At 42.1% G+C, this 72,089-nt stretch overlaps 1 protein-coding gene and 1 long non-coding RNA gene across 13 annotated transcripts in view; one reads left to right on the top strand and one right to left on the bottom strand.

Annotated features, from left to right (window-relative positions):
- Positions 1-12,408, bottom strand: part of LOC147359705 (uncharacterized) — a 16,679-nt gene extending 4,271 nt beyond the window's left edge. Inside the window, exons 1-3 of the long non-coding RNA XR_015140355.1 lie at positions 11,662-12,408; positions 11,425-11,559; positions 6,544-6,739 (exon numbers count right to left, since the gene is read on the bottom strand). This is a non-coding gene — a long non-coding RNA (uncharacterized LOC147359705). The remainder of the gene's footprint in view (positions 1-6,543; positions 6,740-11,424; positions 11,560-11,661) is intronic.
- Positions 12,409-25,576: 13,168 nt separating this feature from the next.
- LOC147359704 (uncharacterized) lies at positions 25,577-64,591 on the top strand. Of its 12 annotated transcripts, none has more exons than XR_015140347.1 (5): positions 25,601-26,000; positions 56,624-56,854; positions 57,609-57,729; positions 62,446-62,496; positions 63,612-64,591. XR_015140347.1 is itself a non-coding variant. In XM_086335595.1 (2 exons), the coding sequence occupies exons 1-2, from the start codon at positions 25,732-25,734 to the stop codon at positions 63,646-63,648; spliced, it is 306 nt and encodes a 101-aa protein (XP_086191721.1). In that variant the 5' UTR covers positions 25,601-25,731; the 3' UTR covers positions 63,649-64,591. The 12 variants fall into 12 exon arrangements, 2 of the variants coding, with proteins under 2 accessions (XP_086191721.1, XP_086191719.1); XR_015140346.1 differs by having other exon boundaries at positions 57,609-57,875; XR_015140344.1 differs by lacking the exon at positions 56,624-56,854.
- Positions 64,592-72,089: the final 7,498 nt, after the last annotated feature.

Below are 72,089 nucleotides of genomic sequence, written 5' to 3'. Positions count from 1 at the left end.
GGGAGCCCACACCTTTGCCAAGGTCCCTACGAGTCACTGCCACATTCACCTCCCTAATCCACAACTCTTCAAGGATGCCCAGTTATTTCTGAGACTCACGTCCACTCTTCTGGGCTGAGCATAATATTCTTTCTCTTTCCTTGCTTCCTCCAAGGTCATCCTGGGAGCTTTAGAATTTGACTCATTCATACACATGCATGCCCTGAGTACCCACTGTGCAGGGCACAGTGTCTAGCTGTGGGAACACAGAGTCAGGTGAAATTCAGGGTTGGCTTTGAGGACCTTCGAGGGTCAATCTTATGAATCTGCTTGGCTGGGCCAATCTTATGAATCCGCTTGGCTGGCCATAGTGCCCAGATGTTTTGCTGTGAAGGTATTTGTTAGGTGTGCTTGCCATTCAAATTAGCAGACTTTGAACAAAGTCGATGACCCTCTGTAATGTGGGTGGGCTTCATCCAATCAGTTGAAGACAGAGAAAAGACTGAGGTTCCTGGAAGAAGAGAAAATTCTGCCTCCAGATGCGTTTGCACTCAAGCCACAGTATCGACTCTTTCTTGGGTCTCCAGCCTGCCTGCTTGTCCTGCAAGCTTCGGTCTTGTCAGCCTCCACAATCACATGAGCCAATTCATTAAAATAACTCTCTGCCTCCAGAGAGATAGACAGGTAGGCAGGTAGGTAAGTAGATAGATAAAGCCAGAAAAATAAATAGGCAGAAAAATAGAATGGATAGATAGACAGCTAGATAGAAATAGATAGATGAATGGATGAATATATACACACAGAGACACACACACACACCTTATTAGTTGTTCCTCTAGAGAACCATGACTAAGATAGGAACTCAGGAACTCAAACTCTAGTGGCAAGTATACTATATTACTTCCTTTCATTATACTAAATTCACACTTGAGGTGAAGGCATAAGGAAATGAGGGAAAGGGCAATTTCCCCCCAAGACTTTGAGCAAGAATCTGTGTATCTGTGCTATGTGCATTAAAATAGAGAAAATGATAAATAAATCATAAATCAGAGAAAAATGTCAAAGAATTTTGGAACTCCTCCCCAGAACTTAAGGACCACTAAGTTTCCAGTCTGATCTTCTGAAATTCAGTGGGATATAAAGCATCTCTGTGGTCTGTTTTTGTTCTATTAACCAGGGACCTAGAAGGTTTCCAATGCTGATTCCAAATAAACCACTGAGGAATAATAGAAAGTGTCTTAAATCCAGAATCTGACGTTTGTGGATCCAACCCCCATCTCTGTTGTTTATTATCTCCATGATCTAGGACATGTCACTTAAACCCCCTGAGCCTCAGTTTCCTCATCTATTAAGTGGAAATAACACCATCCCACAGAGTCGCTGTGAGTCTTAAAGGAGGAGGCAAACATGACTGAGCGGTGCAGGGCCTCACTCACAGAGACTGCTCAGAAAACGTCCATTTATTAATAATTCACACAGTTAAACTCAAAGCCCAAGAAACCACCATCCTCAGCTTGCAGGCCTTCAGTGTAAGTCAACCAAGGTCAAGTTGCTTTCCTTTCAGTCATGGACACACTTGCCCGCTGACTGGGTTTGAACCCAAACCATAAGGAACAGCGTACATGATGCGCCTGCTCCTTTGAATCCAAACTCCCGAGATGGGACACATACTTTTGTCATGTGGAGGCAGCTTCGCTTTTCTCAGCTGCCAATCAGGGATAATCATACCTCTCTCAAAAAACTGTCACAATGCCAGGACGTGAGCACTTTACAAATGCCTGTCTCTCATTCCTCAAACCCAGCAGAAGAGTGGAAACCTGGAGCCTTGGGTTTGAGAATCCAGCCTTGCAGTTCTATCTGATGGCATCCTGGTCATAAGGCTTTGGTTGACTCCAGTATCAAGTAGGATTGATAAAATGTGGTATCTCATAGTTTACCAGGATTTAATGAGATAAGTTATACAAGGCTTGAGCTTCCTGTCTAGTAGGAACCGGAAGAAAATCCTATTATTATTATTATCCTAATTTGTTTTGCCCATGCCAGACAGCATGGGATCTTGGTTCCCTGACCAGGGATAGAACCCACATCCCTGCATTGGAAATGCAAAGTCCTAACCACTGGCCGGCCAGGGAAGTCCCAATTATTACCCTAACTTTTGCAGGGAAAGGTTCTCACTGCTGATACCAAGTTCTTGCTGTAAATTTTCCCTTTACCTAACCTCTTTTGTTTTGGGGTTTTCTTGTTCTGTTTTCGTTTGTTTGCTCTTAAGTATCTGTTTTCTTTGGCTGCTCTGGGCCTCTGTCACGGCACGAGGGATCTCTGATCTCAGTTGTAGCATGCAGGACCTTTTATTTGCAGCATCTGAACTCTTAGTTGCCAAATGTGGGATCTAGTCCCCTGACCAGGAATCGAACCTGGGCCCCCTGCACTGGGAAAGCAGAATCCCAGCCACTGGACCACCGGGGAAGTCCCTGCCTAGACTCTTTCGAATGGGCATTCTATCACCTGCCAGCCGAGGAGCCAGGCAAACGCGTTTTGGGAAGGTACTCTCACTTTCCATGTTGGATCACTGAGCTGGGCGGGCAATGACTTCTTATCCCCCTTTCCAGATGGGCCATCTGAGGTCTGAAAGATGAAGCCACTTGCCCAGTGGGCCGTGGTCGGGGAGCAGTGAAAGAGTTTTATTCACCCCCGATGTTTCCGCCTCATCCTGCTGACTGCATGGGGGTCAGAAGGCTGATAGAGCAGCCGAGAAATCTGGCAAGAACTTCTCAGTCAGGGGGTCACAGAGCAGGAGAAAGCATGGAATTTTGCCCCTAATTACGTCCTGTTTAACTTGGCTTTCCCGGTAGCCGACAAAGCCAGACTGTCAGCTGAGGTCTTGTCCTTGGGTAGCCATCAGGAGCACTGGCTTCTAATTTGGGCTGATCACTCTGGACAAGTTGTCCAGCCTTCCTATTCTCATCTTCCCATTTATAAGTCTGGGATAATAATAGCTTCTTCTCTTTGGGGGAACGTTTCAATGGCTTTTTTTTTTTTTTTTTTCCTGAACAGGGTTACATCATTTGTTCTCCTTAATTTGCTTTGTTTGGGTAGGCAGGAAATTATTTTCAGCCAGCAGCCAGTAATTACTAATCACACTGACAATTTGTTAAAAAAAAAAAAAATGAACCACCAAATATGTTTCAAGACTAGATCTCTATTTGCTAATGAAATAGTCCCCTGGGAGTGGGTTTTAGATGATGTTCAGCCACCACTTGGCTGTGATTCCAGGCTGGACCGGACTAGAAAGAGCACTGGACTGGGTGTTAGGGAGCCCCAGCTGAGGCTGGAGACCCTGGTGAAGTTACTCTTCCTGTCTGAATCCCTGATTGATTCTTCAACCATAAAAGGAGGGCATAGGACTAAAAGATCCTTAGGGTCCTCTTCCACAAAACTGCTCTGATTCCACCAACAATAATCATGTAATAAAAGTAGCTCTCAGTCACCCTGGTCCCTCCCAACCTGCTACCACTCTCTTGACAGCTACCAGCATTAATCTAATCATGCCATTTCCTGTTCAAAATTGCTCTGATAGCAGAGGCACGGACATGAAGATCATGGCATGTCTATGCAAATGTATCATAAGCAGTCACTGAAATTAAAACATAAAGAGGAGCTTGTGGGACTTCCCTGGTGGTCCAGTGGTTAAGAACCACTTCTCTTTCCAGTGCAGTGTGTACAGCTTTGATCCCTGGTCAGGGAACTAAGATCCCACATGCCTCTGGGCCAAAAAAAAAAAAAAAAAACCAGAACATAAAAAAGAAGCAATATTGTAACAAATTCAATAAAGATTTTTAAAAAATGGTCCACATCAAAAAAAAAAATCTTAAAAAAAAAAAGAGCTTTCAGTAAAATGGAGACACGAAGAGCTTAATTTAGGTGAGAAAGGCAGAATGCAAAATTATGCAATAATATCTCAGTAATGAAAAATGCATAAGACAAAGATTAGAAGGAAGTATCACAAGACGTGAACAGTGGCTAACTGACTCAGCCTACTAGGTGCCAGAGCTGGGACTCGAACCCACATCTCTGAGTGGGGATCACGTGCAAAGTTGTTAGAGAAATGGCATAAACAGTAAATATCCAGTACTTCGAAGACTTCAAAGACAAGAGTGCTGGAACTGTGTCACGGACCGAGAGACCTTATTTAGAGAAGTCATCACTGTTTTCTACCATGGACATCACCATGGATTATAATCAAAGCTAGTTAATGCGTTTCCCCACCAGATCATTCACTTTATTCCTTTCCTTCAGCAAAATTTCTGCACACATTAAGAAGCCATATTTTGTTCACTCTTGAGACCATCCTCTAAATATCTGTAGAAGCTGAGCAACAATTCTTTTGGCAACTTAAGCAGTGGATCTTTATTAGTTTCATTAGATCATTATTGTGTGTGTTAGTCGCCCAGTCGGTCTGACTCTTTCTGAAACCATGGACTGTAACTCGACAGGCTTCTCCATCCATGGGATTCTCCAGGCAAGAATTCTGGCCACGACTACTGTACACAAAAACGTCTGATGTCTCATCTTACGTATTTTCGCTGTTTGAGAGATTTGCCCCATCGAAACAGACAAAAACTACCCTGTCTCTAAGATGAGGTACAAGATAGAAGGCCACTGTCACTAGAAAAACAATTTCACCTAAATGATCAAGAAGGGAATAGTCATTCAAGTTAAGCAGTATTCGATGGGGCAAATCTCAAAACAGCGAAAATATGTGAGACGAGACATCAGACATTTTTGTGTACAGTACTAATGGCAACCCACTGCCGTTTTCTTGCCTGCAGAATCCAATGGACAGAGGAGTCCATGGGGTCTCAAAAGACTTAGCAACTAAACAACAAAAACTACACGATCCATGGTTGGTTGAATCCATGGATGCAGGACCATGGACACGGAGGGCTGACATGGGACTTGAGCATCCTAAGATTTGGTACATATGGGGGCTCCTGGAACCACATCCCCGTGGATACTGATGGGGATGACTGGAGATACAGACAGAGGCAGAGATAGAGAAAAATGGAATATGATTCAGCCACAGGAAAGAAGGAAGTCCTGCCTTTACAACATAGATGAAGTAGAGGGCATTATGCTAAGTCAGGCAGAGAAAGACAAAGTTGTACGATATCACTTTTCTGTGGATTCTATAAAAACTGTACTCACAGAAACAGAAAGTGGAGTTGTGATTACCAGGCACTAGGGATCCGGGGCGGAGGTGGATGTTGGTCAAAGTGGTCCAAACTTGTAGTTATAAGATGAATAAGTTCTGGGGAACTAATGTACAGTAATGTACAGTATGGTGCGTACAGTTAATAATACTATAGTATACACCTGAAAGTTGCTCAGAGAGCGATCTTAAATGTTCTCATTACAAAAAGGAAACAGTAATTACTTGCTGTGATGGAGGTGCTAACTAACGCTAGGGGAATAATTATTTTCAACATATAAGAGTGTCAAATCAACACACCGAGGACTTTAAACTTACACAATCTTATATGTCAATTACATTTCAATAAAGGTAAAAAATTTTTAAGAATTTAAAAATTCTCTTGAAAGAATATAATAAATGGATAAGTTTACCCCCTGTGCTTTTCTAGACACCTACTAACTTTGACTAGGCTCATTTTTCCATCACCCTTTGGAAATGGTCCCACCCTGCCTCCACTCCATTCTTCTCCCATTACAGGGACTGTGGTGTGTTATGACTTCAACTCAAGAAGCATGTATGAATCCACTCCGTCTTAGGCAGCAAAAGCTTCCATAATAAAATACCGTAGACTGAGTGGTAACAACAACAGCCATTCGTCTTCTCCCAGTTCTGAAGACTCAGGAGTCCGGGTTTCTGATGAGAGCTGTTTTCCTGGCTTTTAGAGTCACTTTCCTGGCAATGGCACCCCACTCCAGTACTCTTGCCTGGAAAACCCCATGGATGGAGGGCCTGGTGGGCTGTAGTCCATGGGGTTGCTAAGAGTCGGACACAACTGAGCGACTTCACTTTTCACAGAATCACTTTCCTGCAGTGACTTCACGTGAAGACAAAAAGAGAGAAGGGGTGGAGTGGGGGCTGGGAAGGTGGAGTCAGTGTCCCGGGGACTCTTCTTAAAAGGATATTAATCCTATTGGGTCAGGGACCCATCCTTATGACCTCAAGTAACCTTTTCTACTTCCTTACAGTCCCCATGTTCAAATACAGCCACACTGGATGTTAGGGCTTCTATGAATTTAAGAAGAGATACAAACATTCAGTGTACAACAAGCTCCACATGAATGTCTGAGGATGGAAACGATGAAAAACAATATCAAAAAGAAAAAAACAAAACAATTGAAAAATGGGAGACTTCCCTGGTGGTCCAGTGGCTAAGACTCTGAGCTCCCAACGCAGGGGGCCTGGGTTCAATCACTGATTAAGGAACTAGATCTCACATGCCACAACGAAAGATTCTACATGCCACTGCTTAAAAAAAAAAAAAAAACCCATATGACACAGGGCTGCCCAGGTGGTGCTGGTGGTAAAGAACCCACCTGCCAATGCAGGAGACATAAGAGATGCAGGTTCAATCGCTGGAGGAGGGCACAGCAACCCACTTTGGTCTCTTGCCTGGAGAATCTCATGGACAGAGGAGCCTGGCGGGCTGCAGTCGATAGGGTTGCAGAGTCAGACATGACTGGACCAACTTAGCATGCACCCATGTATGCCACAACTGAGACCCAGAGAAACCTAATAAATAAATAAATTTTAAAAAGAAAGAAAGAAAGGAAAACAAGCCAACAAGTAAATAAGATAATCTCAGGAAGTGAGAACGCTATGTGAAAATACAGCAATATAACATGCTAAAGGGAGCCTGGGAGAAGGATTCCATATGTACGCGTTAACATACGATATTTGACACCTCTGATGGGTGTCTATGGACATCCGCTGAGCAAGCTATGTCTGAGCTGAGACTTGAGGGGCAAGGGGCCAACCTTGAAGAACATGAAGATCTGGGGAAAGAACATTCTAGGGAGAGGAAACAGCAAGGGCAAAGGCCCTGAGGGGGAATGAGCTTGGCTTATTTAAGGGAAGGACCATACGCCAGCATCACTGAGCAGAGAGAGCGCAGAGAACAGTGGCGCAACACGAGGTTGGAGGCCCGTGTTTCCTCTGTTCCGTCTCTTACATTTTGGTGCTCAGTTTCTCCACCTGTACAATGGAGTTGGTGATCATTGACAGCTTTTACCTCCTAGGATCTCTGCAAGAAGTCTGTGCCAAAGTCAGGTATTAACATTCTCCACTTGATGGGTGAGGGAACTGAGATTTGAAAAATGACTTTTTCCGAAATCACACACTTTGATTCAACAGAATCAGGACTCAAATTCAGCTCTCCTGATTGCTATCACAAGGCCCTCCCCACTGTGTTATAACCTCCTCCATCTCACATGCGCATCTCAATAACAGTCACCACAAATCCTGAGGTGGGTCTTCATAACCTCCAGTTCTTTTCAGAGACGTTTAGCCCCAGTGTTGTAAGAATAGATAAATCGAATTCTTCAGCCTGGAGCACGGAGCCACCCATGGGTTCATGAGTCTTATTTTCAATATACTTTTGCTATTTACATGTTTATCTCTCCCACTAAAGTGTGAGAGGTCAACATACTGGAATGATCCATGTGGTAGAACTTGGGTAGGCAGAGAAGTTGGGGATGGAAGATATGGTGAGGGGCACAGTGTCCAGGATACACAACCAAAGTCACTCAGCTTTTAAATTGTGAGACCAGGGCTTCAGCCGATATCTATCCAAATGGAAGCTCTTCTATTTACAATAGCTAGGACCTGGAAGCAACCTAGATGTCTACTGGCGGATAAATGGATAAGAAAGTTGTGGTACATATACACAATGGAATATTACTCAGCTATGAAAAGGAACACATTTGAGTCAGTTTTAATGAGGTAGATGAACCTAGAGCCTATTATACAGAGTGAAGTCAGAAAGAGAAAGACAAATATTATATATTAACACATAAGGTCTGATGCTGTAAAGAGCAATATTGCATAGGAACCTGGAATTTCAGGTCCATGAATCAAGGCAAAATGGAAGTGGTCAACAGGAGATGGCAAGAGTGAACGTCAACATTCTAGGAATCAGCAAACAAAAATGGACTGGAATGGGTGAATTAACTCAGATGACCATTATATCTACTACTGTGGGCAGGAATCGCTTAGAAGAAATGGAGTGGCCATGATGGTCAACAAAAGAGTCCCAAATGCAGTACTTGGATGCAATCTCAAAAACAACAGAATGATCTCTTTTCATTTCCAAGGCAAACCATTCAATATCATGGTAATCCAAGCCTATGCCCCCACCAGTAATGCTGAAGAAGCTGAAGTTGAATGGTTCTATGAAGACCTACAAGACCTTTTAGAACTAACACCCAAAAAAGATGTCCTTTTCATTATAGGGGACTGGAATGCAAAAGTAGGAAGTCAAGAAACACCTGGAGTAACAGGCAAATTTGGCCTTGGAATATGGAATGAAGCAGGGCAAAGATTAATAGAGTTTTGCCAAGAGAATGAACTGGTCATAGCAAACACCCTCTTCCAACAACACAAGAGAAGACTCTACACATGGATATCACCAGATGGTCAACACCAAAATCAGATTGATTATATTCTTTGCAGCCAAAGATGGAGAAGCTGTATATAGTCAGCAAAAACAAGACTGGGAGCTGACTGTGGCTCAGACCATGAACTCCTTATTGCCAAATTTACACTTAAATTGAAGAAAGTAGGGAAAACCACTAGACTATTCAGGTATGACCTAAATCAAATCCCTTATGATTATACAGTGGAAGTGAGAAATAGATTTAAGGGACTAGATCTTATAGACAGAGTGCCTGATGAACTATGGACAGAGGTTCGTGACATTGTACAGGAGACAGGGATCAAGACCATCCCCATGGAAAAGAAATGAAAAAAAGCAAAATGGCTGTCTGAGGAGGCCTTACAAATAGCTGTGAAAAGAAGAGAAGCGAAAAGCAAAGGAGAAAGGGAAAGATATACCCATCTGAATGCAGAGTTCCAAAGAATAGAAAGGAGAGATAAGAAAGCCTTTCTCAGCGATCAATGCAAAGAAATAGAGGAAGACAATAGAATAGATCTCTTCAAGAAAATTAGAGATACCAAGGAAACATTTCATGCAAAGATGGGCTCGATAAAGGACAGAAATGGTATGGACCTAACAGAAGCAGAAGATATTAAGAAGAGGTGGCAAGAATACACAGAAGAACTATACAAAAAAGATCTTCATGACCCAGATAATCATGATGGTGTGATCACTCACCTAGAGCCAGACATCCTGGAATGTGAAGTCAAGTGGGCCTTAGAAAGCATCACTACGAATAAAGCTAGTGGAGGTGATGGAATTCCAGTTGAGCTATTTCAAATCCTAAAAGATGATGCTGTGAAAGTGCTGCACTCAATATGCCAGCAAATTTGGAAAACTCAGTAGTGGCCACAGGACTGGAAAAGGTCAGTTTTCATTCCAATCCCAAAGAAAGGCAATGCCAAAGAATGCTCAAACTACCACACAATTGCACTCATCTCACATGCTAGTAAAGTAATGCTCAAAATTCTCCAAGCCAGGCTTCAGCAGTACATGAACCGTGAACTTCCAGATGTTCAAGCTGGATTTAGAAAAGGCAGAGGAACCAGAGATCAAATTGCCAACATCAGCAGGATTATCGAAAAAGCAAGAGAGTTCCAGAAAAACATCTATTTCTGCTTTATTGACTATGCCAAAGCCTTTGACTGTGTGGATCACGATAAACTGTGGAACATTCTGAAAGAGATGGGAATACCAGACCATCTGACCTGCCTCTTGAGAAACCTGTATGCAGGTCAGGAAGCAACAGTTAGAACTGGACATGGAACAACAGACTGGTTCCAAATAGGAAAAGGAGTCCGTCAAGGCCGTATATTGTCACCCTGCTTATTTAACTTATATGCAGAGTACATCATGAGAAACGCTGGGCTGAAAGAAACACAAGCTGGAATCAAGATTGCCAGGAGAAATATCAATAACCTTAGAAATACAGATGATACCACCCTTATGGCAGAAAGTGAAGAAGAACTAAAGAGCCTCTTGATAAAAGTGAAAGAGGAGAGTGAACAAGTTAGCTTAAAGCTCAACATTCAGAAAACTAAGATCATGGCATCTGGTCCCATCACTTCATGGCAGATAGATGGGGAAACAGTGAAAACAGTGTCAGACTTTACTTTGTTGGGCTCCAAAATCACTGCAGATGGTGACTGCAGCCATGAAATTAAAAGACGCTTACTCCTTGGAAGGAAAGTTATGACCAACCTAGACAGCATATTGAAAAGCAGAGATATTACTTTGCCAACAAAGGTCTGTCTAGTCAAGGCTATGGTTTTTCCAGTGGTCATGTATGTATGGATGTGAGAGCTGGACTGTGAAGAAAGCTGAGCTCTGAAGAATTGATGGTTTTGAACTGTGGTGTTGGAGAAGACTCTTGAGAGTCCCTTGGACTGCAAGGAGATCCAACCAGTCCATTCTGAAGGAGATCAGCCCTGGGATTTCTTTGGAAGGAATGATGCTAAAGCTGAAACTCCAATACTTTGGCCACCTCCTGCAAAGAGTTGACTCATTGGAAAAGACTCTGATGCTGGGAGGGATTGGGGGCAGGAGGAGAAGGGGATGACAGAGGATGAGATGGCTGGATGGCATCATCGACTCAATGCACATGAGTTTGAGTGAACTCTGGGAGTTGGTGATGGACAGGGAGGCCTGGTGTGCTGCGATTCATGGGGTCACAAAAAGTCGGGGACAACTGAGAGACTGAACTGAACTGAACTGATGTGAAATCTAGAAGGACGGTACTGACAACCTTATTTGCATGGCCGCAAAGGAGACACACATAAAGAACAGACTTTTGGACTCAGTGCGAGAAGGAGAGGGTGGGATGATTTAAGAGAATAGCACTGAAACGCATACATGACTGTATGTAAAGTAGACAACCAGCAGAAGTTTGATGTGTGATGCAAACCCAGAGCCAGTGCTCTATGAATACCCAGAGGGATGTGGTGGGGAGGCAGGTGGGAGGGGGTACAGGATGGAGGGGACACATGTATGCCTTGGCCGATTCATAGTGATGTATGGCAAAAACCACCACAATATTGTAAAGTAATTATCCTCCAACTAAAATAAAGCTTTAAAAAAAATGTGGAAATAAAGTGGGTGCTCTTTATAATAACTGGGACGATGCTGCATGCAAAGGACCAGGCAGAGAGCCTGACATGGTAACAGCTCACTCAACTGCAGCGGCTGTTAGTGTATTGCAGTGTCTTCTTCAAAGGGTCTCTCCCTAGTCGGCAGTCATCCAGCCTAAAGACAGCAAAGCCTCTACCTGGAGATGCTCCGGACTTGAAAGATCGCCTTGTGAGGATTCCAGATGATTCCAAGGGCTGTGAATCCTCCCTCCATAATTCACACAAAAGCCTGACAGTCTCGCTTCATTTCTCAGAACAGAATCTGCTGGGGACTGAAAGATTAATCAGACTTCATTAATTCTGCAAAATAAACCGTGGCATGTTTACCCGCGCACTCAGAGGCATTATCATAAATCACTAAAATTAAAGCTCACCTGTCTTTGGCCTGCACTGGGGCCCTGTGAGCAGAAGGTCACGGCATCAGTGGTTTTTCCCAGTGGCTTCATTTCTTCCTGAGCTTCCGGTGACCAGCGAGACCAGCTGCGCGTTGCTCCAGTTTGATCATTAACAGAATCCTGGCCGCTTGTCCAGCGGTGAAGGGGCTCTAAAGTGTGTGTTTTTGCTTGGAATAAGTAAAGAGACTAAGCTACATTGAGAGGAGATTAGAAGTTTGAGAGGCAGTGACTTGTTTTTTCAAGCCATAGCTTCTTAAGCCCAAAGCCTGAAAAGGTTTCAGAGATCTGGAAAGGATTAGTAGTGTGTCCAAGGTCACACAAACCATTAACAGCAGATCTGGACCCAGAACTCAGGACTCCTGGTTCTCACTTTAGTGCTCGTTCCACACCAGTGCATCTGCCTACGGGCTTGGGGGAGATCAAAATGCATTCCAAAATATTTACTCCCTTGTGGGACAAGTCTGCCGCTTACCTTGGTCTTGGTCACACGACTTTCTTTGGCCTTCAAATAGGAGCTGACCCACTGCAAGCAGGGGTTGGAATGTGCTTGACAGGTTGGTCATAAGACCTTCACAATCTCATGGGCCCAAGCGTTACTGAAAGCTTGGCCTCTCTGTGCACCTGTGCCGAAGCAAATCCCAGAGATAGAGTAGAAAAGGAGAGCTTTAAAGAAGGCTGAGTGCTGAAGAATTGATGCTTTCAAACTGTGGTGCTGGAGAAGACTCTTGAGAGTCCCTTGGACTGCGAGAAGATCAAACAGGTCAATCCTAAAGAAAATCAACCCTGAATATTCATTGGAAGGACTGATGCTGAAGCTGAAGCTCCAGTACTTTGGCCACCTGATATGAAGAGCTGGACTCATTGGAAAAGTTACTGATGCTAGGAAAGATTGAGGGCAGGAGGAAAAGGGGACGACAGAGGGTGAGATGGTTGGATGGTGTCACCAACTCAATGCACATGATTTTGAGCAAACTCTGGGAAATAATGAAGGACAGGGAAACTTGGCATGCTGCAGTCCATGGGGTTGCAAAGAGTTGGACACAATTTAGTGACTGAACAACAATTGTTTTGCAAAGAAAAGGGGGACACAGTGGGCTCCTGCCTTAAAAAAAACTACGTGTCCCAACTCAGGAGGATTCGGTGAGGACTTTTACAGCAGTACTTCAAGGGTGGGATTTTGGACAAATTAGGGTGTGTGCAGGGCCTCAGTCTCCTAATCTACATGAGTTTCTCAGGTCCCTTTAATCTTGCCTTGTGGTTTTTTTGCTCCTCCTCCTCCTTTGATTAGCAGCTGTTTGGAACTCAGGGAAGGACATGGAGGCTGCAGTCTTGCTTACAAGAAACAGCAGACAAAAAAAGCTTTCGTGCCCAGGAGCCTACAGCTAACTCCACGCCCAGTTTAACTAGTGTGATTTGGCTAAATGACCAAGTTCTTCTCAAGAAAGATATAAGTGGAAATGCCATGCACTTCTGGAACACATCCTTAAAAAGAGTGGACTCACCACCTTCATCATTCCTACTGACTTGAAAGTGGACACAATGGCTGGAGCTCAAGCAACCATTTTGGAATAGGAAACTGCATGCCATGTACAGCAGAAAGGAGACAGAAGGAGTCTAGGCTCTGACACCACAGTACCAGCCCCGAATCAGCTGCCTATGAATTTCTTTAACATAAGAGAAAATAAATCTTTAACTTGATTAAGCCACCAAAATAAACCATTAACTTGATTAACAACTTGTTGTTATTCAGTCGCTAAGTTATGTCCAGCTCTTTGTGACCTCATGGACTGCAGCATGCCAGGCTTCCCTGTCTTTCACTGTTTCCTGGAGTTTGTTCAAATTCATGTCCATTGAGTAGGTGATACTGTCTAACCATCTCATCCTCTGCCACTCCCCTCCCCTTTTGCCTTCAATCTTTCCCAGCATCAGAGTCTTTTCCAATGAGTCAGCTCTTTGCATTGTGTGGCCAAAGTATTAGAGCTTCAGCTTCAGCATCACTATTTAGGACAGCCCTATTCTGCACTATCTCTACACAGATTCTCAGTCACCAGTACAGAGCTGCTCTGGGGCCCGGGAATCTGTGTTTTGACAAGCTCTCCAGGTAATTCGTATACTCAATAAAGCTTGAGAGGCACTGATTTAGAGTTTCCCACCACATACACCTAACCTGATAACTGATAAAGTAGTCCTAAATTGCAGGTTTTGTCAAGGGCTTGGTGAAAGCTTAAAAGGCAGGTGATGTAAAGCCAGGAAAGACGGCAAAGGCAATAACTGACAATGTCAAGATTTAAAACGATTTTGACAGAGTGGAACGCTGGACCAAAGCCAAGCAGATGAATGCAATAGGGATATAAAAAAAGCAAATCTAGATGTTCTTTTTTTCTTGAAGCAAATATAAAATGTTCTATCTTTGACTTCGTAAATTAAAAAGAAGAAATGTAAAATTACTTATTTTGAAAGACTGCAAATAATGCTATAAATCAATGCCAATTACAGCTAGTGCAAGGGACAAAAGAAGGAAAGGTGATCCGGAAAGGGAATGAGAACAAAACCCAACATCATGAAGAGATGTAGAGTCAAGAACAGAAAGGAAGAGAATGGGGGCCCCAGTTCAGCATCACTCTGTGGATCCTTAGACAGTCTTTGCATCTGGAGGTGATCATGATAAAGCATCAGATTATATTAAAACTCACTGTGCACCAGGCACTGGGTGTTATGCAAATGTATCCTCTCAGGAACTCTATGAGATAAGATCTATTATTACCATTGCTTCTCAGATGCAGAAACTGAAGCAGAGAGAGGCTGAGTCATTTTCTAACAGCCACACAGCTAGCACAAGGTGGAACAAGCTCGGAACCCAGGTGGCTAGAATTCTGGTCTGTGACCCTCAGCACCCCTGGCATGGACCCTACCCTTTGGTGCTGCTGCACACTCCTCACTGATCAGTTTCTACTGACTGATAGCCTGGCATAAAAACAAGGAAGCCCATTACCTCCTGTAACTGTAAAGCCAGAAGTTGAACGGGAATCTAGATGCAGTCTGATTGCAAGCACAAAGACAGCGTCACAGACACACTCTGTTTCCATTCCTATGTGCTACTGTCCTCAGCGTCTGGATTCAGCCTAAGGCTGGTTCCCCGCACAGTTCCAACACAGCCAGGCAACCGTCCTGAAACTTGGTGCTTTGTTCTTCATGGCCAGCAAGGGAGAGACGTCTTCAGCCCAAACATGGAATACACTGGAATACATACTCCTTAATTCAGTTTATTATACCGACGTAGGCAAGTGACCATCCTTAGACAACAGAGGTCACCCGTGGGAATACTGCGAGTTGAGTGGGATAGACAACTCCTTGTGGCCAGAGATGGTCTCGCCAAGTCAGGGCTTCGTACTACTCAGGACAGATGGGTGTCACTATTAGCTGTGATTCTTTTTCCTTCTAAAGCAAATTAAGTTTCTTTCTGTGTTCGAATTCTGGCAAAAGAACAAGTACTGAGAAAATCATACACTATTCATTAGAAAGCACCTTGGGTAGAAATCAGTAAACCCCTCTTACCAACTCGGTGCTGGTAGCAGGTGATTTAGGAGGAGAGAGGTGCCCAATGTGTACTAGACACCAAGAATGATGCCTCATGCTTTATTATTTCTTTTAATCATTACAAGGAAATCATATTATCCCCATTATGTAGATGAAACAACCAAGGCCCAGAATTTGTTTGCATGTGAATTGCTCAATGCCATTCAGCTTGTCAAGTGGCAGAGGTTTAAACTCAACCCTATAGGATTCTACAACCCAAGTTCTTTCCATCCTACTATACTGACCCAGTACAGGGTCATTTCCATTTGTGAAATTATTAAAATTGAATCTCATTTTTCTTTTTCATTTTTGACTGCACACTGCAGCAATGTGGGGCCTTAGTTTCCTGACCAGGGACTGAACCCACACCCTTTGGCATTGGAAGGTAGAGTCTTAACCACTGGACTGCCAAGGAAATCCCAGCATTGAATCTTTTAACTGAGATTTCTTGCTATTTCTTATCTGCTCTCTGGCCCATTTTTCCAAAGAACTACTCCACTTTGCTAAATGCTTTATGTGTACAATCTCAGTTTATCCTGCCAATAACCCTATAATGCAGTTTATTATAGAGAATGCTTTTAGTTGCAAATGATAAAATCCCAAATCAAACGTTATGTGCCAATGGCCACATCCCCAGTTCTTTTCTAGTTATGATTCTCTCTAGACTTAATTGCAAGTATTTTGAGTTTATTTTTCTTCAGTGGCAGAACCACACTTATAATCTCTTTTCCTGGAGTCATTTTGTCCAGTTGAGAAGATTTAATGGGTGCCACCTTCATCCACTGAGAGGTTTTCATAGAGGGACCACGCCTTCTATTGGTCCTTGGGACAAGACTGAATTTTAATCAACCTTTGTCACTTAATCAAACTGGTCAATCCTAAAGGAAATCAACCCCGAATATTCATTGGAAGGACTAATTCTGAAGCTAAAAGCTCCAATTCTTTGGCCACCTGATGCGAAGAGCTGACTCACTGGAAAAGATCCTAATGCTGGAAAAGATCGAGGACAGATTAACAATGCTGTGATAGTTTCAGGTGAACGGCAAAGGGACTCAGTCATACATGTCTCCATTCTCCCCAGAACTCCTTCCCCAGCCACAGTGCCATGTAACACTGGGCAGAGTTCCCTGTGCTATACAGCAGGTCCTTGTTGGTTATCCATTTAAAATACAGCAGTTTATACAGGCAACCGTAAGTTCATTCTCTAAGTTGACAGCAGATATTTTTGAGCAAATGATACAATCTACCCAGGAGTGTTCTGGTGAATGTTTAACAACTACCTCTTGGGGAATAAAAGTTCTGATTTATAGCATTTGCCAATTTACATAAGGTAAATACTTCTGCAATGGCTGATTTCAAAATACCAATGAGATGTCACTAAATGCAGAATTAGAAAGCGTTGTGTGCAGTTAGCTTTGTGAACAAGTATGAGCAGGCTGTAGCACGGCTATGAACTTGCCCCATTTTAATTAAATCAATTACCATCGACCTCCAGACCTCTTAGCCACAGATTCTGAATCGGGGATTAAACCAACCATATGTTGAAAATATTTTGAAAAAAAAAAAAAACATTTCAGAAAGCTCCAAAAGGCTAAAGTTGAATCTGCCGTGCACTGCACTATTTACATAACATTTACATTGTATTTGCAACTATTTACATAGCATTTACATGGTATTAGATATTACAAGCAATCTAGAGATGATTTAAAGTATGTGTGTAGGTCAAATGCAAATGATATGCCATTTCATATATGGGACTCGCGCATTCGTGGATTTTGGTGTCCGTGGAAGTCCTAGTCCCCTGGGATCCTGAAGGCCTGTTAAGTGTGTGTGCTTCGTCGCTCAGTCCTGTCTGACGCTTTGCAACCCCATGGACTATAGCCCACCAGGCCCCTCTGTCCTTGGGATTTTCCCAGCAAGAATACATAGTGGGTTGTCATTTCTTCCTCCAGGGGATCTTCCCAGCCGAGGGATTAAATCTTTGTCTCCAGAGTCTCCTGCATTCACAGGCAGATTCTTTGCCACTGAGCCACCTGGGAAGCCCTAAGGACTACTATACTAAACGTAAATTATCTATACTTGTTCCACAGCTTGACTATGAAATCCTGCTGTGGACTAGAGCTATTATATGGCAGCATATACCTGCATAAACCTGCCTTAAGCCTAAATTAAGGATTTCCAGTAGGGCAAGTAGGACCTAGACAACTCAGACTTCATCTCCACATCATTTGCTATTCCTGCGTTAACTGGCAAATTCAAGAGGAGAGTAAGACTGTGAGGTTGAAATAAAAATAACCCTTTGCCTCTATAAATAAGATTCAGCCCCAGGTTCCTCCTCTTTTGCAGACATACTTATTAAGAACTTGGCTCTTTTCTAAGGAAACTAAGGTAGAGATCATTCAAAAACCCTTTCATTCCAAATTACTCATGATAGGAGTTGCTTAATGAAGCTACCTCTTGATTTTTAATCTTTACCATCATAACTTTTTTTCCAGTAAAAACTTTGTTTAAAATGTCCCTGAGCTTGTAATTAACTTTTACAAACAGAAGTTTTCCGTGGTTTTATTATTATTATTTATTTATGAATTTTTGGTCATGCTGGATCTTCACTGCTGCACAGACTTTCTCTAGCTGCAGTGAGCAGGGACTACTTTGCATTGAGGTGCAGAGACTTCCCACTGTGGTGGCGCCTCTTGTGGAACATAGGTTCTAGGTGCATGGGTTTCAGCAGTTATGGTTCATGGGCTCCAGAGCACGGGCTCAGTTGTTGTGGTGTCCAGGCTTAGCTGCCCACCGCATGAGGGATCTGTGCAGATAAGGGATCAAACCTGTGCCCCTGCACTGGCAGGCAGATTCTTATCCACTGTATCACCAGGCAAGTCCCATGGAGAAGTCCTGAGGTTTTTTTTTTCCAAAGAATATACTTTAATCAAATTGATATCACCACTGCAGTGACACTGAGCAAGTTGCTTATGTGCCCTGAATTTCTCCTTCCCCATCTATCAGATGGGATAACAATTCTTATTTCTGGCTACTCCTTATAACCTTGCAAGGTTGTTATGAGACAAGTATCCTGGCACACCTAAAGCACTTGCAAGAGAACGTTGCATGTGGTAGTCAATCAATAAATAATCATTACCATGCATTACGGAGGATAAGAATTTTCATGATTACTATTCAGGCATGGTACTAGAGGGTTGGAGCTACCATTTACATAGTACGGGGCTTTATTCAGTAGCTCAGAGCATTTGGCAGGAGTAATTTGGCTGTTGATTTTGAGTACATCTGACGGGAATGACTTTTGCAGCTTCCCTGGAAGCGTGGATGTTATTGTAATTTAACAACACTCACCTTCCTAGTTTTTAGTCCATTATGGCTGTTGGTCCCTAGCTTCCCTCAAATTGCCAGTCCAACAGAAAGACTGAGCAGCCTGTCTCAGGACAAAACTGTGGCCTGGGTAGGGGCGGGGGATGGGTGGGAAGTATGGGGGGCGGAACCCTGAGCCCCATCCCCGGGAGAATGAACAGTTCACTCAGCTCTCCTGCAGTCTTTCATCACGACGCATACACAAAATCTCAGGAGCAAACCCTGCCTCCAGCTAGCTCCACAGTAGTCCTGGAGGAGCAGGAGGGCCATTCACACACAGAAGCCTGGTTCAGTGCTGCATGCCGCCTGAGGTCACAAGACAATCAGTGCAGAGAGACCGAGATGACAATCCACAAAAAGGCTATCCCCCCTCCCTTCCTGGGGTCACCTCATTCATTCTTCCTGAGTTGCTGTGAATACTCAAGATTATTATTTCAGACTTCTTTAAACCTCTTGACTTAAAAAAATAATGATAAGGGGACTTCCCTAATGGCGCAGTGGATGAGAATCCGCCTGTCAATGCAGGAGACACAGGTTCGAGCCCTGGTCCAGGAAGATTCCACGTGTGGCAAAGCAACTAAGTCCGTGCACCTGGGCTAGAGCCTGTGCTCTCAAGCCCAGTAGCCACAGCTACTCAGCCCACGTGCCCAAACTACTGAAGCCCCTTCGCCCTAGAGCCCATGCTCTGCAACCAGAGAAACCACTGCTGTGAGAAGCCCGCGCACCGCAACTAGAGAGCAGCCCCAGCTCTCTGCAACTAGAGGACAGCCTTTGCAGCAGGGAAGGCCCAGCACAGCCAAAAACAAATAAATAAATAATTTTTAAAGATAGCTCTAAAAAAAAAGTGCTGATGCGGATAATGACAACAGTTAAAACGGTAAAAGTTACCTGAAAGTCCACATAGTACCGTGTGTGTGTCTGTGTGTGTGACACTATGTACGCATGTGTGTGTCTACTGGTTTCTCCTGAGTGGCCTAATTATCAGCTTCTGGAATTGAACATAATGATTTTTTTCTAGCAGTGACAGTCACACATAGGCCATCAGAAACTTGGAAGCAAGGATACAGAGCCATTCTTAACTGGGTTCTGGAGAATGTAATGTTATTTGTATGAGCAGCTCAATAAATTTGGGGTGTGAATATGGCCACATGGTCTTTTCCAATGAAGTCATAGAATAAAGCTCACTGTTAAAACAAACAACCGCCCCCCCAACATTTTCATTTATTTCTTGCCCATCTAACAGTCCAAAATGTCTGCAGTTGAAGATCAGCATTCTTCCACAGAGTGATTCAGGTATAATCAAGTCTGATTATACCCTCTTTTCTGGACAATGTAGTCACAAACTTATTCTACAAAAGGAGGCTTCTCCAGTACTCCCAGGAGACGTTTAAAGAAGCCAACTAACCTTTCTGGCCCTTCTCTTGATAGAGCTAGGAGGGGGGAAAAAGTATGTTAAAGCTTTACATTCACTGGGGCATCCTCGTATATTGGATTCTTTGAAATGCAAGAGCTAGATGTCATTTCAAGGTTTTAGTAGATGAGTGTCTTTATCTACTAAAGAGAAATGAGAATTTGGAGACTATCTTCATAGGTACAGGGGCATAAAGAAATTGAAAAATGCATACGTTTTTATTTAGTTATTTATTTAATTATTTAGCTTTGGCAGGTCTTAGTTTCAGCCCTCGGGATCTCTAGTTGCAGAATGTGAGATCTAGTTCTCTGATCAGGGATCGAACTCTGCACGTTGGGAGCTCAGAGTCTTAGCCACTGGACCACCAGGGATCACCAGGGAAACCCCTATAAACTCTTTCTTTTTGAAGGACTCAGTTAATATTTATAGTTTTTTATAAGACCTATAGTTACTGTTCGGAGAAGGCAATGGCACCCCACTCCAGTACTCCTGCCTGGAAAATCCCATTGGATGGAGGAGCCTGGAAGGCTGCAGTCCATGGGGTTGCTGAGGATTGGACACGACTGAGCGACTTCACTTTCACTTTCCACTTTCATGCATTCTACAAGGAAATGGCAACCCACTCCAGAGTTCTTGCCTGGAGAATCCCAGGGACGGCGGAGCCTGGTGGGCTGCTGTCTATGGGGTCGCACAGAGTTGGACACGACTGAAGCGACTTAACAGCAACAGCAACAGCATAGTTACTGTTCAACACATTTGTTGAATCCAACCTCTTGAATCATGCCTGGAACTTGGCCGCTCAATTGTTGCTTATTAGAATTAATAAGTGAATAGTAATGCTATTAGTCTAATACGTACTTCAAAATACGTACAGATCCTTAGAAATAACTCTATACAGTAAAAGTCATTTAAGTTTTTGAGATGAAAACTGGTGGGCATTCGATAAATATTTATCTATTTGTATTATCAAAAGTATACTTGGGATCCTTTAAATTTTCAAAGTAGACAGAGATGTGCCTTGTATATATCACAATCAGGACGGCTACATGTTGAGTACGGTACAGAGGAAGTCATTCGTAGAGACACCCATGGAAACAGCTTCCCCTAGGGTTGTGCAGTGTGCATTACCCACACAGTAACTTCAGTCTATCAGCCTGAACAGGTTATGAAGGTGCAACAGCGGGCTCCCCTTGTTCACCACCAGGACCGATTGAGCTTCTTGGCTAACTGGGTAGTCACAGCCTCTCAATACCACTTCTTTCTCATTCACCACCTTTCCCTACAAGTCTATGTTCTTGTCAAAGATGTTGACTCTCCCAGAGAGAGGGGAGTGTCCTGCAGTAGAGAGTGTGCTTGCAACTCTGCGGGAGCCCCACTCCACCTCCAGGGGCCTCTAAAGCCTGGAGCAAGAGATCCCTCCAGATAGGAACTGAACGTTCTCCTCACTTTCTAATGAGGTACTTACCCAACGTCCTTTTTCCTAACCCAACATTTTTTTTAAATGTGGTTATTTATTTATTTGGCTGCACCGGGTCTTAGTTGTGGCACAAGGGATCTTTGATCTTTACTGCGGGATGCAGGATTTTTAGTTGCACAGCATGTGGGATCTAACTCCTTTACCAGGGGTTGAACCTGGGCCGCCTGCATTGAGAGCTGGGAGTCTTAGCTACTGGGCCACCAGGGAAGTCCCCCTGGTAGGTGTTAGAGTTACGTACAGGAATGAAATATACCAAAACCCCTGCCCTCAAGTAGCTCACAGTCTAGTGAAGATAAGACACATGAACACATAAGGTATACTCGTAACACTGAATAAGAGCCATGCCAGAGGGATGAAGCATGGCTGTCCTCACAGACATAGCAAGCACAAATGCAATTAACTTGGTGGAGAGGGCGTGGACAGAGAATCCTAGGCAGGTGAACCTTCGTATGCACAGAACAAAGTAAGTATGAGAAACTACAAGTATTTAACATTCCTGGAGCAAAAGAGTTCTTGCAAAAGTAGTGGGAGCCTGGCTGAAGAAACTGGCTGAGAATGAAGCATTAAAAAAAAAAAAAAAACAACACATGGATGAAGTTTGATGGTTTTTCCTAAAGAGGAACAGAGGAGCCGTGGAAGATTAAGCTGTTTGATGACGTGGTCAATTCTCTGCCCTTCAGAAAAGTCTCTCTGGACTCTAGAGTACAGTCGAAGTTGGGCTGGACCAGTCAAGATGAGGTGAAGACACCAATTAAGGAGGGTTTTGTCCAGATGAGGGATCCTGTGAAGGCTGAGGGCATGGGGAGCAGTTCATGGTTATCCCCGTCATTGGAAAAGATGACTTTATGAGATTCAGAGACTAACAGGATAGAGGTGGGGATAAACAGAATGGCTTGTGCTATTGGATGCTTCCCAGGTGGTGCTAGTGGTAACGAACCCGCCTGCTAATGCAGGAGACATAAGAGATGTGGGTTCATGCCCTGGGGAAAGATCACCTGGAAGAGGACGTGGCAACCCACTCCAATTTTCTTGCCTGGAGAGGCCCCATGGACAGTGGATTCCCTGGCGGGTTACGATCTCTAAGGTCACAAAGAGACACTACGGAAGCAATTTGGCATGCACTGGGTGTTTGGGCTTCCCTGGAGGCTCAGACGGTAATGCAGGAGACCCAGGTTTGATCCCAGGGTCGGGAAGATCCCCCGGAGAATGAAATGGCAACCCAATCCAGTATTCTTGTGTGGAGAATTCCATGGACAGAGGAGCCTGGCGGGCTACAGTCCATGGAGTCGCAAAGAGCTGGACACGACTGAGCGACTAACTCTGGCAGTGCCATTCACGTGAGGAATAAGAGGAGTAGGCTTGGTAGGGATCCACTCACACACACATATAGGGAGTTAAACAATACAGCAAAGGGGGACCAGGACTACACACAGCAACACCACCAGGCTTTGATTAGGCAAAGGAACAAACGCTACCAGTACACAGTAGCAAACACTGCTTGATCTCTTTTTCAAGACTCCTCTTTGCATAACTTTTCTCCTTTATGGGAGCAGTATCACTTGGAGGAATCTGCTTGTTATCCTTAACAACATTTGAAAATCTTTCTAGGTCCGCAGCAGCAGTTAGTAAGAAATCACGACCTCTTCTTTTCTGGATTTCCTACTTCTTCTTTGGAGGTTTTACTTTTTAAAGTTATTTTAGCTGCGTACAGGCTTTCTTTAGTTGCGATGAGCAGCGGCTACTCTCTAGTTCTGATGCTCAGGCTTCTTCTTGGGGTGGCTTCTCTTGTTTCACAGCACAAGCTCTAGAGGGCGCAGGCTTCAGCAGCTGTGGTTCGTGGGCTCAGTAGTTGTGGTGCATGGGCCTAGCAGCCCTGCAGCATGTGAAATCCTCCCATACCGGGAATCGAACCCGTGTCCTCCAGACTGGCAGGCAAATTCTTAACCACTGGACCACTAGGGAAGTCTGTGAACTTCCTACTTCTTGCTCTGCTCAGTATCTTCTGCTACTGCCAAAGCCTTCCTTCATTGCATGAGTGTGACCATGTAATTTCTGGTGCATTTTAGAGTAGTCAAAGATTTATAACTTCCCAGAAAATATTTGGTTCTGAGATATAAACACAAAGTAAAGGCTGCCCCTAAGAACTTTATGAAGTAGGCAAGGAGCCATTCAGCCATTCAACAGCTAGTCATTCTGTAGTTATGGTTCTGAGGTTAACGCTGGAAATGCAAAGTGGAACTAAAAACCTTTCTTGCCATTAGAGTTTTACATTTGATGGAGAAGGTGAATAAATCAAACCTTAAAGGAATGGGTAAGGCATGATTTATTACAACATAAGATGCTATCTGAGAGCAAGGAATAGGAAGAGCCAACTCATATGTGGATATCCAGAGAAGTTTTCGATAGGTGAAGGACACAAATCACAGAACACAGTGTCTACCAGGAACAATGTCCCAAGTAAGGAACGCACCAAGTGCTCAGAAAGAGGCACTATTTCATTCTAAGTAGATCCAGCAAAACTTTTTGGACAGAAGTACGTTTTAGTTGAAATTTGAAAGGGTCCAGTGAATTGAGTTCCAGAAAGTAGGGAGTATAAGAGCATGTTTGAGAAGCTGATGATGTCCTTTACCCAGATCAGACTTAGGTATTTTGGAAGGACTCTAAGACAGGGAGGGAGACAAATACTTTTAAACATTTAACAGCAAATCTAGAGTTAAATAGTATTATAGCATTCAAGAAATACCACAAGGCAGTTAGTGATTAAGAGCGAAGTCAGAGAAAGGACTAGAAGCACATGGAAGGATGAGGTCACCAGTGTGTCTGAATCATAGGGTACCCGCACAAATCTGAGGTCACAGGTCTTTTGTGGGCTGGAAAGGCATTCTCGCCTACTCAGTGGATGCAGGGTAAATGTTGGTTAACTGAGTTAATCTTCCCTCTGGTAGCCAGAAATTGTGGAGGACCTTGCTACTGTGTTTACATTTTAACCACAACTTTAGGAAAAACTAAGGCTCCCCAAGGAAACTGAGGAAAGCACCATTCTGGTGCTTATTTGGGCAAATTCATAGCCAGAAAGCTGCCCTCCAAAAACTGCACCAAGGCTGTCCAGCCCTCTTTTCTAAAGTTCTAAACTTTAGCTGGGAGGGGCGGGGGGAGATGAGAAGGGTATTGGTGTGCATTAAAAAGAGATTCACAGAGAGCAAAGGGAAGTTCTTCACATGCTTTTCTTAGTGGTCCACCTCCCCTCGACCCCCACCCTGCCTCCTTGAGGGAAAGCCATGTAGGCAAGAGTACTGAACTTGAAACCTGGGTCTCTGCCACTACCTGACAATGAACAGGTCACTTAATCTCTTCATCTCCGAGTCCTCTGTCCTCATTCATGGTTGTGGGCTCCATACTATTTAGGGTCTACGATATGAAAGGTGAGGCGTTTTCCACGCTCTCTTTTAATCCTCACAACCACTAAGGTAGATTTCAGTAACCCCATTTGACTCAAGACATTCAGTTCAGAGTGTGTAAGTTACACGTCCAAGGTCACACAGCAACAGCACGGGGGCCAGATGGCAATCCAGGGTTGCTTGAGTCTCTCACTGCGCAGTCCCAGCTTGGCATCAGTTGAGCAGCCCGATACTGGTTCCCTGGGTCCCCCACTCCTGGACTACCGGACTGCCTCCCCTCCTCCCACCTAAACCCCCAGGCTAAGCGCCCCTTTCACCACCGGGCATGCTCAGTCGCTCAGGAAGAGTTTTCGCTCTGCCTTGGGAAATTTTTCACGCCGCTCCGGCAGCCGAACCCGCCCCGCCCACGGCTTCTCCTCACTGGATTGGTCGAACTCAGGGAAGCTACAAGGAGGCCCCGATGACCTCCCAACTACCCCTCCCAACGATCTGGACGCGCGCGTTCCGAGCGTGCGTGCGTGCGTGCGTGCGTGCGTGTGAGTGAGCACGTGAGGCCCCGGAACGTGCACTGGGGGAGGGGGGCGGGACTGGAAAAACCGGAGGCAAGGGGCGGGGCTGCCGTTGCCATAGCAGTGACGTCAGGCGTCGCGGAGCGAACCCGGCCCCTTCCCCGCGCGCGCGCGCGCGCGCGCGCGCGCACACACACAGAGAGACAGGCACACACGCGCGCGCACCGCCGCTCTCCGTCAGACACACTGGAGGGAAAGGTCAAACTAAAGGCGAGGGAGCCGGGAGGCCGGAGGGAGCCGCCGCCGCGCGCCATGACGGACGCGGCCGAGGCGGCTTTCTCGCCGCCGACGCCGCCGAGCCGCTGCTCCCGCCGCGCCCCCGATCCCCCCTTAGCGCCCCGCGCCCCCTCCCCCGGCGCTCGCGCGTCCCCGCGCCCCCTCCTCCCCGCTGCGCTCCGGGCGCGCGTCGGGCCCCGGGCGCGCGCCGGCTGGAGCGGGCGCCGGCGGGTGGGAGGCCCCGCGGCCTCCACGCCAAGAGCCCCCCAACCCCCTCGGCTGGCCCCTCGGCCGGAGCCCGCCAGGTGAGTGCGGTGGGGGACGGGCGGCGGGGAGAGCGGGTGTCAGGAGCCGTCCGGGCAGCCGGCGGGCTCAGCCCGCTGCCTGACCCCTTCCGGGGGTGCTGACAGGCGCGCGGTCCCCGGCCTCTGGGGGGCGTCGCGGGGTCGGCGTCTCTCTCACGGGGTTGGGGGGCTGCGGGGGGGAGCCTGTTTGGCGTCCCTGCCCTTCGGGGTCGGCCGCGGAGCGCCGGGCGCTCGGGGCCGGGGGAGTGCCGCCGCCGGGCGGGAGTCGGTCGGGCGACCCGGCCGTGGGGACCGGCGGCGGGAGGGCAGGTGGGCCCCTCTCGGGGGGGGAAATGTGGGAAGGGGGCGAAGGGCCGGGCCAGGTGCGCGCGGGGCGGGGGGTCCGCTGAGCTCTCAGGAAATGTTTGTCGGGCAGTTGGGAGAAACTCCTCCTGGGGACGAGGCGCCTTGCATTTTGCCCCCGGGGCAGCGAAAGTGGAAGATCTTTACAGCAAAACTCGGGGGAAGCCTGGCTGGACCGGACTAAAGGGAGAGGGGGCCCCCCCCCCTCCACCACCACCCCTGCACAGGGACCGGAGACGAACAGACCTGCCTGTGGGTAGCATTAGGGTATGAGGCGTGGACGTTGCCATGCCAGTGTTGGATGTTTGTTGCTGATGGTTATTTTAGGACTAAATGTTTAAAAAAAAAAAAGTTTCTTGGGAGAGAGCGAACTGCTTGAATGGTCAGGAGTTCTTCCCTGTGTGTGTATGTGCAGGAATTGGGTTAATCTTTCACACCATCACCACCACCCAACTGAATCGATGCCCAGTGGACTTTAAAAATAATAAATACGAACCCCTAAAGCCCTGAAACGAAATGGTGTTTGTCTGATGAGTTTCAGGTGTCAGGCTCCGGGTTTTGCGAGAAAAACAGAGAGGCAGGACACCGAAGTACTTGATATGCTCCAGCAGCCGTCTTTTTTTTTTTTTTTTTTGGTGGTAATAAGCTTTGGAGCCCATCAAAGTGGAGTTTAGTTATAACTGCCAGGGTTAAGTAATCACATTGACCCCGTGCCACCCACCAATCAGGAGCTTCCCTGAAAGTAACTTGGAAGCGAGCTATCAGTGCAGTCCTCTGCTGATTGCGAATAACCACTGCTTCTGCTCATTCCTTTTTCCCTCTTTAATTTTCCGCTGTTGTAATGCATGCAACCTATTTACCAGACGTTGGAACGAATCATCCATAGTTGAGTTGCTCTCCACACACTTTTCAAAAGATCAGGTGCTAGCTGTAAGATAATTTCTTTTCATGTTGGAAAGTTGTTCGGAAATTTCCATTATAGTAATTTCACATGATAAAGATTTTTTTGAGTGGAAGTCTAGCTTAAACAGATGATTACCAAGTGGGTAATTGGGAAGATTTTAGAGTTTAAATCTCATCCAAGAAAACTTCTGGTTTGTGAAAGGTGCGGGATTGTGACCGTTGAGGAAATGTCTTTGGTAAAGAATCAGGAACGCCCTGACGCCTGGTGAATTTCATGTTAATTGGCAGGCTCCGCATATGTTATACAAACTTTCTCCTTACCTAAGCATTTCTAATACGTGGGTGCTGCTTTGGTTGTTTATGGATCTTTAGTTATTCATCATTTTCAAAAAGTTCTATGAAGAGAGAACTCTCACTTTGAAATTAAGTCCTGGTAGTCGTAGCCAGGATACCAAAGGTTTTCAGTACAAGATGTGAGGGAGGATTTTTCAGTGTACCATCTTAATTCTTTCTCTGCAGCTATTTTTGTACTTGGTTCTGTGCTCTGATGCCCCTTTTAGGCCTTATTCCTATGGCAGTTGCTGACATATGTCTGTATACAATCCTGTAATGGGGTACTTAAATGTTACAATTTAGAACATCATTTCCTGTACTATATAAATAACTTTTTGTTTGTCTTCCTTCCTTATCTGTGTCTAAAGGGAACTGTAGAACTGGGCAAATCAGTACTTAATCAGCATATCCCCCCTCCTGTAAGTCTCATTGACCTTGGTGCCATCGTGGAGGTCATGTGTTCATGGAGATAAACAGTTCTTGAATAGTTTCCTCCAGGTGACAAAGGCACATGGGAAAGTGATTTGAGATATGAGTTTCTTGATTTTTCAAAAAAAATCATTTTAATCAGGCATTTATTGTGATCATTGCCAAAATAGTTCATTGACTTGTCTTTGGGAGTCCATACATTTCTATTTCACATTTTAAAGAATCACTTAATTTCTTTTTTGACTTTTCTAGTGTTGTATATTCTACTACAGATGAACAGCTGGTTTTTTGGGTGACATTTTTAAAACTTGGGAAAGAGAGAGAAGCGCAGTAACGCTGGGAAGAATTTAAGCAGTTGTGCTTAACTTTAAGAAATTTGATATTTACAAGTGTAAGATTACAAAACAAGTAGTGGTTACTTATGTTATATGAAAATTCTAAATTTTACAAAAAGGATTCCCTAAAGGGTGCCTTCAAATAATAATCCCTTTTATATGTTATTTACCAAATGTGATTTGATTTTTGAAAAGTCAGTTGTCATACAACAATTTAAGAACAGATTTTTGACATAATGTTAAGATTTATCAGTGTGTTCCTTGAATTGTCCCTTTCCCTAAGGTGTTTTGGGGCAAAGTTAATATTTATGGGTTTCCTGAATTCAAAGTTGTGCCACTTATATGCTGCCTATTAAGTAAGGTTTTAACTGAATGGAAAAATTGCCATCTAATTTGTGCTGTACCGTTTACAGAGTACATTGAAACCTAATTAAAATGCCAAAATTTTATGGTCTGGTTTGTCTGGAACCCTACCCAAGGTTGTTCAGTTACTAAGGTATCAAAGCAGCTTGTTGTAAGATACTCTCACTAGGACGGTGGTCCCGCAGCAAAGGCCAACAAGTGGTTATACCCAGACTTCAGCAAAATCCAAATAAATAGATTTGGTCTAAAGTCCACATGCAGTGAAAACCATTACCTGAGATTTTTCTCTAGGTGCAAATTATTCTTCAGAATTAAAGGTTTGATTTTCCTAAGCTGTAATTCTATTTGGGTCACTTGTGAAAAATCTATTTTGATAAAAGAACAACTGCATACTCTTGGAACTTTCAAGGGAGCTTTTTTTTCCTCTCTCTCTTTTTGTTAGTGCAGTTGGGTTTTATTTGGAATCCCAGGAGATACTGAATGAAGTCCTTGGGGAGTTTTCATTCCAAAATCATTTGGCTTTGATGATATTAAAAAAAAAAAAAAAGGAATGTGAGTTAATATGAGTAGAACTTGCTTATGTGTTAGCTCAGACTTTATGTTGGGATAAAGGGGAAAGGGAGGAACTGAACACAAACTTAATTAAGGATAATTAATCAGATTTGTTTTATGCTGTTCATGCCTGGCTGTGTAAGAGTCTCACCCTTCCTCCCTAGCTTTAGAGAAATCTTATTCCTAGAGAAGGGATTTGAAGGTTAAGAGCTAAATGTTGAGTATATAAGTGTTGTTGGAGTATCTTTTGAGCATTTTAATAGTTTTTTGTCTTGTTCTTGTGCATTAGACAGAAAGCAGGAAACTATTTTCATGCTGAATATAGATTGAGAGCCCAACTTTGGGATAATGGGCACAGTTTTATTGCTCTTAGCATAATTGAATATTATAAAAATTAAGGGAACAGCTTGAATGATGCCATTAATTTTTTAGTATAGGCTCTTAGTTCCTCTCCTGAACAAATGAATAAAAATGAAGATTGAAATTGTGATGTTAAAAGAAATGTTTTCAAGTTTTGTTTTGCTTTTTTAATCTCAAAGGACTGTCTCAAGGATTGCTAATTTAGAACATAGGTAAAAATTTCATTACTTGGGTTTATCATAATTGAGGGCATGTAATTTAAAAAAATTTTAAGTATATGCAAAAAAATAAGTAGACTACTGCATTTTAAAAATATTTGTGCCAATATCTATGAGAATAGGGGTAATGATCAGAAATTTTAATTGGGACTTAAGGCTGATTTATGTTATTAGTATCATTATTTAACCCAAAGTCACTTTTAAAATGTCATTTAATTTTTCTTTTCTGTAAAATACAATCAGTGGAACATATTTTACATAAAATTGGGTTCTTAAATATTTGGTAGACTTCTTAAGTATAAAATATTACCAGGCAAGAGTACTGGAGTGGGGTGCCATTGCCTTCTCCATAATAAAGATGTTTAAGTCTATAGGATTTTTAAAAGTTTTTAGACCTTGTAATCTGCAGAAATTTGGAGAAAAAATTTTAAAAATAAGAAAGGCTGAGTTCAGATTTATAGTCATAGATGATCCCATAAATTGCATTTTACTCATTCTACTTAAAGGGTTTTACTGTTCCGTGTTTATATTTTGCATACTCTCGTCACACTGGGTTTTTTATTTTGATTTTTTGTTCGCATACCACGTGGCATGTGGAATCTCAGTTCCCTAGCCTGGGATTGAACCTGTGCCCCCCGCAGTGACAGCTTGGAGTCCTAATCACTGGGGAAGCCTCTGGTCACACTGGTTTTTAGTGTTGGATCATCTTATCTTTAGCATCAAAGTTCTTTTGTAAAAACTGTCCTCTATTTTCTCCCAGCTCCTCTATCTGAAAGATTGTTTGAATCTGTTATTGAATGTTGTTTAATCAGAAGTTAGTCTATATAGAAGGGTTTTTGCAGTTTTCACAAACTTGGGAAAAATACAGATTTATCTTAAGATAATTTATGAACTTCTTTGTATTAATACAAGGACAATTAAACGCTGTATATAATTTAATATTCCTATTAGCATTTATTCTAAGTTTATTTGATGTATTGTTGAAATCAACATAGTAATTGTACAGTCTCTAAAAAAATATCTATTTTGTCTATGGGATAGTTTTCAAAACACTTCCCTTAAGTGGGAAAGAGATGGAAATTTTACTCTGAAACTTTCTACTTGAATATATAATTAAATGTTTGAGATTGGGTGTTGTTTTGATTGTTAGTTACATGTGAGGATTTTTTGTACCTTTTTGTAGGATTACTTTCAAGTATGTTTTCATTTGTAAAAAGCTATTTTTTTGTTGTTGTTGTTATTTTGTTAATGATTGCAAATTCTCCGGCTTTTATATTTGAAAGAAATATAAGTGAGTAATTTATTAAACTGTTTCCCTAAAGTGCATGTGGTAACATTTATTTTACTATAACAAAGAGAGTTATCTTCATCCCAAACAAATTTATAGCAGAATAGTTGGTTATTTTTGCAAATTTAGGGAGTGTTGAGTGTGCCCAGAAATGGCGCATTGAATGCTAGATTTTGGACTGAGTTTATCATATGGAGAGGGTGTTTATCTTATAAAGACGTTTATATTTCTGTTTAAGGACCATATCTTACGTATGCTTGAAGTGACTGTGCTGTACATGTTGGTCAAATGATTTATGGAAGAGTTAATTGGTATCCTGAACTTCTGTCCCCTCTTCCTCCTTTTACTAATTGTCACTGGTTGGCTCTGAGCCAGGTGCTAGGAGGGAACTTTTAATGCTCGATAGATAGATAGAGGATGGTTGTTGGTTTCTTCCCAGTGTCATATCCTATAAAGAAAAGTGAGGTGATTCTCTAACTTTCTTTTAATATGTGTTAAATGTTGTTTTGAACATTTGTTTTTAATCAGTCTATTTATAAAGGGGATGATACTTTAAAAATTTTCGAGACTGTTTAAGTGGTTATGTTCCCCACAGCAGGGAAGGAGAGGGTAGAGAGGATTGTAAGGATTTGATTAAATTGTGTAAAGTGAATATAATTATCTTGATATAAAACATGTTAAATTAATCACTATATACCTTTTCTGTAGGATGGTAATCTTGCTTTTTTAATGAGCATATCTCACTGTGAAGAATCAGGAGTAGTGAATTGCTAGGAGAGGCATATGCATATCATTAGTCAGTTTTACATGTTATTGCTGGGGACATTTTAGATGGCCATGAGAAAGATAAGCAGTTTCACTGAAGATCATTTTCAGAGATCTCACTTGGAGCTCCACATTTTAAAAGGTGGGAGAACAGATTCTCAAGTGATGAATGGGGAAGCATTTTCAGATACAAAGTCACTACTAAGAAAACAAGTGTACCAATCTTTAAAAAATTACATTATACCAATTACAATCATATATCCTATATTTTCCAAAACTGTACCAGTTTTCAATATCCTGTGGCCATAAATACACTAGAATTTGTCCACCCATAAGTTCTAACTTTGAGGTTAAAAAGGATAGTCACTTACATTATAGTTTAACTCATAAATGAAAAAGCTGATCATTTTTATCTTCCTTTTCCTATATTATAACTTTGCCATTGACTTTTGAAGGCCTAATGTTGTTGTTCAGTTGCTCAGTAGTGTCCCCAGCGTGGGGGTCACAGCATGCCGTTTTGCCCAGACTCATGTCCGTTGAATTAGTGATGCCATCCAACCATCTCGTTGTCTATCATCCCCTTCTCCTGCCTTCAGTCTTTCCCAGCATCAGGGTCTTTGCTAATGAGTCAACTTTTCACATCAGGTGTCCATAAGTGTTGGAGCCTCAGCTTCAGCATCAGTCTTTCCAATGAATATTCAGGGTTGGTTTCCTTTAGGATTGACTGCTTTGATCTTCTTGCTGTCCAAAGGACTCTCAAGAGTCTTCTCTAGCACCACAGTTCGAAGGCATCAATTCTTTTTTGATGTCAACCTTTTTTACTGCCTAGCTCTCACATCCATACATGACTACGGGAAAAACCATAGCTTTGACTATAGGGATGATGGTCGGCAAAGTAATGTCTCTGCTTTTTAATATGCTGTCTAGGTTGGTCATAGCTTTTTTCCCAAGCGTCTTTTAATCTCATGGCTGTAGTCACCGTCTGCAGTGATTTTAGAGCCCAAGAAAATAAAGTCTGTCAGTGTTTCCATTGTTTCTCATCTATTTGCCGTGAAGTGATGGTACCGGATGCCATGATTTTTGTTTTTTGAATGTTGAGTTTTAAGCTAGCTTTTTTACTCTCCTCTTTCACCTTCATCAAGAGGCTCTTTAGTTCCTCGTCACTTTCTGCCATTAGGGTGGTGTCATATGCATATCTGAGGCTGTGTAACCTCAGATTCTATGATTGAAGAGAAACTGTAAGAATGAATCCTGGCACCTGAGACGTTAGATTCACATTGGGAAAGAGAGGCATGAAGTAAATAAAACACATCTGTGTGGCTATATTAATTCTTCTGAAAAGCAGTGGTTTTGAAGCTATATTCTGTAAAGGGTTCATTCTAAGCATATTCATTCCAGTTTCAACCAGCGCAGTTTTATGTTGCTGTTTTAAATGTGGACGTTTGCATAAGATTTCATGAAATCGGGGTACCATTGTTTAAAATAGAAAGTGTGATAGCCACTTTTGTTAGCACGTTTGGTCTTATCAGTGTCCTGCTTAAACCCTTGCAATGCTTGAGTCTTTATTATGACTTACACAACTTATTTATCTAGCTCCAGCTTCATCCTTCATCTCTTATCACTGTTTCCCTTGCTTTCCTTGGAAACCTTGCATTGTAGTGCTACTTAAATTGCTTGATATTCCCTAAGAAGGCAATGCTCTTTCCATCTCCATGCCTTAACGTGGAGCCACCCTCATTCTCGTCATGCTGAGGAACTCTGTTTCCTTGGAGCCTTGGTCATTGCTCCACCAAAGCACTGGTTTCATTATTTTGTAACTATGGCTTTCCTCAAGAGCAGAAACCATCTAATTTATCTTCATATCCATACTGCTTGGTGTTCATTAAGTATTCAAATGTCTGTTGAATAATTGCATTCAGAACTTGAGAAGTAGAAGAATTACTGTAATGCGTACTCATGTGAGTAACATCACAGATCTAGTCTGTGTAAAAGTACTCTTAGTGACATTTTGTCAGGCACAATGCTAAGTGTATAAGAAGTACCCAGATGCACTTACCAGGAAGTATAACAAAGCCAAAAGATACATTAAATGGAAAGTTAGATTAGATTAGGTACCAGTGATTTAAATGAAGTAATGTATTGGCTTCAGTCATCTAATCCTGCAAGCTGGTTGTGGAAGCATTTTAATAATTCCATACAGTCTTGAAAAACTTTCTTTCTATGTGACTAATGCTAATAGATTCAAAAAGACCTTCAGATGTCAAAATTTAACATAGTGTTGTGCGTGTGTGTGTGCGCTCAGTCACTGAGTCGTGTCCAACTCTTTGTGACCCCATGGATGTAGCCCACGAGGTTCCTCTCTCCATGGAATTTCTCAGGAAAGAATACTGGAGTGGGTTGCCATTTCCTTCAGGGGATCTTTCTGGCCCAGGAATCAAACCTGCTTCTCCTCCATTGGCAGGTGGGTTCTTACCACTACTTGGGAAGCCCCTAACATACTGAAACCTATCCGTAAGAGTGAGCTCTGGAGCTGTCCTGCCTGAATCTCAGTCCCTTTCCTAGCTTTGTGATCTTGTGCAAGCTGTCTAATCTGTGGCTCCTTTTTCTTATCTGTAAAATGAGGATTTCAGTCATACCCTATATGGCTGTGATGAAGGGTGAACACAAGTTAATGTATGTCGAGCAGTTAGAAGAATGCCCAATACACAGAAAACATTCAACACATATTATAATTTCTAGCAGCTTCTTAAGCAGTTTTTTAAAGTGTACATATTTCCATTATTTAAAGACAATTTCTTTAATACATGAGTCTCTAAAATAAAAATAGCACTTTTAGTTAGTTACTGTTCTATCTCCTTATGGCCTTCCCTTGTGGCTCAGCTGGTGAAGAATCTGCCTGCAATGCCGGAGACCTGGGTTCAATCCCTGGGTTGAGAAGATCCCCTGGAGAAGGAAAAGGCTACCACCACTCCAGTATTCTGGCCTAGAGAATTCCGTGGACTGTATAGTCCATGGGCTCACAAAGAGTCAGACAAGACTGAGTGACTTTCACTATCTCCTTCCTGCCTCATTCTCCTGTTTCCCAGTGGAGTATAGGCCGTTTCTGTCCTCTGGTTGATGTGAGATATGAAACTGTTCTTCTGATTTCTGCAGCAGAGCATTTTGTTCCCATGACCTGTGTGGTTCCTGATGGTGCTGACAAGAGAGGAGGGGGAGGAGCATCAAGTGTAGGAAATCCAGTGACAGGTTCCTAAACCAGCCTTAACCTGTACCAAGTAAGTCCTAAACTTTCATCCTTCTTGGTAGAGGATAGGTATGCAACTTTTTTCCTTTACACTTTCCCTGACTTTTTTGTCTCGGAAGAATAGATTTTTAAAAAATCCGACTTTATATATGCATACTGGTGTTAGTTGCTCAGTTGTGTCTGACTCTTTGTGACCCCCTTGGCTGTAGCCTGTTCCTCTGTCCATGGAATTCTCCAGGCAGGAATATTGGAGTGGATAGCCATTCCCTTCTCCAGGCGATCTCCTGACCCAGGGATCAAACCCAGGTCTCATGCGTAGCAGGCAGATTCATTTACCATCTGAGCCACCAGGGAAGCCTGTGGACAGAGGAGCCTGGTGGGCTACAGTCCATGGGGTCGCAGAGAATAGAACACCACTGAGCAACTAACACATATTCCGGAAAGGCACATACAAATTTAATAAGTCAGTGAACCTATTTTTTAAGTTCAGCGTTCACACATGTACCTGTAGTGAGGACAGGAAATGGGATGTTAGTAACTTGCGTCAGTACCCTGAAAATCCTGTGTGCCTCGAAATCCTGTCCAGTGTGCCCTTTTATGATACAAAGAACACTTCCAAGGAAAGAGAGCTCTGTTTCCAAGATACTCGGTAAAGAGTGGTTATTCACTTCTCACTGTAACAAGAATATAATATCCAGTGTATCCTTACAGCCTAGTGTGACCGCCTCTCTTGTGTAACAGTTAAAATATAATGAAAAGCTCATTAGTTTTTTTTTAATATTTCATTAAAAAGAAAGAAATTTAACAAATAATTTTGAGCTGACTGTGAGTGATTTGAAAGTGAGGGGCCAAGATATAAAGATAAGTTGAGCACTTATCTTTACTACTTATGACCTATTAGAGAGACCAGAGTACTTGGAAGTTGAAAGCTGGGAATGAGATTGTACAAGTGCTGGGTTTTGAACAGATTAAGGAAACAAAATAAGATGTTAACAAGGGACCATTTTAAATGCCAGTGGCATCCCGTGTGATTGTTTGCCTTGGGAAGTTTGAATCCTTATACAAATCAGTCAGTAACACTAGTTTAGCATTAGCAAATTTTTGCTCAAGGGCCTTTGTAGGGACTGTCGAATCCTTTGCACCTTTGTGCAATTGATGAGTGAGGTCATACAAGAAAAACCAACTTCTAGAACAAATACAGTTTTGACTAAACATATTTCTTCCGTGCAGACCTAGACTCTGTCCATGTTTAAATGTTATCTAGCCTTGAAATTTCATTTCCTTCAACAGCATGCCTTTCTGTATTTGTCAGGCCAAAGAACTTCTTGTTTTACTTCTTACCTCAGTTTTTGTTCTTTGTTGTTGGTAGTATTGATAGTATTATTTAATCAGGAAGGAGAAATACTGTTTGGACATTTTCAAATGCCTCAAAACTGTTAGGTTACCTAGTGGAATGAGTAAGATTTGTGTGACTTCTGTCCAGTTGGATCACCTCAAGAACATCTCTGTGCTGTCATCCACCCTTCCTTGTTTTAGGGTTCTGAGTGTTAGAAATAACTTCTTATTGAACTTGATTTGTTTCCCCTCTTAAGTTTCACTTACTTGTCTTTGGCTGTCTAGGGCACTATATACATGAAACTTAACTCTCTTTACACACAGTAACTCTTAAAATGCTTGAAAATGACTGTTAAATCCTGCTTGAGTCTTGTTGCCACAATAAGGGGGGAAAAAAGCCCTAATTCTCAACCATATGCACATGACATGGTTTACAGACCTTTCTCCGTGCACATTGCTAAACTCATGACAAAGTCTTTTTGTCAATAACCTCTCAAAATACAGTGGCCAAAACTGACTGACGGCCTCAGATGTGGACTGCCCATTGCTGAAGACAATGAAGCTATTATCTGGGTACTGTGCTTCTGTTAATACAGCCTGAAATTTGTATCACATTTTTTGGCGGCAGCATTATCCTTTGATCATATTTAGCTTATGGTCAACTAAAACGTTGTCTCTTTTTCATGTGGACTGCTTGAAGTCTAGTTTTTCTCATTCTTTACTTGCAAGTTGATGCTTTGAAAATAAATGCAGGATATGATGTATTATATTACCCTGAAAGTTTAAGTGAATTTTTTAAAATCAAATTTTATCTTAATTTGACTATCTAGAGATACAGCATTTGTATAAAAAAGCACAATTTTCATGGTGCTCTCTCATATATTTTTATTTAATCTTTACAGCAACCATCCCAGAATCAGAAGAGAAAAGTGGTTTTCTGCTAGGTCAGTTATTGGCAGGTGTAGTACTTGGTCACAGGGGTTTTGGTTCCAGATCCCCTGTTCATCTTAGCCACTGTTCACTTAGCATTTAGCGCGTCCTCCGCCATGTGGCCGGCTCCGCGTGCGGCTGGTGCGTTTGTGAGCGAGACAGCCTCTGCCCTGTGGTTTGTGGCTTGCGTGTAAATAGTTGCTGCCGGCTCCTGCGCACCTTCTCCTTCAGAGGGCGCTGTGGTGGACTGTGGGATCGTCCACAGTATGTGTTGCCTCTCTCCTAGGGTCCTCTCTGTCAGAGGATTGTATTTCCCACTCTGTTGACATCAGGTTTGGACACTTGGCTTTCCTAGACTGATAAAACGTTAAAGGAAGTGGCATGTCCCATGTTTGAGCAGATGTTTTAGATTCTGCTTTGCAGTTCTGCCAGTGGCTCTCTTCCTTCTGTCATGGAACCAGCCTGCCTTAGCTGGGGCTGGTCCCAGAATGATGGAACTTCAGACAGAATTCCTGAATGATGGAGCAGAGCTGAAGCCAATTCACGGTTGACATCTAATGTAACTGAGAAATGAAACCTTGTGTTGGAGGCACCATGATTTTGGAGCTGTTTGTTAGCGTAGCATCATGTATCCCAAGCAAGCTGTGATACTGACATTCAAGGTGCTGTTTGATGATAAATAAGACTTAAGCCTTGTTCTCAAGGAATGTGCAGTTTTGGCGGGTGCAGTAAATTTCCATCAGTTACTGTAGTTGAGGAAGAGGAGAGTACGTGAATGGAAAGGTCTTTGAAGCTGAGGATCTTTCCTGACTGCTTCATCTCTAGGCTGAATCAGTCAATATGTTTTAAATTCAGAGTCTAAGGTCCAGCTACTCACGGTCACAACTTCTATCCAAAATTTGATAAGCATGCTTTCTCTGTCTTGGTTCAAATCACCTTTTTAAAAACAAATGTTCAAGAGGATGGGCTTTGACAGAATAATCACTAGAAACTTCCTTCCTAAGTCTTACTAGTTAGCATTCACTAGGTAACCTAAGAACCTGCCTAGTTGAACTGTTTCCCCAACATACCCATGAAAGTATCATGAGATCCTTGGTCCTGTTGGAATTTTATTTGTCAGTATTCAGATTTTCCATTGCTACAGCCTCCTGTACCTGGTTTTGCATGGGTTTTCATTTAAAAAGGAAACCCAGGCTGGGATTCTGTGAGGAATTTCCTTACCTGAGAAGCTGAGGGATGCGTGGCCAGGGTTCAGGGGAGCTCTTGAAACCTTTGAAAAAATTACATGGAAAATTTTCTGTAAATATACCTTGTTCTGAGCTGTAGCTTTCATCAGATTATCAAAGAGAATTAATGATTCCCCTTAGAAGGTTGCAGCCACTTTTGTGGCGTGAGAGGAGAAGTGGAACGAGGATTGAGAGGGCGTGAGTGTGTAAGGGACGGGTCGAGAGGGCACGGGTGTGTAAGGGACGGGGGGCCAGAACCCAGGAGGAGGGCTGAGAAGGGAGAGGGAGCAAGGGCTGAGGACCGTGAACACATGTGTTTCAGAAGCCAGTTCCTTATTAGTCAGGTTGTTACAAATCGTTCTAGGATTTTGCATGGATTCTACTTCCATTCTCATGGCACTTATTTGTGATTCCTTGGAAATTACCCAATTTTCAGATATATTTAATGTTTTATGCTGTAATTTTTCTCAATCTATAAATATGAATTTAAAGCAGTTCCTTCTTCTGTTCCCATCTCCTTCCTATCTTCAGCTTTGATTTTTTTCTTTCATTCTTTTTTTTATCTCCCCCCCACCCCCCGCCCCGTACCCTTAATCCTTATTTACCTTTCTCAGATTAAAGGTCATTCTTATTTAAGAAGGCTGACTCAAGATAGAAACTGTTCCTTAGGTTATCTGTTGATAATTGGCCCCAAGTCAGGAGATAGCGTTTGTTATTCTTTCTTGTTGGGAAGGCTTCCTCCACCTCACCCCACCTCAGGATCTTAGATTCCCAGCCAGGGATCAAACCCTGGGCCACAGGACTGAAAGCACAAAGTCCTAACACCTGGACTGCCAGGGGCTTACTGAGGAAGGCATTTTTAAGTTAAAAATTTTTTTAACACTTATGACAAATATCTTAAAAAAAAAAAAACTGTATTGAGATATAATTGTTATACAGTTAACTGCACATATCAAAAGTATATAATTTGATAAGCTTTGACACAGTGCATACCCATAAAACCATACCTGTAGTCAAGATACTGAGCGTATTTGTCACCCCTCAGTTTTTTTAGTCCCCCTTGGTAACCTCCCCCCCTTTATTACCCAGGCAACTACTGTTTATTTTCTTTTTCTTTAGTTTAGTCAGCATGTCCTAGAATACAGGATGCACTCTTTTTTTAATTTAACTTCTTTCACTCAGCATGATTATTTTGAGATGTATCCATTTTGTAGTGTGTATTAATAGTTTATTCCTTTTTTAGCTAAGAAATATTCTATTGGATGGATACATACTATAATCTGTGTATCCGTTCACATCTCGATGAGTGGGGTGGTGATTCTAGTTTTTGGCTTTTACAAATAAAGCTGCTGTGAACATCCATGAGCATACCTTTGTATGGACATATGTCCTCATTTCTCTCGGGTAAATTCCTAAGAGTGAAGTGGCTGAATAATATGGGGGGAGGGGGGAGACAGGGAAGAAGAGGTTGAGAAAGTAAGAGAGGTTTATTGTAAGAAATTGGATCACAGGGTTGCGGGGGCTGGCAAGTCCAAAATCCATGGGATGGGCCAGCAGGCTGCAGCTGGCAGGGGAGTTTGCTGTTGCAGTCCTGAGTCCAGCATCTATAGGACGGGCCCGGAGTCTGGGAGTTCAGGCAAAATTTCTGTCCCTGTCTTGACACAGAATCCCTTCTTCCCCAGGAAGCAGCAGTGTTTTGCTTTGAAGGCTTTCAACTGATTAGATGTGGCCCACCCACATTGTGGAAGGCAATCTCCTTTACATATAACATCAGCTAGTTGTACATGGTAATCACGTTTGTGGAATACTTTCACAGCAAACTAGTGTTTGACCAAACACCTGGGCACGAAGCCTAGCTAGGCTGACACAAAATTTAACCACTTCAGTCCCTAAATATTTCGTATTTTTAATGCTGTTATAAATTTTTTATTCATATGTTTTTAAATTCAGTTTCCGGTTGTTGCTAGCTCACTAGCATGCTGTTGGTGTTTTCTTTTTTGTTTTGTTTTGGTTTTTTTTTAATTTTTTAAAATTTATTTTTTGGCCATGCCACACAACCTGTGGAATCTTCGTTCCTCGACCAGGAATTGAACCTGAGCCTCTGCAGTGAAAGCGCAGAGAACTGGACTGCCTGAGAGTTCCCTGTTGTTTTTTTTAACTGGCCACCTTTATACTACTCTTAAACAGATAAGTGTCAGTTTTTTCATTCTAGTTCAGGATTACCTTCCATCTTTTTAGACATATCCTTTAAAAATAGGAATTATTTTAGATACTTCATAATGTCATTACTTCTCACTTCTCTTGTTTATTGGAATCATCTTGACAGGAATGGCAAGTTCATCTTAATAATCTTGTCTTACCTTATTTGAGTCATCCTTTTTATTTTTTTTAATCATAGGACTATAATACTTCTTAAATATTTTAAAGATTAAAAATGTAGGTGGATTTAGAGTCTAGAACCTAGAAAATTTCAGAGCAGAGGCACTGATACCCAGAAAGGAAACAAAATTTGGGAGAGAAGATTCAGGCTCATATTTTAGTCATCACCTTTATGCCACTCTCTCTGTGATTCACTTTTTGAGCTACAGGTCCTCATCTGTAAAATGGAATAATAACATCGATTTTCATCAAGCCATTGTGAAGTTAAGTGAGCAGTTTTGTGTGAAGAGGCTGGAATCGTGCTTTTAAACATAATAGCTCCCATTACTATTAGCATTTTATTCAGCAAATGTTTGATACTTCTATTTGCATTTTTTAGAATGAATTTTGCAAGAAGTTTATCAGATTCTCCACCAAAAGCTTGCAGACACTGTTCCATGCACTAGAACTATAGGAGTTAAAAGGATGAGCAAGGTTCCTGCTCTCATGAAGGTTCAACCTGGCAGGCTCTGACAGGACAGGCGGACAATAAGCAAGTAAAGGAACGAGCCGAGGACATCATTTCAAGCCGTGATAAGAACTGTGAAGAGCAGCGGGGCAGATGCAGTGACGTGGGCCGGTGGGGGCAGCCCTGTCAAAGTGGGCAGGCCGGGAAGACCTCACTGCAGAGATGACGTTGGAGTCAAGACCCCGTCTGAGGCGGGTGTGAAGGAACCAGGCATGTGAAGGGCCATGTAACAACTGGTGTGGCAGAGAGTGCATAGCCTCTGCAGTGGGAAGGATTGGCAGATGGGAGGAAGAGAGAGGAGCCCCGAGAGCTGGTGCAGAGGAGCGGGGGAGTCAGAGAGGGGACGCGCGTTCCACACCAAGCACAGGGGGAGGCCTTGGACGGGTTCTAGGAAGGGAAGTGACCTGATCAGGGGGCATCGTTGCCCTGGGCCTGTGGGGACATGAGCCCAGCCCTGAGGCACCAGCTTGCTGCATATTTCAGTGTGACTTGGATTTCCAGTTGCCTCAGAAACATTAAACTACATGTTTTCCCCGATATAAAGATCCCAGCCAGACCCTGTCAAAGCCAAGGGTGTATTGTCTAAAGCAAATTCTGTTTTATATCTTCCCAGTTTTACTAAGATTTATTATATACTTCCGTGTATTTTCAAAAATAGTGTTTTGGGGATTTTTTTGCCCTTTCAAGCTCATGTGGCAATTGACTGGCATCGCAGTCAGGGCTCAACCTTGGTGTCAGATATCAGCATAATTATTGACCACATGGAAGCATTTGGCAAATATTAATATCAACAGATCTTTATTACTAGAATATGATTCCCTCATAGAATCATGGAACCAGTGAACTTAAGAATTTGTTGGTCTCGATTCTTTCCTTTTATAGAAGAGACAGCTTGCATCCAAAGAGGTTAAATGGTTCGCATTACATAAACATAAAAAAAAATAAAATAAGCCTGGTTTATGTTATCCTCCCCTGATCTAAGGTGAGAGATTCTTGAGGCAAAATATGGAGCCAGTAAAGACACAGACATGAGTTTTCTTTATGTTTGCTGCTTTCTTCTCTGTGGCTCGTTTATTTTATACCTGTGGTATTTTACACTTATCCCTGGACTAAGGATACTGGAATGAATCAGACAGCCATTCTGTAGTGGGGAAATAGGGAAACAGACAAGTAAACAAGCAGTTGCCATACAAGTCACATGGCACAATGAAGGCAAGCTCAGCCTGTGGGAGCGTAGCCTGTTATGATGGCCTCGTCTGTGAAGTGTGACCCCAGGTTCAGACTGTTCACCTGCAGAGCTGGAAGTGCTTCAGCCACCTTTTAATAGTGTGCATTATATTGCCTTAGCTGTTTGACCTTCTGGTTTCTTGCCTCCCATCCATAGCCCAGGGCTAAATGTAGTGAGTTCCGAGGTCAGGCTGTGTCTGACCAGTCCATATCTGACCAGTAAGACTTGTCTTGATACAGCCCTGCTCTGCCCCTGCCACTTGAGAAGCCTGAGGCCTCAATATGGACCCACAGCCAGTGGTAAGTGACAGCTTGTCTTATTTTAAATAGAAACCCATTTAGAGACTGATTTAAGAATAGTTGAACTTGATGTAGTTCCTGTCTCAAGTGATGCAGATTTTGTTCTTTATTTTTGAAAAATTCTTAAACAGAAACAATGACTTTCTTTTTTTTGGTTTACTCTGGCTCGTTTGCCTTTTTGCTGTGTTTTATGTGGGGAGAGTGGCCTTTCCTAAGAAAACTAGCACATGAAGTTCATTGTCATCTTATACCATGTTCTCTGTCTTAAAATAAGGCTCCAGAAATGCACTCAGAGAACAGGTAGAGAAAGCAGCACTTCTCTGATTGTGAAGAAACAGTAGTTTGCTGTTAAGCCTTTCTCATTCAAGAGCTTATAATTTTCTGTAAAAGCTAAGCATTGTCCCTTGGGCGGGTATGTTTTATCCTTGGCTCTGATTCTGTGTTAGAAAGTTTGATTTAAAAGGGAAGATATTAGCTTTTTGTCTCCCACACAAAGAATGTTCTTATTTGTCTTTATTTTTGGTAAGATTCAGTTTCATTCTCCTGAGCCAGGACTTCATTGGCAGTCCAGTGGTTGAGACTCTGTGCTTCCACTGCAGTGGGGCGCAGGTTTGATCCTTGGTCAGGGAACTAGGATCCCACATGCCACACAGTGTGGACAAAAAAACTGAAAACAAAAAAATACCCCTGAGCCTGCCTTAGTGTGAAGAGTAGTATCAGTATCTTTTATCTACAAAAAGTATCTTTGCCATCCTATGTGTGTATTTGTGTGTGTGTGTGTGTGTATAAAATCAAAACCTGCAAATATGGTATATGTTGTCGAGGGTATTAATCAACTCCTGATGACTATGTTGTATTTGCACCGGGTGTTAGATGACAGCCATTTTTGACAGTCCAATGTAGTAGGTGATACGGCATTCTCCATATGGGGATAAAATGATCCATCTCTATTATCCATCTCCTCCATTATGGTCCTAGTCCCCTAGATGGGAACTAGAATTTTAGATGTGTGCACTGAGAAAAATGGAACTCGAGTTGGGTAGCTCAGATGGTAAAGAATCTGCCTGCAGTGAAGGAGACCCGAGTTCAATCCCTTGATTGGGAAGATCCCCTGGAGAAGGAAATGGCAACCCCCTCTAGTATTCTTGCCTGGAAAATCCCATGGACAGAGGAGCCTGATGGGCTATAGTCCATGGGGTCACAAGAGTCAGATGTGACTTAGTGATTAAACCACTGTAGCAGCCTAAAAAAACGTAAAACCTAATTGTGTATGAATAGTAGTTTGTCCTCCTTTATTTTGTGCACATTGAGAAACTGAGCCATAGGGATATTTTTAATGACTGGAATAAGCTGTTCGTAGTGAATGATTTTAGCTTGTACAGAAAAAAAAGTCTCCAGGTATACCAACTCTAATGCTGTCAGCTCTGAAGGTCTCTGCAGTGATTACTCCTCCTCCTTGGATGACAGCGACAGCACGTAGTACAGGGGAGAACCGCCTCTGGAGCCGGGCTTCGGGGTCCAAAGCCCAGTCCCCGAGCTCCTGTGTTGCTCTGGGCAGACTGCTTTCTGTCTCACACTCCCTTCCAAAAAGGGGATAATACTAGTACTTCCCTCACAGGGTGCTAGGAGAATTAAATGAGTTAATATATGTGAAGCACTTAGAACATGAGGTAAGATTTTTTACCGTCAATAATAGTTGATGCTTTTCTGCCATACATTTTAAGTGGCCAGTTTTCCTAGAGAGTTTGGCATTTGAACCGGGCCTGAAAGAATAAATAAGATTTCCAAAAGTGAAATGTAAAGAATTTAAAATGGGGAAAGCTGTGTGTTGAGGGGAGGAAAAGAACGTTAAGCGGAGGTAAAAAATCTTTTCTCCTCCGTTTTGTCTCCCGTTTATTGCTTACTAATTTTACACCTGCCGCAGAGCTCAGCATTGATGAATGTTACGTAAGCTTATTCAGCCCTTATGAAAACCCTTGCCAGATAGGTGTTTTAAAATCTCATTTTACAGATGGGAGAGTAGCCACAGAAAAGTCAAGTCACCAGGTTAAAAGCTTGGCCTAGTTCTGACTGTAAAGCTCAGGCTCTTAATTATCATCTAGTCCTTCCTTCGTAAGAGCAGGCTGTTAGAAGACGGCTCCAGAAAATATTTATAAAGCGATGAGTGCTCTGTGGTTGGAGTTGAAGACGTTCAGAGTGGTGCTGTCAGGGGCGCACGTGATCCCTTTGTCCCAGCGAGAGACAGAGACTGTGTGTGCGATCGTCGCAGAAGATGGACGAGAGGCTCGCGTGCCCGCGCGTGCTGCCTGCGTCGCCGTGCCCGTCATTCCGGCAGCGTGGAGGTGCGTGTGTGCTCCCAGCTGAGAATGGCAGCATTGGGTTGTTGAGGTCTTTATTATTTTTCTCATGAGAAATTGCACACGTTTCCCCCGCGACATCCCGATTGACCCCTTGGACTCAAGTGCTCTTCACTTCCTTTTGTTGCCTCAGATTGACGGCTGTTTGAACACCCTTTTCAGTTCCCTACCTACATCTGCTTCCCAGCCTGGAGCACTTTTTGGTTTCATGCCCGTGAGGTCTGTTGGGAATACAGTGAGGACGATGGTAATTCTGTTGCTGTTATTCCTTCCATCCCCTTACTGTACTTTGTCACACTGTCTTCCTTTTGAACCTTTAATGGAATCTGTCATTTCATCCTCAGACTTTAGTCTCAAATAGCTCACTGGCCTTGACTTGAATTTTAAGTTGTTCTGTCCCCATGTACTACTTCCTTCCATTAATTAGCTAATGGCTGTTTTTTTTCCCTCTTTAATGTTCATGCCTTTTTTTTTTTTAAACTGTCAAACTCCTCTTTCCAGAAGACACAACCAACAACTCAGTACTAGGCTTTATAAAACTAGAATCAGACTAAAATGAACTAGAATCTTGGTAGCTAGTATCTTTCCCTGGAATTTATATCTTTCTCTGCTTTTAAGGGAGAGGGAAAAAAAAAAAGAACATTTTCTGAAAACAAATACCAGAGATTCAGCCAAAAATTTCAAAAGAAAAAGCAAAAACATTCAAGATTTATCAGTCAACCATTAACATCTGTTACATAGCCTCCAAGAGACAATGAAGGTTTTTACTTACAAGTCAATCTCATGTCTATACCTTTTACTTATTTCTTTTCATCATCATGAAACAGGCCTTCATGACTTCTCTGGACTGTGGCAGCAGTCTTAACAGCTGGTTCCTTATCCTTCCCACTTCCCCAGGTCGTCATCCCTATCAGCAGCAGTCTGATGGTTCTTAAACAGTGATCTAATCTCATGTCTTAAAAGTCTCCTTTGGCCCCTCCTTGCTTGGGCTCATATTTAAATGCCTAACATGCTTCTTGCAGCCTTGTAGCCTGCTTCAGAGGTGGTGCTCCATGGAAATAGGTACTTTATTCACCACTCCCCCCGCACCTAGATCAGTGCCTGAAACAGCCTCTCATGCCCTGAGCTCACTAGGCCGGGGCTTCCCCAGAACAGGTCCTGGGTTTGCCTCTCACAGGTCACAGGTGTGTTGAGAGGTGCTGGTCGGGGCCCTCCACCTTTGGGATGGCCAGGACTCGACTGAGTAATGGGACTCTCAAGTCTGCGCGCGGGCGAGGAGGTACCCTGCCACCTGCACAGCTACGATAGCCGCCCGCTGCAGGGCGTCCCGCTGTGGGTGAGGGTTCCGGGGCTGCTGGCGGGTTTATGATCCAGGGGCCTGAGCAGCTCAGCCAGAGGTGCTGCTACTCAGAAGCAGGGGTGGGCTAACAGAAGGCCAGTCAGGGGCGTCGCCTCTGTCTTCACTCCCACAAGATACATTTCGGTGCTTCTGTGGGTGCTGTTCACATTTAGTAGCATCCAGGTTAGCCACGGGCTGACCAGTCCACTAGACATGAAAAATATAATTAAAATCAGGCTTATCTTTTATACCTTTAGGAAGTCTTTCCTAACCTAAAAGTGAAAACTAAGGGTATTGTTTATAGTAGTATTGTCCTTAGGATTGCCGATGGATGGGCCCAATTAGCCTGTTTGGTGTGAAAGAGAGGCCACTGTTGTTGGTGCTCTTTTGTTTTTATTTTTTGCCCAGGCCAGTGAACGTCACATCAAAGAGAATTCTGTAGAACCCTGTCGTGTTCCCACAGACCATGATCCTCATGGTTGTCCTGTCTTTCCGATGCATACTCAGGAGGAAGGTTCGCAAGAAAATATAGGTGCAGACCTGAGACTGCAGTCAGCATCTGTACAGTGCTTTGTTATTTCAGATATGCTTTCATACTCACATAATTTTGTTTAAACTTCACAACCATTCTGTGAGAGTTTTGTTTTTGTTTTTTTTTTAATTCACATAGGATTTTCTAGTTTTGCAGATTGAAAAACTGGTTCTGAGTAAAGAAACTTAAAGTCACACAGCCAGTGTATCAGTGGAAGTGCAAAGATTTGACTGAGCAGGTGAGTAGGGACACAATGTAATCAGACTGTATGGAAGATAATGACTGGGAGAGTCAGTCATACCTCTTGTTCTTAGAAGAGGATTCTTTTTCTCAAGTAGAGCTTTAAGTAGATTTATTATTAGAAAAGTGTGAAAAATTGAAAACAGTATTTAAAACTCGATAGATATACATGGATCATCTCTGAAGATTGACACAGCTTTGACATTAAGACATGCACAGTGAGACGCATGACATCCACTTGTGTTTCACGTGTAGCGATATGTCTGATACATAAGTGTGTGGATATTTACTCTGTGTCACTAAGGTTCACAGTTAGGGTCTTAGATCCTTATTTGCTGAAATCTCCTTTTGCTTGTAAGTTGAGGCCAAAGTTGGCAATTTTCCGTCCAGGTGTGGATTTTGAAAATAAAGTCGACTTGTTGAAATGTGACCTGCCTCATCATGATGCATTCATATCCAGGATTATGGGAAATTTTCAGTGTCGTAGTTTGGCTGATGGTATCCATGAACCATGGAAAGCACTCTCCAAGTGAGTTAAGTGGACTGAGCGAGTTATTAGTTTTGTTTTGGGTGCAGTTCATGGTGTTTAAGTCTATAAAGCAGAGTTTGGAGCCTCTTGCATCCTGTTGGCTGAAGAGACTCTGCCTTTCAGCACTTACCCGAGCACTGTGGAATCACAGACCTGCTCAGCTTATCCTGATTCGAGTGGTCTAAATGCTCGGGTCGGCGCTGTGTGTCACTGGTGACTGATTTTGCCCCGTTTATGACCTGGGACCTTCGGTGGATGGTATTTTGAGAATCTAAAAAGATCCTTAAAAATCATGAGACTCTAAAAAGCTGCCTGCCATCAGCTCACTGTCAGTGGTCAGCAAATTTTATTTTAAAAAAATACAGGGAATTCCCTGGTAGTCCAGCAGTTAGGAATTTGAGCGCCCGCTGCAGGAGGAACGGATTTGATCCTTGGCCAGGGAACTGAGATCCTACATGCCATGTGGTGCGGCCAGAAAAATTTGAAAACTTTTTAAAAATTAAACTACCAACTTGTGACTGCCCTGTAGTTTAATACAGTGATCGTTTTGTCCAAAACACTGCCCTACCTACCTCCCCCCAGGTGGTTTTTTGTTTGTGTTGTTTGCTGTGCTTCACGGCGTGCGGAACCTCGGTTCCCTGACCAGGGAGCCAGCGTGCACTGCCTACATTGGATGCGCACAGTCTTAACTGCTGGACCTCCAGGTCTCTCGCCTCCAGGTTTGAGGCATTCCTGGGCACGCTTTTTTTTTTTTCGAGTAAGTACATAACAACTCAGTGGTTATATGTAGATATATGGCACCCCTCTCATGGAAGGCTTTCTTTGTTCACAACAGTAATGGAGAAAATGCATAGTTACCCTGAAATGGTGAACTAAATTAGCCATTAACAGTTCCTGGGATTTCAGCGTAACCTTCTTTCTCCACCCAAAAGGCAACATGTGTTCAGTCCATAATGTCACTGATCCATTTTTTCCCCTCCCCCACTTTTTTTCATTTTTTATGTGAGTAGTTTTTTGGGCTTTGATCTGTAATGGCGATTAGGGTAATGGATTAGTCCTTGCCTGCCCAGGACTGTCTGGGTATTAAAACTGATAGTCCCTTTCAGTTCCAGACAAGCCCTAACACAGGGCTGTGTTGTCAGTGGGCTTTGGCCATGTTATTGGAACTGTGGTACCATCTGGATCAGTGGTTAGGAGAATTTAGTGTGCCTCAGAACAACTTGGAAGGCTTTGTAAAACACTGATTTCTGCGTCTGATTCCCCCTAATTCCTGATCCAGTGGGGTTGGGGTAGAAGCCTGCAAACTACTTTTCTTACAGTGTCCTGGGTAGTACTGATGCTGCTGGTTTGGGGTTGAGCCATGTATATACCGTGTGAGTATATGATGATGTTCCATTAAGCTTTGTGGAGAAAGGAACTGGCTCTCTGCCTTGCAAGCCTAAGCACTGACTACCCCAAATGGTGTTTGTGTGTCTGAGCAGTGATCATGCAGTGCCAAAAAACAACCCATCCTGTTAGAAGTGACAGAAATGGGGGAAAAGTTTTAAAAAAAAAGGTCAAAACAGGTCATTTTTACACAAACATGTATCTGTATATACACACACATACATATTTTATAGTAAATTTTCTAGGTAAACTTTCATTTGATAATCCATTTGGATCTCATAAAGTATCTGACATGGGTAGTTGCTTCCAGAGAACACATAATTCATTATTATAGCAGAACCGATGTAAGCTGAGTGGAGTAGAGATGATGATACCCACCCTGCCTGCCCCTCGGAGCTCACCATGAAAACCCACAGGGAGGTGTGATCACGCCATGCAGACGTCAGATGTCACGGTGACGATTTCCGTGCTTTTCAGCGCTCTGCTCTTCACCGTCTCACTGGTTGTCTGGTGGTCAGTTTGCCAGGCTGGTCTGTCCTCACAGATGGTCACCTTGTAGATGGTTCCTTGAGAGAGGCTCACAGTCAGACCACCTGCCAGTTTGTACCGTCTTCCTCACCTGTAGACACCTGCTCTACTATAACCTCAGGACTCTAGTTATACGGCTAACTTGAGAAATCATATGAAAGCACGTTCAAGCCTCTGTTCCCAGTGGCAATTGGCAATAATGAGTAAGTCATAAATAAGCCTCATAGAACAAGAAGATATTGTTTTGTACTAATGCCAGGAGTAAGAATGGTCGCTCTCAAATATGAAATAGATTTGTGTCAAGTATGTAAGTCGTTACGCACACCAAAACGTGTTCATCTTTAGCCTCAGCTGTACCTTCATTAGATTCAACCTGCTTACTCGGTTTTTAATGATGAATACAAGAGCAAAAAGAACATTTGTGAAATACAGGTTACATATTGTAATTACAATTTGTGTCTAGATACTTTATAGAATATTCATAATTGATTTTATTAGAACATACTTAATTATTCAACTTCTATACGTTTAGTTTTCAACTGTCTTCAAGAACACATCATAAACAAATTACAGCATTTGACAAAATTCCCTAACAACCCTGAAGAAAATATTTTATATATTATATGTGAGAATTAAATATAGTAGCTCTGATAAAGATGTCAGTCTTTTTATCAACCTTTAAAACAGAAAAACAGGGAAATTGTTTGAAGGAGAGACTTGCAATCACTGGTTCATTGCAACTCAGTATGCAGCATCCTAATTAGTCAAGTATTGTGTGCCTACCTGGGCATGAAATAACTTTTTTTCCTAATTTAAATCTGGAAATTTTCAATTGCAGAACAGCTTGAATACCCTTTGTTGGAAATAGCCACTGGGTTCTTTTTTTTAAGTATTTGTCTTCAGAAATAATGAAGGTCATCTTGTATCCATAGAGACCACATGCACTTTCCTCATTATTTCTAGCATTGTTTCTGTAATGGGTAGTTATTTATGACATTTAAAGCAAAAAAAAATGCAGAAAGCAACATTAAATATTACCACAGTAAATATCAGTGACCGAAATCACTTACTCCATAGTTTCTCAAAGAAATTAATTAATATTAGAAAATTAGTAGCCTTTCAAAATTGTGTGTATTGATGTGTTCAGTAGTTATCCTGTAGGGTGTCTGTCTGTGTGTGTGTGTTCATTTCTTGGAAATCACTGAAACTTAATTGTATACTCTTAATTGTTTTAACTGGGTTTTTTTTTTTTTTTTTTTTTAAGAAACAGTAACTTCACATACTTTAGATGAAAGCAACTCTTGGTTTTGGTGGCGTGCCGATTTTTTTTGTCACCTAATCTTCCTTCTGTCTTTCAGGAAAGTGGTGTGGTAGCAAAACGATTTTAGCCTATCACTGCTTATAAACAAAGCCAAGGTCAGGAGTTCGTTTGCTTATTACCTGCCTTGCTTTGTTATCTCCATGGCCTGTATGTGCATCTCTAACCTAACTCAGCTGGGCACGGGCGAAGAAAGCATGCGAGTCTTAGTACAGGTCCACTGCCAGTGAGACCCACTGTACTCGTGACCTAGATTAGGATGCTTTTGTTAATGCAAGAGTCACTTTTAATGACAGCATCAGGGCAGCAGGCATGCCTTCAGACTGTTTCAGGCAAATGTTTGGTCTGTCTGATTATTCGGATTGTCATTCTGGTGTGTTTATTATTAATTCTGAAACTCTGGGTTACGGGAGAGAAAACTTCATTTTTTGCACATATCAAATAGAAAGTGTATCTTCGTATAGAATAACTGGGTCATATCTTTAATGTTACTAATTTGCCAAGATAACTTTACAATGCATATTGTCTTTTGTAATAATTTATTCAGGAAAAATTGCTGTTGATAAACCACTTATCTCTTGCTAATGAATTTCATTAATCATTTCATTTTTTTGTCCCAAAATGTCACAGATAGTGTTCAGGACTAAAAGGCCTAACAAGCATTTAGAGATGGTGACCAGCAATACTTGTGTCGATGCCCTCTGTTAACTTGTGCAGAAGGTCTGTTGTTGTAAACATCCCCGACTGGAAGCTGTACCACACAGCTAAGCTTTCAGTCAGATGTTTGCTGCTACCGGCTATTCGCAGACGTCATTTCAGTGTAATTACATCTTAAGAGGTAGAATTGGGGGGGGGGTGGGGGGCGTGCCTGTAAAGTGTGTGGATGAACACCAGGAATCTTTGGGGTTCTGCCTTCACTGTGCTCTGTGCGAATGCGTGTTTCATGCCGAGTAGTGTGGGATGCTCTCTTCAAAACAGGATATCCTGGAGCAGATGCCAGCCGAGCTTCCAGACTTTAAGATGCTGCTGCTGCTGCTGGGCTTTAGAGAATTCTGTTAAAAAGAAATTTTTTTTTTCCACTATGGATTCTTATTTCTGGTTTTTACCCTGTCAGTGAACTCACATTCTTTATTGCCTTTCCAAGTAGGCTAGAGTTTGACTTCCCAGCAGTTCAGAAGACTGATTTCCTCCTTTAGAAATTCTGTAGACGTTCTTGAGAGTAAATTTATCACCTCCGCCCCACCCTACCGCCCAGCAGTATATAACCTAGAAATTTTCAGTTTTCTCTGTAGTGAAGAAATGTGTGTATAAACTCTGTCTCTCTCCTCTCAACACCCCCCCACCCCAGCTTCCTGTTCTCCACCCTGAGTGACGTCACAGCTCCTAGTCAGAACTGTCCTCTAAAAACTTTTGCAGGACCTCAAACTTCTGAGCCTTTTTACAGCATTCACCGTTGGTTATATTTGTCTCAGTTTATTGAGTATGTTTTCCTGCGTATTCTCAGGTCATCACTTGGCTTTTCTCTTCCTTATTCGCATGTTGATGCCTTGTGAGCAGATGCACTGAGTCTATTTTTTTGGGTTTCCCCACAGAGCTGAAGAATACAGGGCTTTTCTCACAGCCGACATTCAATGCAGACTGTTGATAATGTATAATTTTACAACAGCTCTTTCTCCGCGTTTTGAAAATTTGCTTTCTTACCTCTATTTATCTTGTAGACACTGGAAAACATTTCTGTTTTATTGAAACCTTTCTCTTCAGGAAAGCTTTAGTATTTTTATCATGTATTAATACTAAACTGCTGAACATATTACTGTATAGGGCTCAGTGCATAATTAAACCAAAAGGTAAAGCCCTTGGTAACTTTTTACGTGCACATCTTCTGAGGGCGAGGCCGTCATATCCTTATAATTATCCGTTTTCCTGGCCATCAGCACCAAGTAGGGCACCTTGCGTGCACCGGGCTGCACCAGCGGTTTTGTTTTGCTGCAGGGGCTACTGTGTCCTTTCTGCAGAGGAGCAGATGACAGTTTGGGGCATCTTGTAGCTGCCCAGTTGTGTTCCTGCAGCAGCCCCACTTCTTAAACACTCCTTCGCCAGAGTGCTAGTTTACAAGCCTGATGTGGCCAGCGTGGAGGAGGGGAAGGAGGGTGGTGAGCTGCTTCAGACACAGGTGGCTCTGCAACTTGAAGTATAATTTTCAAGCTTGATGATTCGCTTGCAGCAAGTGTCCCTTCCTGCTGAACTCTTAGTAAAGCAGGTTTTTTATGTACTCCTTGACCCTCTGATGTAGGCCTCAGAGTCCAGATAGCAGCAAACAGATGGGGCCATTTGGGCTCTGAGAGCCCGAGGCATGTCCCCTCAAAGGGTAGAACAAGTCCTCTGCTAACAGGGTTGTTCTGTTAGACAAGGTGACAGTGTTTCCTATGAAAAGTTGTGTTACACAGCCTTGAGATTCAGTAAGATGGATAGAAACTGCCCAGTTTAATAATTTGCCTGGCTGGATTTGAGAGGCTTGTTAAAATGATAGCCCAGATCTGTGCTGAAAGGAGGATGCGTGTCTTGCACAAAGCTGTCACCCTCTGCCCAGCCCAGCCCCTCACCCCTGGCTGCAGGATTAATGTACAATCTGTGTTACATAACATTTGTTCCATGTTATTCTGCCCTGATGAGGTGAATCAGAGGCCATGTCAGCTTTAATTCTGGATGCCCTTGCCTTAGTGTACTGGAATACCACCTTATGAAAGTCATCTGCAGATGACTTCTTTATGTTTTAATTTGGAAGAACCACAGACTTCCCAAATGACCTGCCAATATAGCAATTGACTGTATAGGACAAATACTTTAAAATGTTTGAGCATTAGTTTTTGCTAATAAACCTATAACAGCTTGTCTCCCCACATTTTAATTTAGTATTGAGGAAGAAGTGTGTGGTCTTTATTGACAGGTCCCAGAAAGCTCAGAAATTCTTTCCTAAGAAGATATTTTGATTGAAAGTAAAACATTTTTAGTTGCTGAGTAGTATTCTGAAAATGACAGGCTTTTTTTCCTTAGCATTTGCTTTGAGATTTCTAAGGGGTTACTTTTTAAAAGCAAAACTGCACAATTGTGTCTGCAGGTTCATTTCCAGTTAGACACATTTGTGTGCAGATGTTCTCTGTTGAAGGTCGCTGTTTGACAGGTCCTCCTTGGTCTTGGTGCCGGAGTCGCTTTTACTCTGACTGGCTCCCTCCATTCCTCTGGATAAAGCTTTATTCATTGAGTGAATGTACCTCTATTTGCGGTGGGTATTCAGGGGAAAAAAAGTTTCAAGTGTGAGTCCAAACTTAATCACTTTTCAAAACTGTGCTGTTTTAGGTTGTCTCTGCCAGTTTACCCGGCCTGGTTCCTTACAGGTGGACAGTGTGGTGGGTGTTTTGATGTTGGGTGGGTTTTTTTTTTTTCTTCATTCTTTAGCATATTACAAACTTCCTGACAATTTGATGTTCACTGCTCTTTGCTCTGGCTCTCCAGCATGTTTGGTAACACCGTTATTAACGCGTTGGTTTTCAAATAATAGCAGATATCAGAATTACTTGGGAGAGATTGTTAATTAAAATACTGATTGCTGGGCCTTGCGAGACTTTCTCATTCACTAGGTCTGCAGTGATGCTTGCTTCTCCTAAATGCCCACGTGCTGCCGATGCTGCTGTCCTAAGTCTAGGCTTTCAGAACCATGGCTCATCTTCCGTTCGTCTCCTGGGTCAGTGGTGGCGGTTGTTCAGTCATGTCCGGCTCTTTGTGACCCCATGGACTATAGCCCACCAGGCTCCTCTCTGTCCATGGGACTTCCCAGGCAAGAAGACTGGAGTGGATTACCCTTTCCTTCACCAAGGGATCTTCCCGACCCAGGGATCGAACTCATGTCTCTTGTGTCTCCTGCATTGACAGGTGGTTCTTTACTACTGAGCCACCTGGGAATCCCTCACTGTTCAGTATCCATGCCCAATTAGCAACTGAAGAGAAATGTGCATACAATCCCTAACTTAAAAACATACAGTAATCCAAAAATTTGTTTTGAAAAAGATTTGTTGGAAATCTGGGACCCACTTTTCTCCCAGAGAAAGCATCATATTCATTGTCTAGCCCACAAAACCTGTTTGAATATATTTGCAAAGAAAAGCGGAAGGAAAAATAATAGTGTTGCGGTGGAATACTTGAAGCAAAAAAACAGTATATTTGTAGAGGAAAAAAAAATGTGTATGTTTAATCTTGAGAACTTGAGAATTTAATCAGAACTCCTGATTTAATCTTGAATCAGGAAAAGTGGCCTGAAGAGACAGGAGGCCAGGTAGAGACAGGAGGTTCACAAAGGTCCTGGAAGGCCCGTGAAATTCCAGAGATTACTTTAGAGTTTGCTGGCAATCATTCTGTTATTTAATTTTACTTCCAAGTTTGAGGATTTTTCTCTTCTTCGAGGCAAGTGTATTGATCGGGCTGCTTAAAGTGCTTTATAGAGGTATCAGTGGTAGTATTTTCTTAATCAGAGGAATCCAGAGAGACGACGGATTCCTGGGAGGCGACTTAGCAACACTTGGGCAGGAGGAGGAGGACCCGGGTTAGAGTGTGGAGACGTGTTCGTGAGGTGAACATCCTGAGGCAGGAGCATGGGGAGGAGATGAGGAGAGGCTGGGGGCAAGGAGGCTGCCTCGGGGCCCTGAGCTCCTCACACGTGTGCTGCTAACTTTGTCTTCGACTCGAAACAGGAAGCTCCTTCCTGAGGAAGAATGGGTTCCCGATGTGCCATCCCGGCCATCAGGCAGGTTCCTGTAAACGCAGGCTGGCTTGTTTGGAAGGGAAGGCTGTAAACCCAGCCACATGTAGGTCTGGAACATTCATGAGACGTCTGCTATATCACCACCAGTTACAAGAAGAACATCACTTGTTCCTTTTCCCCTGGATTCTAAACCTTGTCTCAGAAATACCTCTTGACTGGACTTTTACCTCATTCATGTCAATCTTTGTACCTCCTGTTCTTTTTTCAACAGATTCTACAAAGTTATCTTTTTAAAAAAATCATATAAATTATTCATCATATATCCCTTAATTTAAATTTGAGTCTCAAGGAAAGGACCGGTGCAAATACGGTAAAGGATTGTGTAAGTCCTGCTTTAAACCAAGTTTTCAGTTCATGTAAACATCCTACACTCAGCTGTAACACACGAGTCGGCTGGGAGGTGGATGTTTACTTCAGCTGACTTGGACTGTCAGCCATTAACACGGATAGAGGATATGGCAAAAATAGTACACAGAGGCTTGATTTTTTTTTTCTTGTAATGTAATTACTGTAAACTTTCATTACTGTCATATCTTTGCAGTTGTATTGTTGTATCTCTAACATGACGTGAGACTCGGGGGTTGGGCAAAGGAATGTCCTCACTGGAGTGGTGGCGTGCCGGCCCTGTGGAGCTCGCGCTGTGCTCCGACAAGAGGGGCTCTGACAACAGACCCCTGGAGCCGCCTGGGCTGTGCCGGACAGTTTGCTGTGTGATTTGGAGGAGGGAAAGGCACTGCTTCACACCTCAGTGCTTTTCTCATCTGCAAAATAGGTATGGTATCCACTTCACAGGATCATTGTAAGGACCGACCTCTGTGATGAGCGCAGAGTGGTTCGTTAGTCAGTGCTTGTCACGTTAAGTCCCGGTAAATGCTAACGGGCTAGCTGTTGTTCTGCCAGTGAGAATGCCTAATAATAGTACATAGCCTATTTTAAGTGTTCAGTGAATAATTGCTGTTCTGTTTAAAGTAGATCAGACTCATTTTTATTTTAGCAATAAAGACGATACCGGCTTTCCAATTTAATGGAAATGGTTTGAAATCACTGTGATTTAGTGGTAGGGTTTTGAAGCCCAGCTTCTTGAACTCATATCCTGGTACTACCGCATACTAGGTGTGTTACTTTGGGAAAATTATTTCTCCATTTCCTCAGTCTGCTAAATTGGGATTATAATAGTACCTCCCTAATAGGATTGTTATTAAATGAGTTAACGTAATTTAATCATTAGATTAAATGAGTTAACGTAATAAATAAGTTAATAGCGGTCAAGTGTTGTAATAATTCCTGGTACACACTGAGCTCCTGATAAATGGTAGCTGTTATTATTGTTATTTCAGAAACATGTTGGTCATCCTTTTTTTTTGGAGCATAGTTGTGCCAAACATTTATAGATAATTTAAAGATAAGCTAACACCTGATAATTAGTTCTAGATATATATTGTTTGATTTATATGATACTCTCATATTTCATGCTCTTATTGAAAACACTGTACTTAAAATTAACTTTCTATAACTTTGTTTTTCAGCCCCGTGAAATCACCTCTGCTTTTCATTTTTTGATGATACATTCATATTCTATATAGGTGAAAAACAAAGTAAACAACAGCCACCAAGTCAGAAGTACTGAAGGACAGTTTTAACAGCTTGGCAAGTATCCATAAATTTATCTATGCCTACATTCAGAATTAGAGTTCACATTTGATGCCTGTACTCAGGAAGATGTCTATGTTTATGAAAAAGTCACAGTTAAATAAAAATGTGAAGTCCAGACAGGGAGACTTGTTCCTGAACAGGTGAGTGCTGTCTTTCTAATTGTATTCTGTTTGTTCAGTAAACTAAAATTTTGTGTGTGTGTTTTAAGTTTCTTTTTATTAAGTGGGAGTTATTCTGTTATGTACTTGGATATAAAACATATTTCAGTGAGTTTCACATTTTCATTTGAAACTTGTGAAATGCTTAAGTTATTTAATAATTTATAATACTTGAAGAGAAGTATCAGTGCATTATGGAAGCATCATATAACCTAAGGGTAGTTTTATGAAAAGTGTTTTTTCATGTTTTCAGATTAAGCATATTTGGAGGTTCCCCATCAATTTACCTTTGAACCTCAGTGAATAAAATATAAAATTTTTCTTTCATATTCTCCAATATGAAAAAGCATTCATTTAGCATATCATTGTGGTTTAGGCTTCCAAACACCTTATAGCTTAAATTTCTAATTTATAGTTTTTTAATTTATTGCTTTTTTCTTTTGTTTAATAGTCCTGTGTTCGTATCTTTATATTACACACTTTTCTGATCATAGTATCATTTGGGCTATCAGCTGTGTCTCACTTCAGCACTTAGAAAAAGCTCTATGTGAAAGTTGAGTTGTAGTTGAGTCAAAAAAATTTTTTTCACTTTATCTTGTTTTAGTTAATACTATAAAGCATTCTGTAATACTGAGCTGTCTCCCACATTTTAGATAATACATGCCTTGATTTCTTTGAAAACTGTACATTTATTAGAATTTTTTCTGATGAACATGTGCTTATAAGTTTTAAATGTTACAGAATCTGGATAAATGTTAAAATGTTCCCATTTTCCCCCATTATTTTCCAGTTGTCATTTTTCATTTCATTGATTGATAGAGAACATAATATAGTTGGATTTTTACAATATTTGACATGTTCTGAAATTAAACTCCAGCTATTTTCTATCAAGTTTGAAGATTTGTTATCTCTCCTCATGATTATTTGCTATGCATTTGGCTTAAATTATTTAGCTTCTTCCTGTTTCATTACATCTTTCTCATCCCATCAGTTCCCAATAGTAGGATTTCATGCTTCCAAACAAATGTCTCCTATAGACTTCAGTAGTTGAAAACTGTCACTTACCATGGGGAATCTGATACACATGAGTTTGCCTTTTAGTTTATTCGTTTCAGTTTTTTTAAAAAAGCAGTTTTACCTTTTGATAAAGGTAAGATGTTATTCAGTGGAAAATATTATGCACAATTATAATTAATTAAATGATCTCTTTTTGTTGTTAATGGCTTGTGATATTAAGGTTTGTTTGTTTTTAAACTATAGAGATGATAGTATCAAATTCTGGCTTTTTCTGGCTTTCAATGAAAGGTGGGATTTAGTTTGTTTTGTTTTTAACTTTTAAGTTACCAGTGCATTATGAAACCAATAGCAGTTTCACTTTTAGGATTTTTATATTTATATAAATTAGGATTATTTATTAATATTAGCTTTAACTTCCTTTAACTTTATGGAAGAGAACCTGTCCTGAGGATGTTTGTATAATTTTATGCATAATATTCCTGTGAGGCTGAGTAAAATTCTTCCATCAACTAAAATCATAGCAGTAGAACCTGTTCATCTACTTAGCTATCTTTCTTGGGATTAACCAGATGCAATTATAACTGGCTTTTAAAAGTTCCAACCTTTTCCTTGCTTATTTCAAAGTGGTTCTTTAGAACTGTTAAGCTATATGGTCAGTATTTGTCCTGCTGTCTAAAGCTACTTAAATATAGGATTGGGGCTGTTTGTTTTTCAAAAGTAGTTTGAAAAAATTTCTTTGCTACTTGTTCTTCATGCAACTTTTATAGGAGTTCAAATTCCCTGGAAAAATAAGGGTTTTGTAAGATTTCTTTGAAGAAGTATAAAGGTTGCTAAAGGTATATAGTTGTCTTAATATTGACATAAATTTTCCTTATTCTGTAGGTATCTCTGAAAATTATTGTTTTAGGTATTCTATTTATGTATATAATCATTGTTTAAAATTTTGTAGTAACATAGTCATTAGCACATAAAGATACCATATTAACCAGAACACTGGGTTATTTCAAGTAAAGATATGACTTTGAATGAGAAATGGAGTTTGGGAAATAGGTACTGGGAAATCCTGCATTCTGAGATAACTTTCTAAATATGTGGTCATTCTGTATTATTTAGACTAGATGTGAAGAGTATATAAAAATATTCTCTTCACAGTCACATACCACTGGCCACCTTTTTCTTACACTCCACAGTATTAATAATGGTGATCCTTCCAAGCTTGGTGATATATTTGGGATTTATTATACCATGAAATCATACCATATCTTGTACTTTTTTCCATGCTTTGGAGAACTTTCCATATCTGTGTCTCACGTATTTTTTTTTAGTTCTGTATGTAAATACACCAGATTACCTGTTGGTGAATGCAAAGGTTGCTCCAGTGCTTCACTGTTGTAGGCTGTCCTGCAAAATACAGAGTATTTAGATGCATATTTTGTGTGATTATTTCTGCAAGACCATTTGTAAAGGTATAATTGCTGTGTCAAGGAACATATCTATTTGAAATACTTACAGGTACTGCAGAATTGTTCTCCCAGGAGTCTGTGCCGGGTTACCCTTCGCTGGCAGTCTAGTGCTGGTTCCCTCACACGCTTGCCCCCAGGGCATTACCGTTCTTGTTCGTTTTTTTTGCTGATCTGATGGCCGCAAAAAAAATCTCTTTATTTTCATTCCCTTGTCTAAGAGCAAAGTTAATATCTTTTCACATTTCTGTTGGTTTTCTTTCTTTCATTTTTATTTGTTTGATTGTTCATCCCCTTAACCCACATTTCTTTTGATTTGTTCATTTGTTCTCATTGTTTTCTAGGAACGCTATATATTTTGGATTGGGTTACTATATATGTGTTGCAAGTACTTCCTCCTAATCTGTCATGTGTTTTTTAAAACTTTATTTTAAACCATTACGTAGTCTTTGGTAACTTCTGGGTTTTGTTGTCTTAGGAAGGCCCGTTGCACCCTTAGTATTATAAATGCATTATGCTGAATACATTATCCTTTAATCTTTTGAAACTTATTTCATCAAGGCTAAGAAATACCGTCGTTGATTACATGAGCCAGTATTTTATATACTGAGATAGAGGGGACCAAATCTTGAGGAATGCACGGAGTATTTTCTAATCGTTTCAAATTTTATTTATAGTTACATAAAGATTTCTTCTAAGACATTTATTCTGATCAGTTTTTTAAAAACTCTCATAAAAAGGAACGTCTGTTCTGTCAGTTCTTTATCTTTGCATCAGCAATCCTCAGACCTTGGGTGTTCCCCTCAATTTGTCCCTCATTTTAATACAGCTTTCATTATTACTGAGTATTCATCAGGCAGTAATAATGTATATGGAACACCTTTTATGATACAAGTATTTTATTAGATACTTGCATAATGTTCTCATCTAAGCCTTGCAGCAGCCCTTTAAGTGTTATTAGTGTGCTTTACAGTTGAGGAAACTGGGACTCAGAAAAGTTAAGTTGCTTTGTAATTACAAACAGTTAAAGTGATGGAGATTCCTGAGCTCAGAGCAAGCACCCTGGGTACCGTACATAAGTGGTTCAGAGATGCAGGCTGTGGGTCTGAGACATTTGTAGAGATTGGAAAACTAAATACATGGGCGAGATTGACCCTCAGGTATATGGTCAGTCTAGAATGGAGCACGTAAAGTGTGTGATTAAATGTGTGATTCTAATTTTCATACCTTTCAGAACCAGTGTATGCCGTGCCTCCAGATAAATGTTTACTTTTGCCCTTATTAATAAGCTTGCTGATACTCCGGCTCTTGTCAGTTTTCATATTGTTATAGTTCTCGAATCAGTAGGATTTATAACTGGATCTTCCCTTTAATGTGGGGAGTAAATGCAGTGGTACCAGAAATGTTGCATAACCACTCTCTCCATCTGTATGTTAAACCTAAACCAGAACAGGAGATGAGAATTGTGCACTAGCATGAGTAAAGTCATTGCGTTTGAATCACAGTCAGTCTCAGTAGTCATCCTCCTTGAACCTTTAAAGTATATTTTTAAAACTGCTTACATAATAAGAATGGCAGAGTTTTATTGTGACCCTTGGCAGAGTTTTATTATGACCCCAAGGAAGTTATTTAAGCTTTTTATTTCCACACAGGCATTTAAAGTTTTTGTTTCAAACTGAACAAACAGAATGAACAGTCCGTACTGTTTGCTTGTGTATAAAAAATGATTGAACAGATCCCAGGCATCTCAGACAGGGTAGGTAGAAGAGTCCCAGGGCTCGTGTTAGGAACACTAACTCAAGTGCCTAGAAAACCTACTGTTGCCACGCCATACAGGGATTTGTGGCTGTAAGGGCTGGAGGCAGAGCTCTGGGTAGACAGAGTGCAAGTCTCTTCTCCAGTCCTGTGGCTATCTGGGGTTTAATCCATGCCTTGCAGTTACTTCTGTGTGTAACAGGTTGAGTGTGTGAGAAGCAGTGTTCTTAAAAGTTGGCAAACCTGTTTTACTTGTTTCTCAACCTTTGCAGATCATTGCTTATGAAACACTGGTATTTACAGTAAATATCTTGTTTTAGATGTAGGCCAGCCCCATCCAACCGTTTGTCCTTCAACAACTTCGCCCTTTGGTAAGTTGGCACGTGGTTTGAGGTGGCCTTTGGTGATGTGTCTAAAGGGAAAAGCTAAAGGGAAAGGCATGAAGAGAGTAACATTTGCAGGAGCACGTGATCATACCAGGGATGGACGAGCCCTTGAGAGGAGAAAGGATTATCTCTGTCTGTGTTATGTGACCTTTGGCTAATTCCTGCAGCATCCTGACTTCATAGCCTTTTGTGTAAATGAGAACATTTGGATGTTATACACCCCTTTATCCCTGTGACTCCAACCGGTGATCTGTTTTACTGTGCGTGTGTGTATGTCAGTAGCTCACAGTGTTAATATTTAGCAGATTGAGTCCTAGATTAAACCATCTGAATTCATTTGTAAAACTTGGTTACCTGTCTCCTAAATTGTAGCCGTAATTTAATTAGATAATCCAGATAGTCCCTTAGTATGGTATCTGGCCCATACTAAGCCCTCAGGAAATAACTCGCTCTTCAAAACTCTGTTCAGATGTCCTAATGCTACCTGTATCTTGGGTCTCCCAGGTGAAAGGGGGAGAGTTCCTCTCGTTGTGCCATACACACGTCTTCCGCTGTCCTCTCATTCAGCACCATGCTGTGGGTGCTAGCAGGGCTGCTTAGCACTGGTGCAAGAATCGTCACCAGTTTATCTGCATGTGTAGTGCTCCACTTAGATTATGAGCCCCTTGAGGACAGAAACAAGCTTATTTGTCTTCATAAATTCAGTGTCTGGCATGATAAGTTTTGTTGGAGGAAAAAAGTTTATTCCTGTTTAAATAAGGTCCCCTCCTCTCTCAGAAGAAGATAATGTTGGAACAAAGGTGTTCAGTAGAAATATTCTCAAAAATCCTGGGCATAGGGACTTCCTTGGTGGTCCAAGGGTTAAGACTCTGTGCTTCCAGTGCAGGGGGCTTGGGTTCAATCCCTGCTCAGGGAATTAAAGAGTTTGTTTCCATGCCGTGACTAAAGTTCTCACATGCTGCTACTAAGACCCAGTGCAGCAAAATTTAAAAAAAGTTGGGCGTCTTCTCCAAACACCTTTCTTTCTTATTTTTTTTTTAAGTTATTTGCCACTGTACTCCCAAGGATTCAATCAGTTTTTTTACTTTGCTTCTTCACAGTGTTTTCCTTACAAAAAAAACTGAAGTGAGAAAATGACCGCCTGGTGGAGAATAAAGCATCACAATGGCAGCACAAAAGAGTTGCTCCTGGAATCAAGGCCCTGGGGTCATGTTACAGCATCTGCTGCTTTCTCGCCACATGACAGTGATCGAATCATTGTATCTGTCTGACTCTACAAAGTGGGCATGCTTCAGTGACTTGTAATGGTAGAAATACAGACTCCAGGATGTGAAGGGCTAGAGTCCTCTGGTGGTGCTCTGGTCTCTCAGGTCTTTTCTAAGTTCTTATAACTTAATCGGAGGTGATACTCATATAGTGCCAGCACTGGACCTGCTTACTAGAACACACTCAGTTACTTCATGAGTGGAGTTAGTTCAGTTCATACCATACCCTTGTGGGGGGTGGGGGGAAGCCTATTTATTTTACCTAATACACAATTTTTTATTGTTAAAGGTGTTTAAATTAATTGTACCCTTTGTTCCCTGTTGAAAAACAGAACTAAGATGTAAGTGGTGATCAAGTAATTATAGTTCCATCATGCCGGTGTTGTAGGGAAGAATGAACAGCAAAGGCCTACCTGAGGATTAAGTTGTACGATTAAAGGTTAATACTTTCTCAACACAAACATACGGGTCTCTCCTTCATCCTGTAACTCTTACAGTTAATTTTGGTAACTTGAGACACACACAAAGCATTAAAGCCGACTAGGTCTTCATTGATTGCATGTTCCTTAGAAAAGATGGAAGTGTAGGGAAAATTATTCTTAGTACTACTGATACAAATCAAACTATCAGGTGCCTTTCAGCATAGTGCATATGGTATCTGAACCTTTGTCACCTATGAAATTTTTGTCCAAATCACTTCGCAGTTGCCGTGTTTTAAAGGAACCCCTCAAAATCCCCCGCTGGTAACTTCTCCTTTCCCTGTTTTACTGGTTTTGAACCTCATACCGTTTTACTGAATAAACATTTTCTCCCAACTCTTCAGTTTCTGTTTTCTTCATTTGTTCTGCTTTTCAGAGTGCATCAGTGAGTGAGTGAATTTTACTGCAGTGTAATAGAGAACTGCCGAACTGTGGCTTAAGATGGTGGTTACTGTCCTACCCCCTTACGTGGTTTGTTTCCAGGAATCTCGATGGAAGGGCCGACCGAACTAAGATAACCATCCCATGGCTCCAGACTCAGATGTCAAATAAAGCATAAGCTGTGCACAGCCAACAGCAAAAGGAAGTCCCAACTGCCGGAAATGAAGAGAGAACAGAGCAATGCACGGAGGAACTGGAAGAGACACTGGCCTTCAGGGTCGTCATCTTGGCTGAGAACCTCGCCGTTGAACTGTGGGGCTTTTACAGCGAGACAGAGCCTGACAGTTCCAGGAAGGGGGCCCGGGACCCCTGCTGGTGCTGCAGCCTCCGGGAGCGGGGTGCAGAGCTCTGCACAGCAGGCTCTAAACCTGAGACTGGGTGGAGGGAAAGGAATGGTCCCGTGAGAAGAGCTGAAATGTCTGGTGCAGTCTTGCTCTCCAGCATCCACGCGCAGCTCAGGAATTACTGTGTGCGCCTCCTTAATGTGCGGGGGCAGTGGGCTGCTGGTGCTGAAGCAGCGAAGCAAACAAATGTCTGCCCTCCTGGGGGCCTCTCTTCCTGTGCCACTGGGAAGGAATGTACTATTGTACAGATCAGACACACTTGATAGTCTAAGAAGTGGCAGGAATAAGATAGAATAAGCGTAAAAGAGATGGGGAAAAATGATTCACACAAGGAAGATCCAGTACACACATATATTTTAGGGGTTTTAAGCAGGAGAAAATAGGTGTGGCAGTTGTGAGCTGACCTAAACCTATGTATTCATGTACCACCCTTGGTAGATAATAGCACCCACTGAAAGCCCACTCACCCCACACACACACTCTCTCTCCTGCCCTCCTGTCAGCCCCTAACAGGTCATAAGGAAGACAGTTTCTTAGCGACTTATGTCACCACACAGATTAAACAGTTCTTACTGCCTCTTCTGCAGGCTTAAGGAAGTTGTTCTCTGCCTTTGAGATGCCCTAACTACTGCCTTACCTGAAAATCCCCTTCAAGAAGCAGAATTCTGTTACCCTTAGCAAAACCTTGTTCGTGGCTGGACAGAGGACCTTCCAGGAGCCTATATTAGGACATCTTCCCAAAGGGTGAGGGTTCAGACCAAGCTGGGTTCTTTGACCTTTTCTTGCAGGGTGGACGTGCAACTCCACTCTTGGCCAGTCCATGTAATCTTACAGGCCACTAATTTCACCAAAACTTCTGACATTTAGTATGTAAATTAGCAAAGCATTTTATGTTGGCCAGGAGAAACACAACAGTACTTAAGAAAGTTTCTTAAAGATTTGACAGGCCACGTAACATGTGGAGAAGTTTTGAAGCTAACCACATCCCGTGGACAAAGAAGGCTGGCAGACTGCTGTCCATGGGGACACAAGAGAGCTGGACACGACTTGTAGACTAAACAGCAGTGGTGACAGAGTCAGGACAGAGTTTACACTGGCAAAGTTGCAGTAAAACAAGTTGGTATCATAGAAGACATGGATAAGGATATAGTTAAGGTTGTTACATAGATAAGGGCTTCCCTGGTGGCTCAGCTGTTAATTTGCCTGCAAAGCAGGAGATGTGGGTTTGATCCCTGGGTTGGGAAGATCTGGAGGCAGGCATGACAACCCGCTGCAATATTCTTGCCTGGAGAATCCCATGGGCTGAGTAGCTTGGCGGGCTACAGTCTAGTCACTAAGAGACAGACCCACAGTGACTGAGCATGCACGCGCAGAGTTAAGGTGTTTTTTTTTTTTTCTTTTAATAACAAAACTATTGTGAATATTTGTAGATAAATTTGAAGTTTTAGATATTTTTAAAAATGTGGATCATTGTAAAATAACACTGAATCTGTTTTTTAAAGTCTCCCAAGTAATCCACCAGAACTGGATGGTTTATGATGTGGTCTGTCAAACATTCAAGAAACCACCTTTATAAATACTGTAGTAGAAAAATTTTTTTAAAGGAGAGGGAAGTTCAGCTGTGACGTTGAAGTTAAATGGGATATGTGAAGGGAAAGTAATATAGTTCAGTCTCTCATGAACATGGTTAAACTAATCTAAATTGTAGAATTTCACTTTCACCAATTACAATACACTCATTGTGGCAAAGGAAAATTGATTGCCAAAATGGAAGAATGATATACACCGGGAAAATCTTTCCATGTAACATTCCACATTGATAAAGACAAAAATAGCATCTCAATGCAAAGAGGAAACAACGCAGCACTCGTTTTAAAAATCAACAACATGAGGGCCTCCCTGGCATTCCCGTGGCTGAGTGCTTCCACTGCAGGGGCGCACGTTGGATCCTTGATTGGGGAACTAAGATCCCGGGTGCCACTTGACGTGACCAAAATAGAGGGGGGAGACAATCAGTCAAACGAAACATTCTCTTGATGGATTATGAATAGACAGAAGCTTCCTTGATATGGTTTTGATAGGGGCTTCCCTCATGGCCCAGCTGGTAAAGAATCCTCCTGCAATGCGGGAAACCTGGGTTCGATCCCTGGGTTGGGAAGATCCCCTGGAGAAGGGAAAGGCTACCCACTCCAGTATTCTGGCCTGGAGAATTCCATGGACTGTATAGTCTATGGGGTCGCAAAGAGTCGGACACAACTGAGCAACTTTCCCTTTACTTAATATGGTAAATGGTAACTGGCTCAATGGGCAAAGAATCCGCCTGCGATGCAGGAGATGAAGGAGACAAGGATTCAGTCCCTGGGTTGGGAAAATCCCCTGGAGAGGGAAATGGCAACCCACTCCAGGTTCAGTCCATGGAGTCACAAAGAGTTGGACACAACTTAAGTGAGTTGATAACACACATGCACACTAAAAACATATGGTTTGGGCCTTCCCTGGTGGTCCAGTGGTAAGGACTGCAGCATTACCAAAGCAGGGGGCCTGGGTCCGATCCCTGATCAGGGAACTCGATCCTGCATAACAATAACATGATGAGTTAAGGGTATAACTAGTAACTAGATATGTCAGCTGTAGGACAGGGATGACTATTGTGCATCTTGTTCCGCGTTATGCTGAGAGCCTGGCCACCACAGTAAGACTAGAAGAAGAAATAGACATTGTAAAGTAAGAAACGATTATTATTAGCAGGCAATATAATTGTTTATTTGAAAGTCCTAGGGAAATTGCAAAGTATTGTAACAAGAAAGTTGAGGGTTTGGAGCTAGAATATGCAATATACAAGAATCAATAGTGCTCTATTTAAAAGTGTAATATTTAAAAGAGTTTTATTCACAATAAAAACTATAAGACAGCTAGTAAAATGCCTAGTAAAAAATGGTGCAAGAATTATATAAAAGCAGAACCAAAATAAATGAAGCAATATTCCATGTTTCAGGATGGGAAAAGCTAATATATTAAAGTGTCAGTTCTTGCCAAAGTCATCTAGAAATTCACTGAAGTTCCAAACAAATTCTCAACAAAATTTTTCATGGAATACAATAAACCTACCTAACTTAATATGGAAAGACAGAGAGCCAAGACAGTTGTTTTTTTTGTTTTTTTTTTTTTAAGAGAATCATTAGAGGGGAGGGGCACCTATATCTTAGGCAAGACAACAGGACTTAAAAAGTTGTGATTAGCCCTAGTGGTGCAAGTTTGGGATGTATAGATCTATTGTGTAGAATAAAGGTCCAGATATATGAGAACTTGATATGACAGAAAGTGGGGAAATAAAAGTTCCTTTGGCTTTATTTGCTGGGTTTTCCCTACTGCACATGAGTTTTCTCTAGTTACTGTGGGGGCTACTCTCTAAGGGGAGTGGGCTTCTCACGGCAGTGGCTTCTCTTGTTACAGAGCACTAGGCGTGCAGACTCAATAGTTTTAAAGGAGTTTTCGATAAATGGCTTTAGGACAATTGCATGTTCATGTGGGAAAAAATTAATGTACCTTTCTCACACCATACACAAAAAAATTTGGTAGATTGAGAACATTTTAAACATACTTTGGAAAGACATACAGAAAAGAAAAAGAAAAATACCATGACCTAGTGCAAAGAAATAGTTGAATGTGACAGAAAATCATCCATTAAAAGATAAATGCATCTGTTTGTATTAAACGTAGAAACTTAAATCATGCAAAAGACACTAAATATGAAAAGGCAATCCACAAACTTGCAGTGAACTTGCCATGTATCTACCAGTAACTGACAAAGGAAGCATCCAGAAAGGATGAATTAAGGGGAAAAAAATAATACATGAAAGACCCAAAAGGTCAATTAACACAAAAATATTTTAGATCTCTAAATATAAGACCAGAAACTAGAAAACTCTTAGAGGAAAAGATAGGTAGAACACTCGATGACAAATCAAAGCAAGATCCTCTATGACCCACCTCCTAGCGTAATGGAAATAAAAACAAAAGTAAACAAGTGGGACCTAATTAAACTTAAAAGCTTTTGCACAGCAATGGAAACTATAAACAAGCTGAAAAGACAACCCTCAGAATGGGAGAAAATAATAGCAAATGAAACAACTGACAAAGGATTAATTTCCAAAACGTACAAAGAGCTCATACAACTCAATACTGGAAAAACAACCCAATCAGAAAGTGGGGAAAAGACCTAAACAGACATTTCTCCAAAGAAGACATACAGATGGCTAACAAACACATGAAAAGGTGCTCAGCATCGCTCATTATGAGAGAAATGAAAATCAAAACCACAATGAGGTATCACCACAAACCGGTCAGAATGACCATCATCAAAAAGTCTACAAACAGTAAATGCTGGAGAGGATGTGGAGAAAAGAACCCTCTTGCACTGTTGGTGGGAATGTAAATTGGTACTGCCACTTGGTACAGCCACCATCCATGGAAGATGGTATTGAGATTCCTTAAAAAACGAAGGAGAAAAAAAAATCTAGGAATAAAACCATATGACCCAGAAATCCCACATGAGTTCAGTCCCCCAGTTGGGGAACTAAGATTCCACCTGCTTTGTGAAAACAGCCCTCATGTTGCACCTATGCAGCCAAATACATAATTTTTAAAAAGAAAATAGATGTCATAAAATAACAAAATAGTTCATACATCCACATAAAAACACAACAGAGCAACTTGTTGCTTATGATAAAATATATAGACTCTAATATCTCTGAGACCTTTGCATTAATCTCCTAGTATCTAACAGATTTTATATTTAGTTCACTAGTTGTAAAATTGCTTTCCTTATTAAGAAAGGCTGAGATTTTATAGTCCTACGTATACATACATAATTTTTAAATCCTAGTGATTAGCGTTATAGATTGATTTCTAAAGAGAGTCACATATTTCTAACTTCATATTTTTATTTCTGGAAGAAGTTACTTATATCATTGTTCCCACAATATATTGTGTGCTTATTTGGGCTTCCCTGGTGGCTCCAACTGTAAAGAATCACCTACCAATGCAGGAGACCCAGGTTTGTTTAATCCCTGGGTGGGCAAAATCCCCTGGAGAAGGGAATGGCTACCCACTCCAGTATTCTTGCCTGGAGAATCCCATGGACAGGAGCCTGGCATGCTACAGTCCACGAGATCGCAGAGTAGGACACAACTGAGTGACTAACACTTTCCCTTTTTTTTTTTTTTTTCATTCTTTAAGATATCTACAGGGATGTTTCTTACAGCAATGACTGAAGTAACAGGGGCAAAAGTAGGTGACTTACATACTAGCACTAGAGCCTCCAGTCAGATCCAGTCTATAGCCCTAAGCTAAGAATGGTTTTACAGGTGTGCAATGAAGGGCTTAGTGAGTCTGGCTTACTCAATCCTGCTCATTCCAAAGGTAAGTCTGACCCTTGGCCAGCTTCCCTGGGAGATAACCTTTAAGCTCTTGGAATAACCCGCCTTCCCTGAGTGCCTGTGTCTACCTGGGGCCTGAATCACATCAGACAGTTTATCCTAACAGTGGTTTCTGGCAGGAGGGGCCTCGTGAATGGCAGGATCAGTTTGCTCTCCAGAGGATTTAGGAGCTGAGTGACTTAAGGTCAGCCATGTGGGTGCTCCATGCCTGTGACAACTGACCCTCAATGGCAGCCCTGGACATGAAGTTTTAGTTTCCCTGGTTGACAAGTCTATATGTGTGCCCCACATCACTTTGGGGAGAATTAAATGCTGTCCATGCGACTTTTCTAGAGAGGACGCCTGGAAGCTTGTACCTGGTTTTCTGAACTCTTCCCTATGTGCCTTTTACATTCACTGATTTTAAACTGTCTTTTTGCTATGGATTGTAGCTGTCAACCACTTTTCTGAGTTTTATGACACTGAACTAGAGGGTAATCTTGGGGACCCTGACACAACATATTAAAAAAAACTTTTTTAGAGACCATATGTGTCCTGTGAAGCTTAAAATATTTTCTGTCTGGCCCTATACAGAAAACTTTTGCGAATTCATGCAGAAATGCAGCAAATAAATAACCTATGTTATTTTCATACATTGACATCAGATCAGTTAAAATGGATGAATAGAGATATACATAAAGCTCCAACTGTTTTAAGTGAAAAAAGTAACAAGAATAAAACAGTATGATACTATTGGTGTAACTTAAGCTATCAAGACTTCCTTATAACTCAGATGGTAAAGAATCTTCCTGCAATGCAGGAGACCTGAGTTCCAGCCCTGGGTCAGGGAGATCCCCTGGAGAAGGAAATGGCAATTAACACACACATGAGTAAATGCACAGCTTGTTTATTCACTATGTCGTGTCCCACTCTTGCGACTCCACGGACTGTAGCCCATCAAGTTCCTCTGACCATGGGGATTCTCCAGGCAAGAATACTGGAATGGGTTGCCATTTCCTCCTCCAGGGGATCTTCCCAACCCAGGGAATGGAACCCATGTCACCTGCATTGGCAAGCAGATTCTTTACTACTGAGCCACCTGGGAAGCCCAACAGTACAGGTAAAACCTAAAAGATTACTACGGAGGGCATCTCGAACTTTAGGATTGTGGTGAGCTCTGGGGAGCAAATGGAATGGAAGGTAAGGTTCATTTGTCAGATTTTCATCCTTAAAAGGAGAGATTCAAGGCGTGGGGGGAAATGAGTGTCTCCCATCCAAGTGCTAGCTTCCCAGATCAGGTAGGATCAGGCGCATTCATGGCATGGTACAGACTAAGACTGAGTCTCGTAAAACAAATGAAAAGGTTTTACTTTATTGATACTAATATATATATATATATATGTATTTTTTTTTCACCAAATCTGTTTATCTTGGAATTTTAGAATCATTATTCTAAAGATCTCAGCTGCTTCAAATTCCTCAAGTCCTCAGTTAAGAAACAGGCCTTGGTAGGTGAATTGCCCAGGGTCGTGCTGAATTCTTGTTTAACAGGCCCTCTGTGGGGAGTATGGTCATGCTGGTAGGGTCAGTTATTTTGAACTGTGGAAACTTGAAAACTGATTCTCATAAAGA

This window comes from Bos grunniens, chromosome 14, assembly GCF_055505025.1.
Source record: "Bos grunniens cultivar Pamir isolate PY7600 chromosome 14, Bosgru_T2T1.0, whole genome shotgun sequence".
Taxonomy (NCBI): Eukaryota; Metazoa; Chordata; class Mammalia; order Artiodactyla; family Bovidae; genus Bos; species Bos grunniens.
The sequence above is the reverse complement of the archived record's forward strand: the minus strand, read 5'-3'. Positions and strand labels throughout refer to the sequence as shown.

What these genes read in the sequence shown, in the direction of transcription:
- LOC147359704 (XM_086335593.1), top strand. Translation starts at nt 25,732, where the DNA reads ATGACGGACGCGGCCGAGGCGGCTTTCTCGCCGCCGACGCCGCCGAGC. An exon ending in CCTCGGCCGGAGCCCGCCAG is followed by an intron (nt 26,001 to 42,977) that starts GTGAGTGCGGTG and finishes GTCTTGATACAG; the next exon opens with CCCTGCTCTGCCCCTGCCAC.